Source organism: Bufo gargarizans, chromosome 9 (genome assembly GCF_014858855.1).
Source record: "Bufo gargarizans isolate SCDJY-AF-19 chromosome 9, ASM1485885v1, whole genome shotgun sequence".
Taxonomy (NCBI): domain Eukaryota; kingdom Metazoa; phylum Chordata; class Amphibia; order Anura; family Bufonidae; genus Bufo; species Bufo gargarizans.
Genome location: NC_058088.1, coordinates 20,160,852 through 20,232,940, shown reverse-complemented (window position 1 = coordinate 20,232,940; position 72,089 = coordinate 20,160,852). Strand labels below are relative to the sequence as shown.

The following is a 72,089-nucleotide window of genomic DNA, read 5'->3' as shown; positions in this document are numbered from 1 at the left end:
GTTGAACTTCCAGAGACCTTTTAACACTAATGAGTCACATAACACCAGGGAGGGAAAATGGCTAACTGGGCACAATCTGGCCATTGTCACTTAGGGGTGTACTCACTTTTGTTGCCAGCGGTTTAGACATTAATGGTTGTGTGTGGAGTTTTTTTGAGGGCACCAAACTTACACTGTTATATAAGCCGTACACTGACTGCTATACATTGTATCAAAGTGTCAGATCTTCAGTGTTGTCCCATGAAAAAGTTTAATAAAATATTTATAAAAATGTGAGGGGTGTACTCACTTTTGTGAGATAGTGTATGTCTATTTTTTTATTTTTTAAGTTTTGCATTTTTTGAAAAAATCATTTTTGTGTTGCCATTTTTATACAGCCATTAAAAAAAAAAATCTGGCTATGGTCTTAGTACTGCATTCTTTGCAGGATGAGGTGACGTTTTACAACTTTTTGATTGCTTCATATTATGTATTTTGGGATGTGAGGTGACTAAAAAAGTATTTTTTTTTCTAGCTGTTTTGGCATCATTTTTTTTTTTGGGTGTTCACTTGATGGGATAGATCTCTGTGATATTTTTATAGAGCTGGTTATTACGGACACGGAGATACTAAGTAGGTCTTTTTTTAAGTTCTTTCTATTTTTAATTTTTTTATATGCAAAACTTTTTTTACATTTTTATAAAACACTTTTTACATTTTTACACTATACAGCACTGTACAGCCGAGGCTGATCGTAGTCTCAGGAAGACCCGACAGCTCCTGCACTCCCCCGGCTTATCGCTTACCGATCTGTATACACAGCAGTTGTTTAGCGCGTTCAGTGAAGGATAGTGCACCGCACATGAACGGAATGCTCTTCATTAATCAGTATGAGAGTTCCGTAAATAGCTACGTGTACACTAGCTTGGCTATTTTCGGACGTCCTATTGAAATTAATGGAGAGTGCACAGTGTCTACGCCGCCATTCCCCATTCACTTCTATGGCAGTCCCATAGAAATAGATGGAGAGGGACTGCATATGTATGGTTGCTCTTCACTGACTTCGGAGGTCCTGGAGGTGGGATCTGCACCTATCTGACATTGATCGCATATCCTAGCCATATGCCACCAGTCTCAGATGTGACTACCCCTTTAAAAACTGATGCAAAACAGTCATTATGAAAAACAGGTACATGGCCACAAAATGTAAGCACACACTGAGGCACATTTACTAAAGTGTTCGCAGCTGTTTTTAAAATGCTGTTTTAGATAGTCTTATTATTTTAGTCGCATTTACTATTTACTGTTTTGGGGGCTTTTGTGTCTCATCTGACTATTTTAAATTTTTAGAGGTTCAGAATTCAGAAGTTTTCTAACTTTTGCAACTTTTTTCCTACCTTATTATGTAGTTGTGCCTTTTTTTGCACCTGAATGTTTTTACAACAAAGTCTAATTCTTACTCCACCCCAGGGATGGCGTACTCACCTTCGTCTGTTTTCAGTGGCGAGTTGTGACTTTTCATGCATTGAAAGCCACAGTTTCCTGGAGACGTGCAACTTTTTTCACGCGCAAATATGAAAAATATGAAGAACGGCTGTCTAATTGTATGTCCAAAAGCAGGCGAGCTTGATAAATGTGCCACACTGATGCAAAATGGCCATGAAAAACTGATAGTGTGTATCCATTTTTAAAAGTCTTTTTTCACCGCCATGTGAATACACCCTGACTGCCACTTTCACACGAACGATATGGATTAGGTCCGGATGCGTTCAGGAAAACTCGCACCATTTCACAAGCAATTTCAGTCAGTTTTGTCTGTGATTGAATTCAGTGGTTCAGTTTTTTTTTGCGCGGGTGAAATGCGCATTGATGCGTTTTTCACGCGCGTGATAAAAAAACTGAATGTTTACAAACAACATCTCTTAGCAACCATCAGTGAAAAACACATCGCACCCGCACTTGCTTGCGGATGCGATGCGTTTTTCACGCAGCCCCATTCACTTCTATGTTGCGTGAAAAACGCAGAATATAGAACATTTTTTGGCCTCTTTCACACGAGCAATCAGTGTCCAGATAAGGTCCGGATGCATTGCGGCAAACCCGCGCGAGTAGGTACGCAATTGCAGTCAGTTTTGACTGCGATTGCGTTCCGTTTTTATAAAAAAACTGAATGTGGTACCCAGACCCGAACTTCTTCACAGAAGTTCAGGTTTGGGTTCAAGGTTGTGTAGATTGTATTATTTTCCCTTATAACATGGTTATAAGGGAAAATAATAGTATTCTTAACACAGAATGCATAGTGCAATAGCGCTGGAGGGGTAAAAAATAAATAAATAAAAATAATTTAACTCACCTTAATCCACTTGTTCGCGCAGCCGGCATCTCTTCTGTCTTCATCTGTGAGGAAAAGGACCTTTGATGATGTCACTACGCTCATCACATGGTCCATCAAAACAGCGCTGTGTGCCAGCACCCTTTCGGAGCTATATTTTGCTGTTTCCCATTAATTTCATTGGGAGATTCAGTGATGATTCTCCCCCAAGATACGGCCATGCTGCTTCTTGTTTCCACGTGGAAGTGCCATTTCCTATTGAAATGAATGGGAGGCTGTTTTGAGGCATTTTTTTTGGGGGGGGGAGTAGGGGGAATGATCTCACTTTGCGCCATGCTTTGTATTTTGAAATCTGCACAGCTGGTCAATTTCCTTACCTAAGAAAAAAAAAAGCAAAGTGCACATGAGATTTGTCAAGTATCGCGCTGTACTGTATTACGCTGGGACTTTTCAGCATTAAATCCTTGCGCAAACATTGTGTATAAGCTGCATTGTGTGCAGCCACCCTTAGGGCTCATACACACAAACGTATTCTCTTTCCGTGTCCATTTCGTCTTTCCGGACTGTATGCGGAACCATTCATTTCAGTGGGTCTGCGGAAAAAAAAATGGAAGTTACTCCGTGTGCATTCCGTTTCCGTATTTCCGTTCCGCAAAAGAATTGAAGGTGTCCTATTATTGTCCGCATGACGGACGAGGATAGCACTGTTCTATTAGGGGCCAGCTGTTCCGTTCCACAAAATACGGAATGCACACGGACGTATGTACAAAATACGGTACATACGGTCGTGTGCATGAGGCCTTACCCGAACCGACTGTGGTCCAGCTGCACTGGACTTAGCTCGATGTAGTTTCCTTTGGTGATAAGTTCTTCTCAGTTTGGGTATTGCAAGCGTTTTAATACTGTTCTATTATAACTTTGTGAACGTGGCCTGAACCAGTGATTACGGTAATTCACATGAATTTTTAATCGAGGAGCGAGGTGTTAAAAAACTATATTCTACTTCCCAGTACTGTGCACTATGAACGAGTCATCACCAGTGCATACAAATGGCAGACATTTTAACAGGTCTTTTGTCCGGCCACATGACGTCTGTGGCTGCTGGAGACCAAACAAAGAGACCCCCGTCTTTTGTTTATAGGGGGCGAGAGCAGCTTTGATCGCAGCACACAAAGGGTTAAACCATTAGTAATAGTAAGGGGGGGGGGGGCGGCTGTCAATCATAGCTGGCCTCCTGCAGGTACACAGCTGCTACACACATGCCATCACCACCACGGATGGATTTCTCCCTTTGTGTTATCCCAACTGAAGCGTATTATAACTGCAGCAGATGACCACGCAAGCATGAAAAGGTTGCGGTAATAATCCTAGAAATACTTCCATGTTCTTTTGTAGGGAATTATTTGCAGGAGTGGATTCAAATAAAACCCCCAAAATGTATGCAGAAATCACTAGAGATGACGCTGGATGGCTCACAGTTATGATATGAACTCGTCAAAATCAGGGATGCAACCCCGTAAAATCTAAAATGTGCGACTACCACAAGGCGGATAATGTCACCATTTCGGTCAATCTGAAGCTGACTGTTATTATGACTAAGGGGCGTTCACACGAATTGGGCCTGAATTCCACATGAAAAAGTGGCTCCGGGGGATGCAGCAGATAACTGCAGCGACATGTCCTTTCTTGGCATGGGTACAGCAGAAGTACTAGACGCATGAACAGCAGTGTGGCCAATGGGAAAGGGTTTCTGTGCTGCTGCCTGACTTTTTTCCATTGTGTATTCACATTTCCTGATTCTGGGCATTTGCCCTGGACTGGACTCACAGCATCATAGGGATCCGAGATGCTATGTAACTGGGTCATTAAAACTGCAGGCTGATCCGAAAAACTAAACTACAAGATTTTTCTGGGCAGATTTAAAAATCCACAGCATGTCAATTGTTTAGGCAATTCGGCACCTTCACCAGAGTGTTTTCTCCATAGACGTCAATGGAGTTGCTTATATAAACAAAGAAAACGCATGAAAATCTGCAACAAAAAAAAACACATAAAAAAAAAATGCACTAAAACCACAGTAAATCGTGTGGATTTGGTACAGATTTCATGCAGATTTTCTGCATAAATCTGCACCGCGTGCAGACACCCTAAGGCTACATTTACACGAAAAACGGCCAGTTTTTAACAGTCTTTTTTTTTTTCTGATGCCATGATAGGCATAGGTTCCAGAAATGACTACCTTCTGAATAACATTTATTAAGGAAATGATATATCAGTATATATGTGGAGGTAAAGGCCGCGATGTTAATTCTTTAAATAACTAATAAACCGTATAAATAGAGATAATAATAAACAACACGTCCACTCATTAATGAGCGACTTCACCCAATGAATCTAACATCGTGACAATATAAGGGAGGGGTGGCGGGAACAGTGTGTTGTCCAGTGCCGTGAATGCGCACTGACCGTTATCTCCTTCTTTTACAGGTACCTGGAATGTCCGTTCAAGAGAAAGACCAATCACCATTCTCCAAGGGCACCTGCAACTTTTCCCAGACGTCATTCACCAATGACTTCACCAATCAAATCCTGTTGCCCGGTAAGAAATCAATAACTTTATTATACACCTATACAATGAACGGAACCATGCCATCATGTGCTCCTGTCCTTGCATACACACTTCCGGGCCCATACATCCTGAGAAAAGGACATTAAAAACAGTCCCTTTAAATTGTATGAAGGATTTCAATCCATGAAGACAGACAAAATACCCACTACTCACAAAAAGTTAGGGTGAAATTTTAGGATGAAATTAAAATGAACTCTAACCTTTACAGGTCAACTTAATGTGACCTTCTGTAAACTTTTGAATGCAGATGTCCAACTGTTCAATATTTCAGTACTTTCTGCATAACTTGCTGTTCTCTAACAAGGAGCTTAACGGCCTAATTCACAACAGGTGTTTGATCCATGAATCGCCCCAAAAATTTCCTGGTTCAATTATAATTGGTATTTAAACAGTCCTCCTCATCATGCTGTTCATATTTTGAAATCATGAGACCAAGACGACACCTAAGAATTGATGAACAGTACCTCGCCATTGCGAGGCTTCAAGGTGGATGTTTTTAGATGGAAGTGACCACTGCCAACTGAGATACAGAAAGACTGGAAGAGTCACAGAAAGGCGTAGAAGTGGAAGTCTTTTGGCCCACACTGATGACTGCTTCATTGTGAACAATGCCCTGCGGATGATGATGAATGCCACTCAACTCCAGGCATATTTAAGGGAGGTGAAAGGCACCCAAGTGTCACGTCAGACATTGTCTGGGTTTTAGGCGACCTGCAAGGGTACCTGACCACAGGCGTCATCGACTTGCATGGGCCAGGGGCCAGTGGGCCTCAGTGCTGTTCAATGATGAAAGTCGATTCATGAGGAGCAGAAATGATGGTCTCCAATGATGTTGGAGACGTCAAGGAGAGTGTTCTGCATCAGCCACTGTCAGTACAGAACTGCCTTACACTTTGTGAATAGTACGGTGACAAACACATACTACTTGAGTAACATCATTAATCCAGTGATTGTGCCTCTGCATGAAGAACACAGGACTAATTTCATTTTCATGGAGGACAATGCGCCAGCTCCTCAAGGTCGCATCATTAGGGAACGGCTGCTGGAGACTTGGGTACCTCAAATAGAGTGGCCTGCACTTTCTCCAGACCTGAATCCTATTGAAAACCTATGGGATCAGCTGAGTCGCCATGTAGAGGCTCGTAACTCTGTACCCCAGAACCTCAATGACCTGAGGGACGCCCTTCAAGAAGAACGAGATGCCATACCTTAGCAGACAGTAAGTCGACTTGTGAACAGCATGCAACGTCGTCAAGCTGTAATTGACGTTCAAGGCCTTTAAAAAAAACGCCTATCACACAACCGTGTTTTACCGTCTTGTGAATGTTACCTAAAGATCCCTTTTACGTGGGCTAATGACTGGCCATAACAAGCTACAATATAATAAGTAGTGTCTGATGCAAACTGCATGTTATGCACAAAATTGTTCAGTCCCCATACAGCCCATTTAGTGCTCATGCACACGAACGTGTGTTGGTCGGGCCTGTATTGTGGCCTGCAAACAGCAGGTACACAATATACGGGCACCGGCTGTTGTGGATGTGAACCCATTCACTTGTTCTATTTTTTATGGTGGGAACAGATCAAGTTGAATGGGTCTGCATCTGTCAGTGCCAGCCACACAGACAGTTACCGTGCATGGGGGAACGCAATTTGTGATCCCCCAATGCACAGAACGGGCGGCACACGTTCGTGTGCATGAGTCTTTAGACAGGGAGATGCGCTGGCGACAAATACAGATTGTTATATCTGCACGAAAGATGTAATCACCGTGGCACAAGTGAGCTGAAATTAGGTCTCCATTGCAACCCAAAACCCACAGATGATACTTCTTGTATTTTATACCTTTATCAGCCCTTTCTAAAAATTGTTATGGGGTTGGACAACCCCATATAGCACAAAATACTGACAAAGTGCAGACGCATTTAAATGGGTTGTCTGAGCCACGCGTAAAATAACTAAAAACGGTTATACCGTTGCGATTGCCCTTGGTTATAACACCGCTAGTCTAATCTCCCCCTGCTGGGCTTTGTGTCACTAATGCAGCCAATCACTGGCCTTAGCAGTCTTATGCCATAAACTGCTGAAGCCAGCGATTGGCTGCAGTGGTAACGTGCAGTGTAGGCCCACGGTATTGCTGCAAAAAAAAAAAAAAAAGGCTGCTGCAGTTGGAGGGATTGGAGCAGCTGTGCGGCAGTGGAGAGTTTTCAGAATAGTGAGTATAACTTTTGAAATTATTTTAATGGCTTTCCGGTCTTTTACAGATTTTTGTTTTAGCTCGACAACCCTTTTAACCCTTTAACAATATGAACAGATGCACTGTAATTTCCGCTTTATAAGACGCACCTTATAAAGCGGAAATTATGATATAGATTTAGGGTCTAGTTTGGGGGTCTGATCTTAGGTCTGATCAAAAATTTTTTTTTTCTTTGTTTCCTCCTCTAAAACCTAGGTGAATCTTATCATTAGTTGCGTCTTATAATGCAAAAAAATGTTTAATTAGTTTTACCGGTAATTCCGTTTCCTTGAATCCACCATGACGGCCACAATGAGATTGACCCTTGACCTCTGTAGGGGCAGGAACACACAGAAAGAGTTTAAATTCCTCCCACCCCTCCACCCCCTCAGTGTTTAACAAATTACCAAGATAGGTGAACAGAAAAAATAGGATATTACTTCATACCCCTGAATAAAAGGGTTCTTCCATTACCTTCTTCCTCACTTTTTTTTATATATACACATTTAATTTTATTTTTGGGATTTTTTTTAAAATTATAATAATAATAAGATATATATTATATATATTTTTGGGGGATGGGGTTAGTATGGGCCGTCATGGTGGATTACCGGTAAGACTAATTACGGTTTTTCCACCTCATCCACCATGACGGCCACAATGAGAACTATCAAATAACTAACCTGGGTGGGATATCGCCTGTAGAACCTTCCGGCCAAACTGGATTTCTGTAGAATTAGGCAGACTAAGGTGATAGTGTCTAATGAAGGTACTTACACTTGACCAAGTTGCGGCCCTACAGATCTGATCTAGGGGAATTCCACCTTTTTCTGCTCAAGAGGAGGCGGTGGCTCTAGTAGAATGAGCTATAACTACCCCCGGACAGGACTTATTTTGGATGGAATAACAGCATTCAATAGTGGATCTAATCCACCTGGCTAAGGAGGACTTGGTAAGCTTCTTGCCCTTATTCCAACCTGAGTATTAGACCAGTAAGTTATCGTCCTTCCTGAATTCTCTGCTGACCTCCAGATACTGAATAACCGTCTCTCTAACATCAAACAGACTCATTTTGTCTTCCATCCCTCCATCCTGGTGAATGGGAATGGAAGGCAAAAATATCTCCTGGTCTCGGGGGAAGGAAGAGACCACCTTTGGCAAGAAACCTGGATCTAATCTGAGATGAATATGGTCCTCCATAATCTGAAGATATGGCTCTCTGCAAGAGAGGGCCTGCACCTCCCCAATACGCCTAGCTGAGGTTATAGCTATTAAGAAGGCAGTATTTAGGGATAGATGTTTTAACGATATGTTGGATAAAGGAAAAAAGGGAGGCATTGTTAATCCCTCAAGTACTGTGTTCAGATCCCACTTGGGAACTCTGGACCTTAGGGTAGGCCTTAATCTGACCGCTGCCTTGATGAATCTTCTTACCCATCTATGTTCAGCTAGGCTAGTATCAAAGAAGGTGTTCAGAGCGGATATCTGCACCTTAAGCGTACTGGGTCTTAGCCCTAGCTCTAGACTGTTCTGTAAGAAATTAAAAATTTTGCTAATAGGGGTAGAAGTTGTATCTGGATGGTTATCTCCGTTATTGCCAGGAACAAAACTTTTTCCAAATCTTGAGGTAAATGGAAGAAGTAACCCTCTTCCTACTAGCCTTAAAGGGGTATTCCCATCACAATGATCACTGTTAAATCTCAGTGATCATTTTTCTAAATACATTTTATTACCCAATTCCCACCCTTTTTGAGAAAATAAGTCCCCTCTTACCTAATTGTTGTCTTTCATCTCCCCTGGTTACGGCCACTTCTCCTGTCGAATCCCGCCGGGCCGCGCTTGCACAGAAGACTGAAGATTCTCTCCCAGCCGGGCAGTGTCCTGAACGCGCACGCCGCAGCGCATGCGCCATGATGACTTCTTCCTGGCCAGTATAGTACAGAGCCGTGAACGCGCACGCCGGCTCTGTACTAGACAGGCCAGGAATTTAAGAATCTTTGGGTTGCTGCAATATTTTCTCCCTTTGACCTGGCGATAATCAGGAAGTCGTTGAGGTAGGGGATAATGATTAAACCTTCCTTGCGAAGGTAAGCGACCATCTTTACCACTAGCTTTGTGAAAACCCTGGGAGCGGAAGAGATGCCGAATGGAAGTGCAACGTACTGGAAGTGATGTAAGGTGCGTCTTGGATCTTTTATTGTAAAACGTAGAAATTTCCGTGAGAGATGATGGATGGGAATGTGATAATAGTCATCTTTGAGGTCTATTGAGGACATGAATGCCCCTTTCGGAATGAGCGGGATTGTGGATCTGATGGATTCCATCTGTTTAGCGGTTTTAGATTTATAATGGTACGAAAGGCTTTTTTTACTAGGAAAAGGTTTGAGTAGAAACAGTCCCCTTTTTCTGGATCTGGGACTCTTTGGATTACGCCCGAGTTTAAAAGTTCCTGAACCCCCTTCCGTAACTTGGATAAATCTGACCTGCCTTGAGACGAGGTTAGGAATCTTCTGGGGGGAACTGAAGAGAATTCTATCCTGTATCGCTGTGCAATAATGTTTAGTGCCCAGGGATTTGTTGTGATCTGCTTCTATGAAGATAGAAAACTTAACAGTCTGCCCCCCACCTTGGCGTCATTGTTTACTAGACTGTCTGTTTCGAGGGTTAAGGATGAAACCCCTACCTCTTCGCACTTTGGGATAGCTTCATCTTCCCCCTTTATCTTTTCCCCTATATGATCTCTGATGGGGCTGAAATTGCCGAAAGGACTTCTTCTTTTGATCCCTATCCTCCGGAAAACCTTTTTTCTTATCCGAAGCCTTCTCCAATATTTTGTCTAATGTAGGGCAAAAAACAAACTCTCCTGAGAAGGGGATTGAACACAACTTAGCCTTTGAAGCCTTGTCGCCGGAGCAGGCTTTCATCCATAATGCCCAACGGGCGGCATTTGATAGCCCCCCCTCTTTAGCGGAGAAACGAATAGTTTCCGCAGAGGCGACAGCTAAGAAGGCTGTAGCGGATCTAAGTAAAGGGATAGAATCTCTGATCTCTTCTCTTGGGGTTTTGTTTTTAAGATGTTCATCCAGTTCCCCTAACCAGATGTACATGGCTCTAGCTACGGATGTTGCATCTATGCTAGCCTTTACTCTGAACATAGACGATTCCCAATAACGAGTCAGCTTTACGGTCCATGGGATCACCTAGTTGAGAGGAGTCCTCAAATGGTAGGGCTGTTCTTTTAACTACCTTCGCCACCTGAATATCTACTTTGGGTGTTTCATTAAAGATCTTACACTCGGACTGGTCAAAACAAAGTCTGTTTCTAAATTCCTTAGAGACACCCAGTCTCCTCTCCGGTTCTAGCCACTCGTCCATGATCATCTCTCTTATGTTTTCATTTATCGGGAAAACAATAGATTTTTTTTTAAATCTAAGGCCTTCGAACATCTCGTCCTGGACTGTGCGTGGTTTAGGTGTGTCCTCGATTCCCATAGTGGATCTGACGGATCTTAATAATTCCTCCATTTGTTCAGATGAGAAAAAATACTTCTTCCTCTATGATCTCTCCCTCAGATAAAAGATCTTCCTCCATAATCTGTTTAGAGGAGACAGAAATCTCCTCCGCGTCGGAGGAGGACTGGACAGAAAGCTTCTGCTTTTTTGGCGGATGAAGGGGAGCATTGGGAGCGGATATAGAGGCTAAGGAGGACTTTATCTCATCCTGAATAAAGGATTTCATCTCAGAGAAAATATTTGGTTGTTCCTCCTTCCAGATCTCAGAAAGACAAGACTTGCAAAGTCTTTTCTTATAATTTTCAGGGAGCTTCTTAGAGCAGGCATTACATTTTAGTATCTTTAAAGGGCTTCTGTCACCCCACTAAAGTCATTTTTTTTTTTTTTGGCTAGTTACATTCCTTATAGTGCGATATATGAGAATATAATGGTGTTACTTACTTTCATTCGGCCGTTTCTTATAAAAACAAAGTTTTATAATATGCAAATCAGGTCTCTACCAGCAAGTAGGGCGTCTACTTGCTGGTAGCCGCCGCAAAAAAACGCCCCCTCTTCGTGTTGATTGACAGGGCCAGCCGCGATCTCCTCCTCCGGCCGGCCCTGTCAGCATTTTAAAAATCGTGCGCCTCTGTTCATTCGGCGCAGGCGCTCTGAGATGAGGAGGCTCGTCTCCTCAGAACTCCCTCAGTGCGCCTGTGCCGATGACATCCCCGAAAGAGAAGACGTCATCGGCACAGGCGCACTGAGGGAGTTCTGAGGAGACGAGCCTCCTCATCTCAGAGCGCCTGCGCCGAATGAACAGAGGCGCGCGATTTTTAAAATGCTGACAGGGCCGGCCGGAGGAGGAGATCGCGGCTGGCCCTGTCAATCAACACGACGAGCGGCGGTTTTTTGCGGCGGCTACCAGCAAGTAGACGCCCTACTTGCTGGTAGAGACCTGATTTGCATATTATAAAACTTCGTTTTTATAAGAAACGGCCGAATGAAAGTAACACCATTATATTCTCATATATCGCACTATAAGGAATGTAACTAGCCCAAAAAAAAAAATATGACTTTAGTGGGGTGACAGAAGTCCTTTAACTTTGATCTGGAATCCTTTGTGCCCTGGAAACAAAGGAACAGCCAAGTATAAAACCAGTTAGCTACTAGAGCTAGAACGCTTGTCAAATAGAAAAGTGGAGACTAGCATTCAAAACCCCCGCAGGGGACTCACAGTACTGGCGCTTGCAGAGGGGACGGGACCTCCTGACAGGGAGTAGGTGTCTCAGACATCGCGGGTGAACTGCAGGCAAGTGCTGAGAGAAGTCCCGCGAGCTTTTCAAATTCCGGCGTCTTACGTCATCAGACTGCGCCTCGTTCATGCGCCGCACTGTCCTCCATCCTCAGCGCTTCATGCGCCACACCTACTCCCCCCGCCGGTCACCTGTTAGAACAAGAGGACGTTGCATTCGCGCGCGTACCTCTCGGTGATTCCGGCACAGCTGACTGCTTCCCCCCAGAGGAAGGAGGTCTGCTGAATGAGAAGGACCGTAGGCCCCAGCATAAGCCGGAATGAGGGTCCTCGATGCTCCTGCTGCCTAGCCTAAGCCCCTGCCGAGGGAGGACAGCCGGAGATCCGGTAATAGAATGGGATCTTCTTTCCTTTCTTCCCTCCACAAGGAGGACTCTCTCCACGTGTTAACCCCTGTTAACACTGAGGGGATGGAGGGGTGGGGGGAATTTAAACTCTGTGTGTTCCTGCCCCTACAGAGGTCAAGGGTCAATCTAATTGTGGCCGTCGTAGTGGATGAGGTGGAAAATATGGTAATTTCCAAATCCATAGCACGTCTTTTATGTTACAAAATGTAGCAAATGTCAAATTAGGGGGAGATTTATCAAGACTGGTGTAAAGTAGAACTGGCAACCAAACAGATTCCACTTTTTTTTTTCCAAAAGAACTCTGAAAAATGAAAAGTGGAATCTGATTGGTTGCTATGGGCAACTAAGCCAGTTCTACTTTACACCAGTTTGATTAATGACCCCATTAGTTAAAAAACAAAACAAAACAAAAAACACAAGAGCAAAAGAAAATATAGTTTAGTATTCTTTGAAAAGTATAAAAAACATTATATATACACATTCACATATTTATAAAAAGTACAATCATAGCATCTGTGAACAAGTCATCCTCTTCTGATGCTTTAAAAGGTAGGACCTCTGTGAAAACTCTTTGCCGCAACCGTTGCATAAAAACGATCGGTTTACGTTGTGAACTACCTGATGCCGGACAACGTGCGACTGACTTGTGAAGCCTTTACCGCACTGGGGACAAATGTAAGGCCTCTCTCCTGTATGAGTCCTTTTGTGACAATTCAGGGTGGATGTTTGAGCAAAACATTTTCCACATTCAGTGCAAGCGTACGGCTTCTCTCCTGTGTGAGTCCTAAGATGTTTCACCAAGCATCCATGATAGGGGAAACTTTTCCCGCACTCTGGGCAAACATGCTGCTTCTCCTCAGCTTTAGAGTTTACAGGGTTGCTGAAATATGAGACATGTAACCCAGGCCTCGTTGTAAATGATGGACTGTCATGAGGATCAATGCTATGTGACATGCCTATCAGATCCTCATTATAATAGGCATTGCTTGAAGGATTCGATAGAAAGGATAAATCTCGTATAGACTGATCGCTAGATGAAATATCTATAAACGGATCCTCAAAAAATGAGAGGTCTTCAACGGGCCAGTTGTTCGGTGAAACATCTGTCTTAAATGGCACATCCTCGACAGCTTTACCATTGAATGAAGCATCGATAATGGGTCTCCCGTTAAATGGGAAACCGCTAGTTGGCCTTTTCTTAAATGGAACACCTCCAAGGAGCCCATCATCTCTAACATGCCCCTCAATCAACGGAATATCTACAAATTTCTGATCATTAAGAGGGTGATCTATAGCAAGACCATTGTAAAATGGACCATCTCCATAGGAGACATCTAATACAGGCCTGTCGTTAAGTGGGGCATCTCCATATTGTCCATTTCTCAGAGATGCATCTAGAAGAGGCCTTTCGGTAACCGATTTGTCATCAGATGGCTTATCAATATCAGGTTGTCCACCACTTGATACATCCATGATGGGGTCCTTACTTTTGGAATTTTTACACTTCAGTTGGGCTAGTTCAGCCAGCAGTTTATCCTTTGCATGAATTTTCAAATGTGTGTCAAAATGGAATTTTTTGACAAAGCATTTTTCGCATTCTGGACAGACGTAAGGTTTCTCGTCTTCATGGAGTCGTCTGTGACAATTAAGGCTGGAACTTTGAGCAAAACCTTTACCACAATCAGGACAGACATAAGGTTTTTCTCCTGTGTGCACCCTCATGTGCTTAATCAGGCAGCCGTTGTACAGAAAACGTTTCCCGCACTGGGGGCAGCCATGGGGTCTCTCCGATGTATGAGCTCTTATATGTCTCTCGCAGGCGGACTTTGAACTGAACAATTTTTCACACTCGGTACAGGAGTAGAACTCTTCTCCCGCGTGGAGCCGCAGGTGCATCTCGAAGTTTTCCTGCTTGATAAAACACTTGCCACATTGAGGACACTGGACGGGCTTGTCTCTTACATGTAGTAGCAGATGTCTATCAAGTCCTGACTTTGAATAAAGGAATTTACCACAATCGGGGCACGGCCACTGCGTATCCCCATTGTGAGTTTTCATATGGGTTTCCAGCGCTGACCGGGTGGTAAAACACTGGCGGCACTCCTGGCACACCTGGATCTTGTCTTCTATGTGAAGTAAAAGATGTCGCTCTAATGCAATTTTATCACTGAAGCGTGCACCACATTCAGGGCAGACCGGAGTTTTCGGCTCATGGACTTTCTGATGTTCAAAGAACTTGGAGACACTAGTAAATATTTGAGGACACAAGGGGCACAAGAGCTCCAAGTCTGTAATTTGCTCATCTTCAGGTTCTTCTTCGGCGCTGTCCTCTTCTTTACGTTCTTCAGTACAAGGAGATCCTGGAACTATAACGTCTTTGTATGATGCCAAGTTGCTTTCGACTCTTTTCACATACCACACATTTAACAAGTTATTTTTAGGTGAATTCTGACTTTTGATGGTAGGATGGTTTACAGGGCTAACAGCATCTTCTTTAATACGATCTAGAAAGGAAAGGAACAAGGCAAGACATGTCAATGTAAAACTGCACTCCAGCATCCTTTGTACTTTTCTCATTATTTTTTTTTAAATATATTTTCTTAATCCTCTGTCTAATTATGGTCAGCTCTATATCGATCAAATTCCTGGAAAGGTTGTGATTTTATACAAGAGTTAATCTGAATCACGAAGAGTAAGAACATGATGGAGGGACACAGTAGCAGTCTGAATGATGCTACAAGTACTGGATTTCAGACTATGGCCTCGTGACTGGAGATCACGAATACTCGAATATATGACGGATCTTCGCCCAAATATTTTTGAAATATCACAAATTCGAATATCGCCCCCGCCACTCATCACTGATGGACACGAGTATATTATGGGTCCATACAACCTCTGAATTATACAGAGGCATAATACCGCATCACAGGCTTCTGCAAGCCCCTACTATATAATATGATCTGTAAGGCTTTACATCACACATGTTCCACTGTAATGCTGGTATGGTTAGGAGCAAAATATGGCAGATGTGTCCATCCTTTAAAGGGTCACTGAGTTATCATACTACTTTTGAAATGTCATAAAGACATATCAAAAGGTTTTGTTTGGTGAGGATCTGAATGCTGAAACCCTCAGCGATCCCTAGAACAAGGATCGCTCTCCTTGCTGCAGGAGAGGATGCGAGATAGACTCAATAGAAAGCTTATAGGCCCGTCTTGATTATGTCCCCCGCTGTGAGGGGAGAAAGTGCGATATTGTGAGCACTTCTGTCTCCTCATCAGGGGCGTTGCTAGGTTAAAACATTCGGGGCCTGGGCCCCTGATGTTTTGCCCCAGGCCTCAAATGTCCTGACTGCCAGATAGATAGAACTGAATTGCCATCCTCAGGACAGCAATACAATTGAATCTACTGCACTGGAAGAGCTGAAGGACCTGTGATGACACGTGTCATGTGACCAGTAAAACAGGCAGTGGTTGAGAAGGCCCTGTGATGATGGCACCATCATGTGTCCAGAGCAGGAGAGGACGGCAGAGAAGAGGAGAAGAAGTCCTGGGGGAAGAAGCTGTGGTGATGTCTGTACATGAGGAAAGGTAAGTAAAGGGAGAGGCAGAGCAATGCTGGGAGTTGTGGTTGTTTAACTGGGACTGTATGTTAGGGCTGAAAAGAGTGATGTTATTTACATAGAACTGTATGTTGGAGGGGGCTGGGGGAGGGAGTAATGTTATTTACATGGGACTGTATGTTGGAGGGGGCTGGGGGAGGGAGTAACGTTATTTACATGGGACTGTATGTTGATGGCAGCTGTGGGAGAGAGTGATCTTATTTACATGGGACTGAATGTTGGAGGGGGCTTGAGCAGGGTGATGTTATTTACATGGACTGTATGTTGGAGGGGGCTTGGGCAGGGTGATGTTATTTACATGGACTGTATGTTGAAGGAGGCTGTGAGAAGGGATTATGTTATTTAGGGCGGGTTCACATCACCATTATGGATTCCATTTTTGTTTTCCGTCATAACAGAAAATAACGGAATCCATAAGATGGAAGTCAAAATGGAAGCCTTTAAGAGGCATTATGTTTTTGATCCGTTAGATTTTTGATTAATCTATGGGAATCATAACGGATCCATCTGGTTTCCGTTATGCAGAACGGAAAAAAAAAAGTCCTGTCAACCGTAGCCTGCTGCGCTTGTGTGAATTCGGGTGTTGTATTTTTTATTACAGAATAGCGGCTATGCTGTCCAAATAAAAAATAAAAAATCTCCTTTTCAGAAATGGTTCACAATTATAGCAGAGAGCAGTTTTGTGATGGCTGTCTGTATGATGGTTCACTTTCCTCCCTTACCATGATCAATACCATTTTGTGCCTTGGACTCCTTGGGCTGACAGTGAGAAGACTTAGGCGAATCACTGTGTGGTGTAGTCCGTTCATCAGCTGCAAAATGGAAGAAAAGCATAAGAAACATCCATTCTCTATCTAACACGTGCACACTAAAGGAGACTAGAACAGACAATAATTTGCACACAGGGATGCTTCAAATCAAACATTCTCAATGAAAACAGGTTTCACAGCAACTAGACGTGTCCAAACTTTCTGGCCTATTATTTATTCGTAGCCCCTTAAAAAAGCAAACCCATTAAACCAAGCACACTGCCTGGTAGGGTTGATCCTGGTGACCGAAATGATACCCGTCTTGTTACGGAGTTCTTCAATGCAGGGCCCTGGACCCTTGGAGCACCTCAGCATCTCCACGTTCCACCCTTAGCCACGCTCCGCTCCTCGACCGACATGGCCAGGCATCCTCTCTTTCCTCTTGCCTACTCCTGTAATCCCGCACAAGCGCCATTGCATCTTCAGTCGGCACATGTGCAGTACATCTCTGTTGGCTTTTCCTGATGTTGAGATGCTCACTGTGCATGTGCTGACTGAAGATACAACGTCACATACGTGGGATTACAGAGCCAGACAATACAAGAGGGAGGATGTCTGGTCCTACTAGTCAAGGGGAGGGATAGGCTAATGGTGGAAAGTAAAGGAGCTGAGGTGCTTCAAGGAACTAGGGCCCGCCCCTGGATGCAATAAAGTCCTAATTAGCATAAATAATAAACGGCTAATTTCTAACAGGAGAGGTATCATTCGATCGGCAGAATCAACCCTACCATTGGGCAGTATGTCTGGCTTAATATCGTTGATCCTTCTGAGAGGCACTATTTAAGTAGTGGATACAGTGCCTAAATCCACATGAAATCCACATCATGCATGCGAATGGGGTTTCAGCAACTCGATTTGCATGCATAAGGCTAGTTTCACACTAGCGGCAGGGGAGTCCGGCAGGCTGTTCCAGCGGATGAACAGCCTGTCGGATCCGAGCTGCCGCTAGTTCACGTGTGCCCCCTGGACTACCGCTCTGTCCCCATTGACTATAATGGGGGCAGGGCAGCCGGACTAAAACTATGACATGCAGTACTTTTAGTCCAGCTGCCTCTCGCCGTGCGCTGCCATGCTGCCGCCGGAACTCCGCTCCCGCCCCCATTATAGTCAATGGGAACAGAGCGGCAGTCCGGGGGACACGTGAACTAGCGGCAGGACGGATCAGACAGGCTGTTCACCATCCAGAACAGCCTGCCGGACTCCGCTGCCGCTAATGTGAAAGTACCCTAACTGTTCCAAGGTGGAAAAACAAAAAATCTGCCACAGAAATAAGTGGAATGTTACTTATTTTGGGTGGAGCACATTTTAACATAGTGAGCAGGCATTTTACAGACAGGTTTACAATTCTCTAATAGGTCGCCTGTCACAAGTTTTATACTGGCTGATGGATATGAAGGGCGAGGTCTATATGAACTTCCGTTATAACCGCTCTGATGTACAGTTGTAAAGGATTCGCTGCCATCTTGAGGCATATAGGAGTTACTGAACACTTGTCAACCCAAGCAAAGGGACAGAAATGTAAGTGCTACGTAAAAACATAATTTAGCGTGGACACTGACCCACATCTATTTCTTGGTCTTCATCATACTGATCTTCATATTTCAAACATGTTGGTTTTTGCCAGTGAGTCGTAGGAGTTGTTCTCGTCTCCACATAGGCACAGTCTATGAAAAAAGAAAAAAAAAAAAGAGTGTATAACAAGAGCTGAGGCTGTAAAAGTCAATAAAAATAGTCACACAACTCTCTATGTCCTATGTCGAAAGCAAGCTAGAGCTTTTGCCACCAAAGTATCTTATGATGCCCTGGCCTGAAGTCCCGTTGCACATGCTGACTCCACTAAAATGAATGAGTGTTACGGAAGGTGCCGATCGACTGCAGGCCATAACACGAAGACGTCATTAAGCCCTCAGAAAACTCTTTTACATAAATGTTGGTTTAAATATCTTGCAATACGATTACCCGATTAAAAAAAAATGAGTTAAAGTGGTTAAAAAAAACACCTATCTCATATGATATGATTGGATAGGGGGTAAGTGTCTGACTGGCAGGGGTTCAACTGCTGGGTGCATGCCAATCATGAGAACAGAGGCCCCCTGTCAGAGACAGCTGAGCACGTCACTCAGCTACCACCTGAAGTCCTACAGACTTGAATGGAGCAGCAGCAACAAGCAACATCCACCACTGCAGCTCCATGGTAATGGGAGAACACAGGGCCCTCATTCATCCCTTATCCCATATACTGTCCTATCCTGTGGATAGTACAGTGGCGAAACCAACCTCGCCACTGGGTTTTGGAGAGGGCTGTTTAAAAGCCTCTTGCCTCAGGATTATGGCCCATAGTAACTTTAAAGGAGAAGACAGACCGGCCGCACAGCTTAAATCTGTCTGTAGAATTGTATTTTATGTTATTATGCGTTCGGTTAAATTGTATGTTATGTGAGGGCACCCAGATAGCTAATATTGTTGTATTCGTGTATTCTGAGTGCCATTCACCTAATGATATGCACTCAGACTTGAGCTATCTGGGGATATGTTAAATGTCTGTGTTTGCTGTGGGGGTGTGCCATTGTGTGTTTAAATGGTGATGTCGGTCCTGTTGTCTCCACATGTGTATTGTTGATCTCCCTTTGTCCTGAGAGATAATTGGATTGCCTTCGGTTGTCTCTGGGACAGAGAGGAGGAAACCATGATGCATTGTGGGGATATGTTGTATCTGTTCTGTATTTGCAAAACTGTAATAAAAACCAGGCTGGGTGTGCCAGCACATCAGACCACTGCTTGACCCTCAAGACGGAGCCTTGTCTCGTTATTGGGGGGATTCCCTGTATGCTGTTGGAGACTGATTGCCAGGAGTGTAAGCTGACTGTACACTTTTCCTGTTCGTCTGCTGGCAGCTATTCGTGAGGTTCCAGTTTGGAGTGCTATTTTGTATCCAGTTCGGGAGGTTGGTGTTCTGCAGTAGCTGTGCCTGTCTCTCAGAAAGGGGCATATCGCCTAAACGGATTTTAACCCCTTGTCTGCTGAAACGGTCCGTTACATTGGTGGCAAGCAGCGGGATCGTTCCTACAGCCAGAAGGACAGCTACAGGAGACACCATTTCTGTGGATTCTACAATTTAAGGGCAACACATGTCTCAGTACAGCGACCCTAAAAGCACCAGGATGGAACCAGCAGTGGAGTACAGATACTCTGTGGAGGAATTTGACCGTATGATGTGGTTGCGGCTGAACTTCTTCAGACCCAATCCAGCTGAGAAATACGTGAAGTTCGTGAGGAGTCTAGTGTTCAAGACCCTACTATACCGGGCAGAAGGTGACGGTCAGCTGCCACGTTGGGTGGACCTCCATCGGAAGTTACAGTTGCGGGACAGTGGGAGCCCAGTCTCCATTCCCCAGCGGCAGTGTGAAGTGCAGGGAGGGGAGAGCAGCGGCCTCCCTCCCCAGCGGCAGGCTGAGTTACAGGGGGCAGAGGTAGTTGTTCCTGCCCCCCAGCAGCAGCATGATTTTTTGGGAATTGGGAGCCTAGTCTCCATTCCCCAGCGGCCGTGTGATGTACAGGGAATTGGGAGCCGAGTCTCCATTCCCCAGCGGCAGGCGGAGTTACAGGGGGCAGAGACAGTCGGTCCTGTCCCCCAGCAGCAGCAGGATTTGTTGGGAACTGGGAGCCTAGTCTCCATTCCCCAGCGGCAGCTTAACGCACCAGGGGGAGACAGTAAGCCCCACAACTGTGCAGATGGGACCGTGGTCTCTGCACTCACAGCACAGGGGGTAGGGACAGTCGGTCCTGTCCCCCAGCAACAGGGCTGTTTAGCCAAAGAGGAGACAGTCAGTCTCCCCCTCAAACAACCAGATCTCCAGCCATCTCCGCAGGGATACCAGGAGGAGGAGGTAAGCGAGCCCTCCCCTTCCCAGCTACTTCCCAACCGAGTTCTGGGGGCAGGGGATGAGCCTGCAATACCCACTGATCCCTTCCCAGCGGAAGAGCTGGCATCAGGGCAGAGAGCCGCTAGCCTCTGCTCCACCAACCCCCTTGTTACAGGACTGGCTTGTACCCCCCTCACCCCAGCGGAAGAGCTGGCATCTGGGCAGAGCACAGTCGGCCTCTGCCCACCAAGTACCTACAGCTCCAAGCTGGAGAACCACAAAGCAAGGAGTAGCAGATGCCCACTCAACAGCTGGGGACCTACAGAACAGAGCCAGGCCCCAAAATTCAACAGGTCCAGTATTGGGTTGTGGGTGGGCTGCCAGACTAACTCAGGTACCGACCGGCGTGAGGTCAGGTCAGGTATCTGGTTAGTCTTCCCTGGGGGGGGGGGGGGGGAGATGTGTATTGTATTTTATGTTATTATGTTATTATGCGTTTGGTTAAATTGTATGTTATGTGAGGGTACCCAGATAGCTAATATTGTTGTATTCGTGTATTCTGAGTGCCATTCACCTAATGATATGCACTCAGACTTGAGCTATCTGGGGATATGTTAAATGTCTGTGTTTGCTGTGGGGGTGTGCCATTGTGTGTTTAAATGGTGATGTCGGTCCTGTTGTCTCCACATGTGTATTGTTGATCTCCCTTTGTCCTGAGAGATAATTGGATTGCCTTCGGTTGTCTCTGGGACAGAGAGGAGGAAACCATGATGCATTGTGGGGATGTGTTGTATCTGTTCTGTATTTGCAAAACTGTAATAAAAACCAGGCTGGGTGTGCCAGCACATCAGACCACTGCTTGACCCTCAAGACGGAGCCTTGTCTCGTTATTGGGGGGATTCCCTGTATGCTGTTGGAGACTGATTGCCAGGAGTGTAAGCTGACTGTACGCTTTTCCTGTTCATCTGCTGGCAGCTATTCGTGAGGTTCCAGTTTGGAGTGCTATTTTGTATCCAGTTCGGGAGGTTGGTGTTCTGCAGTAGCTGTGCCTGTCTCTCAGAAAGGGGCATATCGCCTAAACGGATTTTAACCCCTTGTCTGCTGAAACGGTCCGTTACAAGTACATTTCGTGGATAACCTTTAATTGTATGGAGCAGAAGCAGATGAGACCTGGGGTCATCTAAATCCAGAAAAACAATGCAGAGAGGAAAGATCAACTTGTCAGGTTTCCCTGCACATTCCGTGTCCTACAAGGGAGTGTGGGCTCTGCCAACAAATATGGACTCTTGTCCTAGCAAATGTTCATACCAACACACTGTACGTCAGTGATTATAGTCATCGAGACACTTCTATACTAACCAGACAAGCTGTCTTCATCACCATCCTCCTCCTCATTATCATCCTCCTCCTCCAGATCTGCCTCTCTTCTTGCTTGTACTTGTTCTGCTGATGTCTCATCCTCAGAGTCCACATATACACAGTCTGTAGAAACCACACGACATCTCTCAGATCATTACACTGCAGTACATTGTACGATAGGCGATTATGTGATGATCTGTTCATATAAAGCAGGCAGACGTCATCAGATCAACTCACAGCTAATGGGAAGAAACTCCGTCTACCCGAGTCTACTGGTTCATCAGAAATGAGCAACGTGTTTAAATGTAATTACCAGAGACAACCCTTTTCGAAAATGTGGCTGCTGGAGCCATCAGATGATTACCTCAGGTTCTCCTCCTTTAACACAGCTTATGCCAGGCATATACACAGGATTGTATGGCGGCCATTCAGATGAAAAAATCATCCATTAAGGGCAGCTTGGGGGCGATTTATGACAACTGGTGTAAAGGAAAACGGACGTAGGCTAGTTTCAGGTGTCCGGCCTGCTGAAGCTCTCTGGATCCGGCATAGCCAGATCTTACTGCAATGCCAGCTGGACCCATTAACTATAATGGGACTCTGCATCTACCCGGAAAATATACCTGGATTTGGCTGGACAAAAACCATTGTATGCAGCTGTTTATGTCCGACCAAATCCTCGCCTATTTGCCAAGTAGGAGCTGGATCTCATTATAAAATTTTTAGAGTTGAAGTTGGCCATTTAGACTCCGACATTTTATGAAAAGTTACCCTCCCTTTACGCTGCCGTACTATTCATAACAGCCACTACCCGGTATATAGAGCAGGTAGTGGTTCCTCCACTCGGACCTGGTTTTATTCTTACCTGAAGCATTCTCATCCTCGGACAGGGCAGTGTCCTTCACACTTGGCTTTGCACATGGTCCAGGCAATGACAACACTTCAGGGCTCATATAGACACAGTCTGTATACAAACACATAAAAAATTAGTAGTAGTAAGCTGCAAAATGCACAAATAATAGACTGTCGTATCGCTAACCCGAGAGGCTGTCATCTTCTATCTCTCCGGGATCGCTAGTGTAAGATTCCTTTTCCTCTTCTATCTCAGAGTCAGAATCGATTTCCAGGTAGATGCAGTCTGTAATACACAAGAGAAATACACCGCTAGTAGTTTTTACGCCAGGTGCACAGACTGCTGTAGATGCGCCTAATTTATGACGAGGCGCACACCTTGTCGTACATAAGCCAAATCTTACGACAGAGTAGGGGGGAAACTAAGATGGACAAAAAAGCTGGTCTTAGTAAATGACCCCCCTGTGTCAATAGGCGCCGGATCTGTTTTTTTCAGTAAACCAAAATAAAAAAAACGGATCAGGCACAACTGACTTATATTGCGTTTGTTGCATTTTGCAAACTGGACACAAAACGCAATTGAACTGAACTGATTCATACTGATTAGTGTTGAGCATATTTCTGTTTTCAAGTTCGGAGTACAAGGGTCGGGATATCTATTTCTGGATTCCGCTACCACGGACCAAAACTTATAGTCTGCGGTAGCGGAATCCATTACAGAATTCTTAGATAACCCGAACCTTGTACGCCGAACTTGAAAACAGAAATTTGCTTATCCCCAATACTGATCAGTTTTGTCCCCACTCACAATAAATGGGGACAAAACTGATCCGTTTCATTCAGGTTTTGAGATCCTCTGATGGAAAAAAAACCTGATGTGAAAATAGCCGAAAGTAAATGATATAGAGCATTTTACAGATACTAACCTGATTCGTCATCATCATTCAATACTTCTGGAAGCTGAGCTAGAATGTCAGGCTTTATAATGAAGTAAGCTGGAGATATAAAGAATGATATCAATAATTCACAGCAAAAATATTTCATACCAAACACGACGGTGGACTTTTATGGTGCCTAAGAGAGATAGACCATAAAAAGTTAATGGGGAAGACACACTAAGACTGGCGCAGTCTTATTCTAAAGTCTGTTGGCGCAACATGCACCAAGTTTCTTAAGAGGCATCTTCTGGCAGAAATTCAAATCTATGCATGGTAGTGAATCTGACCCCCCACCGTTCTGAAAAGGTCCCCGAGTCCTCTCCTTGAAGAGATCGGTAGTGCACATGTTGGTCCACAGCTCCACTCACTTCCATGGGACGGACAGACCACACTACAGTTTATTCTCGGGATCGCTGGGAGTCCCATGCATTGCACCCTCTGCAATCTGACATTTATTACCTATCCTGTGGATAGGTGATAAATAGTTTTTGTGGATCAAACCCTTGAAAATCAAAACTTTTCACAAATGGCCCTCAAAAACGTTCTGTAGACTTACCTATGGGAATCTCTCCATCATACAGTCCCCGATCCTTCACACAAGGCTCCTTTCCTCGTTCAATCTTGGATATTAATTCTGGCTTCAAGTAAAAACTATCTAAAATCATGAAGATTTAGATGAGTAAGGGCACACGTTCACATATTCTATCAAACAAGGTCTCCAAACCAATAGCTTATTTTTTGTGTTATAGGCAAACATTAAAGGGCGCCTGTCAGCAGTTTTGTACCTATAACACCGGCTGACCTGTTACATGTGCACTTGGCAGCTGAAGACATCTGTGTTGGTCCCATGTTCATATGTGCCCGCATTGCTGAGAAAAATGATTTTTGTAATATATGCAAATGAACCTCTAGGAGCAACGGAGGCGTTACCGTTACTCCCAGAGGCTCAGCTCTCTCTGCAACTGCTGCGCCCTCTGCACTTTGATTGACAGTGCCAAGCAGTGAAAATGTCATGATACCTGCCCAACCCTGTCAATTGAAGTGCAGAGGGCACAGCAGTTGCAGAGAGAGCAGAGCCTCTAGGTGTAACGGCAACGCCCCTGGTGCTCTGAGAGGCTCATTTGCATATATTAAAATCTTATTTTTCTCAGCAATGTGGGCACATATGAACATGGTACCAACACAGATGCCAACAACATCTGAGACAATGGAGGCATATCGCTAGGATATGCCCCCATTGTCTGATAGGTGTGGGTCCCCTCTCTGACCCGCACCTATCTTGTAAACGCAGCAGGCATGCACGGCTGCCGTCCATTCATTTCTATGGGGCCACCAAAAATAGCCGAGCGCTGGCGGGCAAATAGGAACGCTTGGTGGTGGCTGGACCCGCCACCACTTTGCTGGCTTCATTTTCAGCTGCGTTTACGAGATAGGTGTGGGCCTCAGAGGTGGGACCCGCACCTATCAGACAATGGGGGCATATCCTAGCGATATGCCCCCATTGTCATAGATGGGAATAGCCCTTTAAAGTTGTGCAAGAGCCATTGTAATAGTGAAGTTTTGTCTTATTGTGGAGTCATAGTCTTAAACGTATATCCTGATTTTAGTAAAAGGTGAAAGATTTACACGTTCTGATGAGAAAACATTTACAAGGATAGGTGCATTACTGTGGTGGGTGCAATCAACAAATTCTGACTAAACCCTCATTCTGATGTTAAAATTAGACTTTAGCCAATATATCCTTGTATTAAGGACATACCGGAGCCCGCGCACCCCGTCAAGGTCTCTCAAGTGGCACGGGACCTAACGCATATGGGGTTGAGCATTTCCTGCCTCTTAAGACCACGTTATCTTGTTATGTAGTTTTTAAATGTATGCTTGGAGGTGTATAAACTCCAAATTTGAATGTGCCTTGATTTTCATCCATAGGCAACATTTAGGTGCTCCTATGAGGCCTGCGTCAGATTAGTCAGCCAAGGGTGGAACTCACAGCCTCCTCCACCCTCCCATTGCGTGTGTGGTTTCACACTGGAGGCAGCTGTTTGCTGTGAGTCGGACCTTACACTTCTGAAATTCGTCCACTGGCCCCTGGTACTACCCATACGGCACAGGTAGGTTAGCGTTAGGTCCTGTGCCACTTGAGATACCTTGACGGGGTGCGCGGGCTCCGGTATGTATTGGCTAAAGTCTCATTTTAACATCAGAGTGAGGGTTTAGTTAGATTTTGTTGATTGCATCCACCACAGTAGTGCACCTATCCTTGTAGCATCCTCCATTGTAAGCATTTTTTGCTGGGGATCGCCATTAGCAACGGACCACACGTGCAGGATTTTCTCCCCCGGGTATAGATGCACAACTGCATATGGGGTTGAGCATTTCCTGCCTCTAAAGACCACGTTATCATGTTATGTAGTTCTGATGAGAAACCAGAGTACAGGGAGTGCAGAATTATTAGGCAAATGAGTATTTTGACCATATCATCCTCTTTATGCATGTTGTCTTACTCCAAGCTGTATAGGCTCGAAAGCCTACTACCAATTAAGCATATTAGGTGATGTGCATCTCTGTAATGAGAAGGGGTGTGGTCTAATGACATCAACACCCTATATCAGGTGTGCATAATTATTAGGCAACTTCCTTTCCTTTGGCAAAATGGGTCAAAAGAAGGACTTGACAGGCTCAGAAAAGTCAAAAATAGTGAGATATCTTGCAGAGAGATGCAGCACTCTTAAAATTGCAAAGCTTCTGAAGCGTGATCATCGAACAATCAAGCGTTTCATTCAAAATAGTCAACAGGGTCGCAAGAAGCGTGTGGAAAAACCAAGGCGCAAAATAACTGCCCATGAACTGAGAAAAGTCAAGCGTGCAGCTGCCAAGATGCCACTTGCCACCAGTTTGGCCATATTTCAGAGCTGCAACATCACTGGAGTGCCCAAAAGCACAAGGTGTGCAATACTCAGAGACATGGCCAAGGTAAGAAAGGCTGAAAGACGACCACCACTGAACAAGACACACAAGCTCAAACGTCAAGACTGGGCCAAGAAATATCTCAAGACTGATTTTTCTAAGGTTTTATGGACTGATGAAATGAGAGTGAGTCTTGATGGGCCAGATGGATGGGCCCGTGGCTGGATTGGTAAAGGGCAGAGAGCTCCAGTCCGACTCAGACGCCAGCAAGGTGGAGGTGGAGTACTGGTTTGGGCTGGTATCATCAAAGATGATCTTGTGGGGCCTTTCCGGGTTGAGGATGGAGTCAAGCTCAACTCCCAGTCCTACTGCCAGTTTCTGGAAGACACCTTCTTCAATCAGTGGTACAGGAAGAAGTCTGCATCCTTCAAGAAAAACATGATTTTCATGCAGGACAATGCTCCATCACACGCGTCCAAGTACTCCACAGCGTGGCTGGCAAGAAAGGGTATAAAAGAAGAAAATCTAATGACATGGCCTCCTTGTTCACCTGATCTGAACCCCATTGAGAACCTGTGGTCCATCATCAAATGTGAGATTTACAAGGAGGGAAAACAGTCCACCTCTCTGAACAGTGTCTGGGAGGCTGTGGTTGCTGCTGCACGCAATGTTGATGGTGAACAGATCAAAACACTGACAGAATCCATGGATGGCAGGCTTTTGAGTGTCCTTGCAAAGAAAGGTGGCTATATTGGTCACTGATTTGTTTTTGTTTTGTTTTTGAATGTCAGAAATGTATATTTGTGAATGTTGAGATGTTATATTGGTTTCACTGGTAAAAATAAATAATTGAAATGGGTATATATTTGTTTTTTGTTAAGTTGCCTAATAATTATGCACAGTAATAGTCACCTGCACACACAGATATCCCCCTAAAATAGCTAAAACTAAAAACAAACTAAAAACTACTTCCAAAAATATTCAGCTTTGATATTAATGAGTTTTTTGGGTTCATTGAGAACATGGTTGTTGTTCAATAATAAAATTAATCCTCAAAAATACAACTTGCCTAATAATTCTGCACTCACTGTATATCCTGACTTTTTCTGTGACACTTCTATAGGTGAATGGAGACAGCAGCACCCATACGTGACTACCTCTCCATCCATTCTCTATGTGAATGTGGTGAAATCGGGGTCGTGGGATCCCTGGAACTTGTGGTCTTAGGTTTGTCCACGTGGTGTCACCGATGCAGCGTAGTAAACAGTGACCAGAGGAGGGGGCACCAAAGCAACAGGTAAGTGATGCTTCTATTATTATTTCATGTCCCCCTCTGGTCTGGTTCTTCTTGATACTGGACATACGGTTTCCTTACCTAGGGAACACAGATCCTTGTAATTCTCCATCATCACTTCTCTGTAAAGTCTCTTCTGCTCCTCTCCCAGGTAACACCATTCCTCTTCAGAAAAATAGACCGCAATATCCTGAAAATCATTAATGCCTACATCCTGCGGACAGAGAAGACGGCTCTGAATAATGTATCCTCATTCCTCACCTGTAATAACATGTTTTTCCTACATAGAGATGAGGAAGACTTTGCCAGTGTGAGAATTTCCTATTACTGAGCCGTCTGTAAGACAATGAAGGCTCAGAATACAGACATCCACATACCCTAACTTATTTGTTACAATTTCCAGATTGAGTCGAATTAATGTTTGTTTTTCAACCAGTTTTTTTTGGGGGGAAAAAGACCCGAATGTGATTCAGCTGTTACATGACTCTATGGCTAGAGACACAGGTAAGACTGGTCCAGGCCTGCTAATACCAGTGCTCCATCGAGCCAAATACCGGGGAATAGGAGGCACGGACAGAACAGACTGAACTACTCACCATCACTCAGCACAGGCCCTGCTGTGCCGTAAACGCCAATGCTACGGTTCTCTGCAAAACAGAAGATGACTATTGTGAGACTACTACTAGGAGGATGGGTCTATAAGTGTATCTATATACTGTAAGTAAGGGGTAGGTCTATAAGTGTATCTATACACTGTAAGTAAGGGGTAGGTCTATAAGTGTATCTATATACTGTAGGTAAGGGGTAGGTCTATAAGTATATCTATATACTGTAAGTAAGGGGTAGGTCTACAAGTGTATCTATATACTGTAAGTAAGGGGTAGGTCTATAAGTGTATCTATATACTGTAAGTAAGGGGTAGGTCTATAAGTATATCTATATACTGTAAGTAAGGGGTAGGTCTATAAGTGTATCTATATACTGTAAGTAAGAGGTAGGTCTATAAGTATATCTATATACTGTAAGTAAGGGGTAGGTCTATAAGGAATAAGGTATCTGTTCCCTTCCTCTCGCCGTGAGCTTCATGAAAAAATTCTGAGTCTGACCTTGAAATATAAAGTGTGGGCATGTTTTTTTTGCCTTATAAAATCCTCTGGATAGGTCATCAATATCAGATCGGTGGGGGTCTGACATCCCATACCCAACACAATCAGCTGTTTTCATCATCCGCCGGCACGGAGCCAAAACCAAAATGCTCCGTCCACCCGGAGGGAGTCTTCTGCTTCTGACTCTGTCCACTGTTTTGTTTCATGTCACAGCCGACTGTTGGGGGCGGCAGGTGTCAGACCCCGCACCATTCTGATACTGAAGACCTGTCCTGACTTTAGTTCATCACTTGTCCAAAGAATAGAGAACCCCTGCCATATTTATATATTCCCAGAGGACCCCTTTAAATGTGATCTTTTGCAACCATTTTTGCCCTGGATTTAAAGGGGCACTTCCTTCAGAAAGGGATCAGTGATGGCCAGTTTGCATCGTTTGCCCACGAACACATGCGGGCTGCCATCTTTTCTCATAAGTCCAGCGAGGCACAGGTAAGCCCTTACCTGTGCACGAGCCGGTCTGAAACAAATGCGGTCAGCGGGAGAAGGCAGTTCCCAGAACAGTCACCAGGGGCCTTCATCGGGCTGTTCTCGGAACTGCCTGCTCCCGGTGACCGCACTTGTTTTCAGACCGGTTCGAGCACAGAAACAGGTAAGGGCTTACCTGTGCCTCGCCGGACTTGTGAGAAAAGATGGCAGCCCGCATGTGTTCGCGGGCGAACAAGCCATACCTTTAAAGTTCAATGGGGCACATCTACTAAAGTGTCTGCACCCGTTTATGACAGTCTTATTTTTTACCAACTGATTTTGTGCCCGTTTTGGAGGCATTTGCGCCTATTTTGAGTTTTAAGGCTAATTCTGACGTTTTCAAACGTTTCCAATCTATTTATGTAGGTGCACCTTATTTTGCCCTTGATTTAGTCGTAAAAACTGTAGTACTTTTTTACCTCTGTTTTCAGTGGTGAGTTGCGCCACGTTTTGCCTATTTTCATTGAGACTTGTGCCTAATTTCAGCTCACTTGCGCCAACATTTTCATGTACATACTAATTAGACCTGTGACTATAAAGCTGTCTTATAAGAAAATGACCACTAGAGAAACAAAAAAAGAAAAACCCGATTTAGGGCTCATGCACACAACCGTATGTATTTTGCAGTCCGCTAAAAATATGTACATCTGTGTGCATTCCATATTTTGCAGAACGGAACAGCTGGCGCTTCATAGAACAGTACTATCCTTGTCCGTAATGCGGACAGTAATAGGACATGTTTTTTGCGGAACGGAAATACGGACATACGGAAATGGAATGCACATGGGGTAACTTCCTTTTTTTTGTGGACCCATTTTTCGCAAAAAAAAAACGGAACGGACACGGAAAGAAAATACGTTTGTGTGCATGAGCTCTTATTAAGGGATAATAAATGAGATGTAAATTAAAGACAGGTGTTGCCAATACGTCTTTTTTTTTACTACTAAAATGTAGCAGTTTTTCTATTTTATTTCGACACTGCTTTACAACTGAAAATTAATTACAAAATGTTCTCTACAAATTGTCCTTCTGTAGCAGTCAGCAGAGCGATAAAACCCCTATATAGATGGGTAACCTATTGTCAGTTTACTACTGCTGTGTGGAAAAGAAGTTATCTGCGGAGATGAGCAGGAAGGAAGCGCTTCTTCCCGACAGCTGCCTGCTCATCAGTAGAGATAAAGTGTTGCATTTTCCTGCAGCGATCACCTCCACAGTATGGGGATGGCTACTGCCTCATACAGATTGGTTTTGGGCAGCAGATCGCTGTTTAGACATCAGTCTGCTGCCCAGAAGCGATGATTGAGGCGTCCGCTCAAAAGATCATTCCACCTGATGAACGGACATTTTCATTGGGTGACCGGTGGAACCTTTACATGGGCAGATCATCGGGAATGAATGTTCGTAGGAATGTTCCCGATAATCTGCCTGTCAATTAAGCAGTCTAAATGCGGCTTTAGTGTAATAGTAGATTGGTAGAATTGGGATGACAGTCTTAAGGCTCTTGAAGACGAACTTTGTCGCTTCCCGTCGGGTGTGCCGTGTATAGGTTTCCCACCCCTTTCTTACATTAGTAAATATAAATCACAGTAAAATTCTGTTTCTTTGAGTTTGTCTTTTATTACTCAGTTTTCTTGGTACATATAGTTGAACGGCAGTGTGTGAATGTTTTCGGCTCACAGGCCTTCATCAGACACTGTGCCGCCGTTGGGATGTAGGGGTCAAAAGTTCCTATGTAAGGATGCAACACCTATCAAGGCACTATTCAGTGAATAGTGCCCTGATATTTAGGTGTTGCATCCTTACATCAGAACTTTTGACCCCTACATCCCAACTGCGGCACAGTGTCTGATGAAGGCCTGTGAGCCGAAAACATTCACACACTGCCGTTCAACTATATGTATGAGTAATAAAAAACAAACTCAAAGTCTTAAGGCTCTGTCGTTCTCTTAAGTAGACCTAGAAAAAGTTGGCGACAGAAGAGCACTGCATTGATGAGTGTGATGTGCGAAGATGCAATTGAGTCACTACAGGGGGACCCTCTCTGGTCGGAGTGATGATCTGGCTGAGAAGGTTAAGGGCTCTTTCACACGAGCGGATCCCGTGCATGGAATCCAATGCGTGAAAGAGAGCCAAGCCCCGATGATCAGCTGTCACCCGCGATGCTAGGGAGGTTCATCCCCGTCACCGGATGTTTTCATCTGTTTACAGGGAGAAGCAGCGCCGATGCGGGGACCAGGAGCGGCGCCAGGGAGTGGGGTTAGTATATTACCTGTGAGGGGCAGTTTGAGAAATTAGGTCATCATTAACATTTCCCAGGAAACCCCTTTAAGCGAGTGAGTTCCAAAAATGATGCGGGACGTTTACTAATGCTTTTATGTCACTACTGTGGTGTAAAAAAAAAAAAAAAAACGCAAATGATGGTGCGCACCATATTTGCTCCATAATCTGTGACTTTTTAAGATTCTCGTAACTTTTCTGAAGTGGCAAGAAAAGGGGCAGAGTCTAGTAGGACGGACGGGGCTTAGAACAGCCCACCGGATTTGGCTACTTTCACACTGGCGTTTTGGCTTTTCGTTTGTGAGATCCGTTCAGGGCTCTCACATGCGGTCCAAAACGGATCAGTTTAGCACTAATTGACTTTCAATGGTGTTCAAGACGGATCCGTTTTGGCTATGTTAAAGATAATACAAACGGATCCGTTCTGAACGGATGCAGACGGTTGTATTATCTGAACGGATCCGCCTACAACGCGAGTGTGAAAGTAGCCTTTAGGGTCCATTCACACGTCCGTTGTTTCTTTCCTGATCTGTTCCGTTTTTTGCGGAACAGATCTGAACCAGATCTGTACCCATTCATTTTCAATGGGTCCTGAAAAAAAAATCTGACATTGAGCTGTCCGATTTTTTTCAGGACCCATTGAAAATGAATGGGTACATAACTGGTCCAGATCTGTTCCGCAAAAAACTGAACAGATCAGGAAAGAAACAACGGATGCGTGAATGGACCCTTACTGTAACTTACGCCAGACAATGGTGTAAATTATGGGTCAGGTCTACGCCAGCTCCTGGATGGCACGTTTCTGGTGACAGGAGCCGGACCCCCACCAAGCACACGATGATGACAGGCCATCAATATTAAGATCTTGGACAATCCCATTAAAAGCCAGAATTGTGGAGGGCAGGGTGGGATAACTCCCCCCATAGCTCTGCGCTGGAGCTGCATACACTTAAAAGTAGAATCATTTGATTCGAGACTATTTACTAAATAATTTCAGTCTTCCTTTTAATGCACTGGAACCATAAAACAGATGAGCTGAAAAGGAGGGCCGAGGGGGGGGGGGGTGTCTGCAGCTTTTGGAGTACTACAACTCCCATCATACAGCGGTCTCCCTTGAAGAGAAGCAGCATGAAATGGAGATGAGGCAAGATTTAGTCACTGCATGCATTCAAAATCAAGCAATATTTGTGTGATGTAAGCAGAAGAACTACAAGCCCCAGCATGACAGCTGCACACTCTCGGCTCTGCTGTGTCTCACGCAGTCGGCGACACTGGGGAGGTTAGCAGGCGTGCAGCACGCAGGAGCCGCCATTCGCGCAGGTGTCACATGACGTGGCCGGCTACACTGTAAGCGGCGCGCACATAAATACACAATAATACCAGAAATCAGGCCGTACCTTTCTGCTGCCACCAGTCAGAACGTCACGTGACTCCGGGGCCTCCCGGTTGGCTCACTGACGTGTGACGACAGCGTTGCCGCTAAGATGTTTGGGAAACGTAGTTGAGTTCCCTACAGGCTCCATCGCTTATGAGCGCCGTCTGGACTACAGTTCCCAGAAGGCCCAGTAAAGGTAGAGGGAGCGGTCAGATGACTTGCGAGAGCCAACCCCTGTGGTCGCTCAGTTTTGGCGGGCTGTGCGGAGCGCGCGGATGCTGTAGTCTCGTTCCATTAGAGATGTTTATCTCAGGGGGGTGTAAGTGACCCGAGGTGCTTGAGGCGTTTATTCTCTGTAGCCTGTGGTGTGGAAGTAAGTGTGAGGGGCGAACAGCTAAATCCCTGCTCCCTTTTGGTACCTGAGGTGAACTGGGCTGAGGAAAAGAATTTCTGGTTTGAAAAGATGGAAACCTCGGTAGCAGAAGCCGTTTGTTTTTCTTTTGATGTAGCAGAAAATTGTGTTAAAAGCTTAAAGGGACACTGACAGGGCCAATAAGCATATTGAGGTATATATATGGCAGTACAGGTCTTATAATGGGTATTACAATCATATACGTATCCCCCCTTTCCACATTATACATACAGTAAACTTTAAGTTTTATAACCTGCTCCAACGGTCTTCAATCTGCCCAAGGGGCGGCGTTTCACCTCTCTTGCGCCCAGCCAGCCTCCCCAACTGCCGCTTTGAAGCGCCGCCCAGCTCATCAATATTCAGTTTGCTGGGCGGCTTCTGCGGTCCCCGCTCTGAAGCGCTTTGCTTAACAGTGCCCTGCGCATGCGCCGGATCTTGTGAAGTCCGGTACAGTAAGCGCCGCCCAGCGAAGTGAATATTGATGAGCTGGGCGGCGCTTACTGTCCCCGACTTCACAAGATCCGGCGCATGCGCAGGGCACTGTTCAGAGCGGGGACCGCAGAAGCCGCCCAGCAAACTGAATATTCATGAGCTGGGCGGCGCTTCAAAGCGGCAGTTGGGGGAGGCTGGCTGGGCGCGAGAGAGGTGAAACGCCGCCCCTTGGGCAGATTGCAGACCGTTGGAGCAGGTTATAAAACTTAAAGTTTACTGTATGTATAATGTGGACAGGGGGGATACTTATGATTGTAATACCCATTATAAGACCTGTACTGCCATATATAGACCTCAATATGCTTATTGGCCCTGTCAGTGTCCCTTTAAAGGCTATGTACACCTCTAGAGGCTTTTTTATTTTATTTTTTTTTAAGATTGCATGTTTCTCATTTTTGGCAGCAAAAAAAACAAAACATTTTTTCAATTGGCCTTTATTAAAAATATTGAGCTGTTCTGTCACAAAGGACTAACTTTTTCTAGCTATGTGACTGGTACTTTCACTTTGTGACGGTCATCTAAGGGTGGGTTCACACTAGCCTTAGGGATTCTGTTATGGCTTTCCGTTACAACGTTGTTATAACGGAATCCATAGGAGGGAAGGACGGATCCGTTCTTCTGCCCATAGACTTGTAATATGACGGAATGCAAAACGGAAGCCTTTAACCACTTTAACCACTTCAGCCCCGCTAGGTGAAACCCCCTTCATGACCAGGCCACTTTTTACACTTCTGCACTACACTCCTTTCACCGTTTATCGCTCGGTCATGCAACTTACCACCCAAATGAATTTTACCTCCTTTTCTTCTCACTAATGGAGCTTTCATTTGGTGGTATTTTATTGCTGCTGACATTTTTACTTTTTTTGTTATTAATCAAAATGTAACGATTTTTTTGCAAAAAAATGACATTTTTCACTTTCAGCTGTGAAATTTTGCAAAAAAAACGACATCCATATATAAATTTTTAGCTAAATTTATAGTTCTACATGTCTTTGATAAAAAAAAAATCTTTGGGCAAAAAAAAAATGGTTTGGGTAAAAGTTATAGCATTTACAAACTATGGTACAAAAATGTGAATTTCCGCTTTTTGAAACGGCTCTGATTTTCTGAGCACCTGTCATGTTTCCTGAGGTTCTACAATGCCCAAACAGTAGAAAAACCCCACAAATGACCCCATTTCGGAAAGTAGACACCCTAAGGTATTCGCTGATGGGCATAGTGAGTTCATAGAACTTTTTATTTTTTGTCACAAGTTAGCGGAAAATGATGATGATTTTTTTTTTTTTTTTTTTTTCTTACAAAGTCTCATATTCCACTAACTTGCGACAAAAAATAAAAAATTCTAGGAACTCACCATGCCCCTCACAGAATACCTTGGGGTGTCTTCTTTCCAAAATGGGGTCACTTGTGGCGTAGTTATACTGCCCTGGCAATTTAGGGGCCCAAATGTGTGAGAAGAACTTTGCAATCAAAATGTGTAAGAAATGACCGGTGAAATCCGAAAGGTGCACTTTGGAATATGCGCCCCTTTGCCCACCTTGGCAGCAAAAAAGTGTCACACATGTGGTATCGCCGTACTCAGGAGAAGTTGGGGAATGTGTTTTGGGGTGTCATTTTACATATACCCATGCTGGGTGAGAGAAATATCTTGGCAAAAGACAACTTTTCCCATTTTTTTATACAAAGTTGGCATTTGACCAAGATATTTTTCTCACCCAGCATGGGTATATGTAAAATGACACCCCAAAACACATTGCCCAACTTCTCCTGAGTACGGCGATACCAGATGTGTCACACTTTTTTGCTGCCAAGGTGGGCAAAGGGGCACATATTCCAAAGTGCACCTTTCGGATTTTGCAGGGCATTTTTTACACATTTTGATTGCAAAGTTCTTCTCACACATTTGGGCCCCTAAATTGCCAGGGCAGTATAACTACGCCACAAGTGACCCCATTTTGGAAAGAAGACACCCCAAGGTATTCCGTGAAGGGCACGGCGAGTTCCTAGAATTTTTTATTTTTTGTCACAAGTTAGCGGAAAATGATGATTTTTTTATTTTTTCTCTTTTTTCCTTACAAAGTCTCATATTCCACTAACTTGCGACAAAAAATAAAAAATTCTAGGAACTCGCCATGCCCCTCACGGAATACCTTGGGGTGTCTTCTTTCCAAAATGGGGTCACTTGTGGCGTAGTTATACTGCCCTGGCAATTTAGGGGCCCAAATGTGTGAGAAGAACTTTGCAATCAAAATCTGTAAAAAAATGACCGGTGAAATCCGAAAGGTGCACTTTGGAATATGTGCCCCTTTGCCCACCTTGGCATCAAAAAAGTGTCACACATCTGGTATCGCCGTACTCAGGAGAAGTTGGGGAATGTGTTTTGGGCTGTCATTTTACATATACCCATGCTGGGTGAGAGAAATATCTTGGCAAAAGACAACTTTTCCCATTTTTTTATACAAAGTTGGCATTTGACCAAGATATTTTTCTCACCCAGCATGGGTATATGTAAAATGACACCCCAAAACACATTGCCCAACTTCTCCTGAGTACGGCGATACCAGATGTGTCACACTTTTTTGCTGCCAAGGTGGGCAAAGGGGCACATATTCCAAAGTGCACCTTTCGGATTTTGCAGGGCATTTTTTACACATTTTGATTGCAAAGTTCTTCTCACACATTTGGGCCCCTAAATTGCCAGGGCAGTATAACTACCCCACAAGTGACCCCATTTTGGAAAGAAGACACCCCAAGGTATTCCGTGAGGGGCATGGCGAGTTCCTAGAATTTTTTATTTTTTGTCGCAAGTTAGTGGAATATGAGACTTTGTAAGGAAAAAAGAAAAAAAAAGAAAAATCAGCATTTTCCGCTAAATTGTGACAAAAAATAAAAAATTCTAGGAACTCGCCGTGCCCCCCACGGAATACCTTGGGGTGTCTTCTTTCCAAAATGGGGTCACTTGTGGCATAGTTATACTGCCCTGGCAATTTAGGGGCCCAAATGTGTAAGAAGTACCTTGAAATCAAAATGTGTAAAAAATGGCCTGCGAAATCTGAAAGGTGCCCCTTTGCCCACCTTGGCTGCAAAAAAGTGTGACACATCTGGTATCGCCGTACTCAGGAGAAGTTGGGGAATGTGTTTTGGGGTGTCATTTTACATATACCCATGCTGGGTGAGAGAAATATCTTGGCAAAAGACAACTTTTCCCATTTTTTTATACAAAGTTGGCATTTGACCAAGATATTTCTCTCACCCAGCATGGGTATATGTAAAATGACACCCCAAAACACATTGCCCAACTTCTCCTGAGTACGGCGATACCAGATGTGTCACACTTTTTTGCAGCCTAGATGCGCAAAGGGGCCCAAATTCCTTTTAGGAGGGCATTTTTAGACATTTGGATCCCAGACTTCTTCTCATGCTTTAGGGCCCCTAAAAATCCAGGGCAGTATAAATACCCCACATGTGACCCCACTTTGGAAAGAAGACACCCCGAGGTATTCAATGAGGGGCATGGCGAGTTCCTAGAATTTTTTATTTTTTTGCATAAGTTAGCGGATATTGATTTTTTTTGTTTTTTTTCTCACAAAGTCTCACTTTCCGCTAACTTAGGACAAAAATTTCAATCTTTCATGGACTCAATATGCCCCTCACGGAATACCTTGGGGTGTCTTCTTTCCGAAATGGGGTCACATGTGGGGTATTTATACTGCCCTGGCTTTTTAGGGGCCCTAAAGCGTGAGAAGAAGTCTGGAATATAAATGTCTAAAAATGTTTACGCATTTGGATTCCGTGAGGGGTATGGTGCGTCCATGTGAGATTTTATTTTTTGACACAAGTTAGGGGAATATGAGACTTTGTAAGAAAAAACGAAAACAAAAACAGACAAAAAATTTCCACTAACTTGTGCCAAAAAAAATGGCTGAATGGAGCCTTACCAGGGGGGGAGTGATCAATGACAGGGGGGTGATCACCCATATAGACTCCCTGATCACCCCCCTGTCATTGATCACCCCCCCTGTAAGGCTCCATTCAGACATCCGCATGATTTTTTACGGATCCATGGATACATGTATCGGATCCACAGAACGCATGCGGACGTCTGAATGGAGCCTTACAGGGGGGTTATCAATGACAGGGGGTGATCAGGGTAATCAGGGTGATCACCCCCCTGTCACTGATCACCCCCCCTGTAAGGCTCCATTCAGACATCCGCATGATTTTTTACGGATCCATGGATACATGGATCGGATCCACAGAACGCATGCGGACGTCTGAATGGAGCCTTACAGGGGGGTTATCAATGACAGGGGGTGATCAGGGTAATCAGGGTAATCACCCCCCTGTCACTGATCACCCCCCCTGTAAGGCTCCATTCAGACATCCGCATGATTTTTTACGGATCCATGGATACATGGATCGGATCCACAGAACGCATGCGGACGTCTGAATGGAGCCTTACAGGGGGGTTATCAATGACAGGGGGTGATCAGGGTAATCACCCCCCTGTCACTGATCACCCCCCCTGTAAGGCTCCATTCAGACATCCGCATGATTTTTTACGGATCCATGGACACATGGATCGGATCCACAGAACGCATGCGGACGTCTGAATGGAGCCTTACAGGGGGGTTATCAATGACAGGGGGTGATCAGGGTAATCAGGGTGATCACCCCCCTGTCACTGATCACCCCCCCTGTAAGGCTCCATTCAGACATCCGCATGATTTTTTACGGATCCATGGATACATGTATCGGATCCACAGAACGCATGCGGACGTCTGAATGGAGCCTTACAGGGGGGTTATCAATGACAGGGGGTGATCAGGGTAATCAGGGTGATCACCCCCCTGTCACTGATTACCCCCCCTGTAAGGCTCCATTCAGACATCCGCATGATTTTTTACGGATCCATGGATACATGGATCGGATCCACAGAACGCATGCGGACGTCTGAATGGAGCCTTACAGGCGGGTTATCAATGACAGGGGGTGATCAGGGTAATCAGGGTGATCACCCCCCTGTCACTGATCACCCCCCCCTGTAAGGCTCCATTCAGACATCCGCATGATTTTTTACGGATCCATGGATACATGGATCGGATCCACAGAACGCATGCGGACGTCTGAATGGAGCCTTACAGGGGGGTTATCAATGACAGGGGGTGATCAGGGTAATCAGGGTGATCACCCCCCTGTCACTGATCACCCCCCCTGTAAGGCTCCATTCAGACGTCCGCATGATTTTTACGGATCCATGGATACATGGATCGGATCCGTAAAAATCATGCGGACGTCTGAATGGAGCCTGACAGGGGGGTGATCAATGACAGGGGGTGATCAGGGAGTGTATATGGGTGATCACCCGCCCGTCATTGATCACCCCCTGTAAGGCTCCATTCAGACGTCCGCATGTGTTTTGCGGATCCGATCCATGTATCCATGGATCCGTAAAAATCATGCGGACGTCTGAATGGAGCCTTACAGGGGGGGTGATCAGTGACAGGGGGGTGATCAATGACAGGGGGTGATCAGGGAGTGTATATGGGTGATCACCCGCCTGTCATTGATCACCCCCCTGTAAGGCTCCATTCAGACTTCCGCATGATTTTTACGGATCCATGGATACATGGATTGGATCCGTAAAAATCATGCGGACGTCTGAACGGAGCCTGACAGGGGGGTGATCAATGACAGGGGGGTGATCAATGACAGGGGGGTGATCAATGACAGGGGGGTGATCAATGACAGGGGGGTGATCAATGACAGGGGGGTGATCAATGACAGGGGGGTGATCAATGACAGGGGGGTGATCAATGACAGGGGGGTGATCAATGACAGGGGGGTGATCAATGACAGGGGGGTGATCAATGACAGGGGGGTGATCAGGGAGTTTATATGGGGTGATCATGGGTGATCAGGGGTTTATAAGGGGTTAATAAGTGACGGGGGGGGGGGGGGGGGTGTAGTGTAGTGTGGTGTTTGGTGCGACTGTACTTACCTACCTGAGTCCTCTGGTGGTCGATCCTAACAAAGGGGACCACCAGAGGACCAGGTAGGAGGTATATTAGACGCTGTTATGAAAACAGCGTCTAATATACCTGTTAGGGGTTAAAAAATTCGGATCTCCAGCCTGCCAGCGAGCGATCGCCGCTGGCAGGCTGGAGATCCACTCGCTTACCTTCAGTTCCTGTGAGCGCGCGCGCCTGTGTGCGCGCGTTCACAGGAAATCTCGCGTATCGCGAGATGACGCGTATATGCGTGACTGTGCGCATGCGTGACTGTGCGCAGCCCTGCCACCTCCGGAACGCACATGTGCGTTAGGCGGTCCGGAGGTGGTTAACCCCGCTAGCTAAAACCACCTTCATGACCAGAGCACTTTTTACACTTCGGCACTACACTACTTTCACCGTTTATCGCTCGGTCATGCAACTTGCCACCCAAATGAATTTTACCTCCTTTCCTTCTCACTAATAGAGCTTTCATTTGGTGGTATTTTTTTGCTGCTGACATTTTTACTTTTTTTTTGTTATTAATCGAAATTTAACGATTTTTTTTGCAAAAAAAATGACATTTTTCACTTTCAGCTGTAAAATTTTGCAAAAAAAAACATCCATATATAAATTTTTCGCTAAATTTATAGTTCTACATGTCTTTGATAAAAAATAAATGTTTGGGCAAAAAAAAATGGTTTGGGTAAAAGTTATAGCATTTACAAACTAAGGTACAAAAATGTGAATTTCCGCTTTTTGAAGCAGCTCTGACTTTCTGAGCACCTGTCATGATTCCTGAGGTTCTACAATGCCCAGACAGTAGAAAAACCCCACAAATTACCCCATTTCGGAAAGTAGACACCCTAAGGTATTCGCTGATGGGCATAGTGAGTTCATAGAACTTTTTATTTTTTGTCACAAGTTAGCGGAAAATGATGATTTTTTTTATTTTATTTTTTTCTTACAAAGTCTCATATTCCACTAACTTGCGACAAAAAATAAAAAATTCTAGGAACTCGCCATGCCCCTCACGGATTACCTTGGGGTGTCTTCTTTCCAAAATGGGGTCACTTGTGGCGTAGTTATACTGCCCTGGCAATTTAGGGGCCCAAATGTGTGAGAAGTACTTTGCAATCAAAATGTGTAAAAAATGCCCTGCGAAATCCAAAAGGTGCACTTTGGAATATGTGCCCCTTTGCCCACCTTGGCTGCAATAAAGTGTCACACATCTGGCATCGCCGTACTCAGGAGAAGTTGGGGAATGTGTTTTGGGGTGTCATTTTACATATACCCATGCTGGGTGAGAGAAATATCTTGGCAAAAGACAACTTTTCCAATTTTTTTATACAAAGTTGGCATTTGACCAAGATATTTTTCTCACCCAGCATGGGTATATGTAAAATGACACCCCAAAACACATTCCCCAACTTCTCCTGAGTACGGCGATACCAGATGTGTCACACTTTTTTGCAGCCAAGGTGGGCAAAGGGGCACATATTCCAAAGTGCACCTTTCGGATTTTGCAGGGCATTTTTTACACATTTTGATTGCAAAGTTCTTCTCACACATTTGGGCCCCTAAATTGCCAGGGCAGTATAACTACCCCACAAGTGACCCCATTTTGGAAAGAAGACACCCCAAGGTATTCCGTGAGGGGCATGGCGAGTTCCTAGAATTTTTTATTTTTTGTCGCAAGTTAGTGGAATATGAGACTTTGTAAGGAAAAAAGAAAAAAAAAGAAAAATCAGCATTTTCCGCTAAATTGTGACAAAAAATAAAAAATTCTAGGAACTCGCCGTGCCCCCCACGGAATACCTTGGGGTGTCTTCTTTCCAAAATGGGGTCACTTGTGGCATAGTTATACTGCCCTGGCAATTTAGGGGCCCAAATGTGTAAGAAGTACCTTGAAATCAAAATGTGTAAAAAATGGCCTGCGAAATCTGAAAGGTGCCCCTTTGCCCACCTTGGCTGCAAAAAAGTGTGACACATCTGGTATCGCCGTACTCAGGAGAAGTTGGGGAATGTGTTTTGGGGTGTCATTTTACATATACCCATGCTGGGTGAGAGAAATATCTTGGCAAAAGACAACTTTTCCCATTTTTTTATACAAAGTTGGCATTTGACCAAGATATTTCTCTCACCCAGCATGGGTATATGTAAAATGACACCCCAAAACACATTCCCCAACTTCTCCTGAGTACGGCGATACCAGATGTGTCACACTTTTTTGCAGCCTAGATGCGCAAAGGGGCCCAAATTCCTTTTAGGAGGGCATTTTTAGACATTTGGATCCCAGACTTCTTCTCATGCTTTAGGGCCCCTAAAAATCCAGGGCAGTATAAATACCCCACATGTGACCCCACTTTGGAAAGAAGACACCCCGAGGTATTCAATGAGGGGCATGGCGAGTTCCTAGAATTTTTTATTTTTTTGCATAAGTTAGCGGATATTGATTTTTTTTGTTTTTTTTCTCACAAAGTCTCACTTTCCGCTAACTTAGGACAAAAATTTCAATCTTTCATGGACTCAATATGCCCCTCACGGAATACCTTGGGGTGTCTTCTTTCCGAAATGGGGTCACATGTGGGGTATTTATACTGCCCTGGCTTTTTAGGGGCCCTAAAGCGTGAGAAGAAGTCTGGAATATAAATGTCTAAAAATGTTTACGCATTTGGATTCCGTGAGGGGTATGGTGCGTCCATGTGAGATTTTATTTTTTGACACAAGTTAGGGGAATATGAGACTTTGTAAGAAAAAACGAAAACAAAAACAGACAAAAAATTTCCACTAACTTGTGCCAAAAAAAATGGCTGAATGGAGCCTTACCAGGGGGGGAGTGATCAATGACAGGGGGGTGATCACCCATATAGACTCCCTGATCACCCCCCTGTCATTGATCACCCCCCCTGTAAGGCTCCATTCAGACATCCTTATGATTTTTTACGGATCCATGGATACATGTATCGGATCCACAGAACGCATGCGGACGTCTGAATGGAGCCTTACAGGGGGGTTATCAATGACAGGGGGTGATCAGGGTAATCAGGGTGATCACCCCCCTGTCACTGATCACCCCCCCTGTAAGGCTCCATTCAGACATCCGCATGATTTTTTACGGATCCATGGATACATGGATCGGATCCACAGAACGCATGCGGACGTCTGAATGGAGCCTTACAGGGGGGTTATCAATGACAGGGGGTGATCAGGGTAATCAGGGTAATCACCCCCCTGTCACTGATCACCCCCCCTGTAAGGCTCCATTCAGACATCCGCATGATTTTTTACGGATCCATGGATACATGGATCGGATCCACAGAACGCATGCGGACGTCTGAATGGAGCCTTACAGGGGGGTTATCAATGACAGGGGGTGATCAGGGTAATCAGGGTGATCACCCCCCTGTCACTGATCACCCCCCCTGTAAGGCTCCATTCAGACATCCGCATGATTTTTTACGGATCCATGGATACATGTATCGGATCCACAGAACGCATGCGGACGTCTGAATGGAGCCTTACAGGGGGGTTATCAATGACAGGGGGTGATCAGGGTAATCAGGGTGATCACCCCCCTGTCACTGATCACCCCCCCTGTAAGGCTCCATTCAGACATCCGCATGATTTTTTACGGATCCATGGATACATGGATCGGATCCACAGAACGCATGCGGACGTCTGAATGGAGCCTTACAGGCGGGTTATCAATGACAGGGGGTGATCAGGGTAATCAGGGTGATCACCCCCCTGTCACTGATCACCCCCCCCTGTAAGGCTCCATTCAGACATCCGCATGATTTTTTACGGATCCATGGATACATGGATCGGATCCACAGAACGCATGCGGACGTCTGAATGGAGCCTTACAGGGGGGTTATCAATGACAGGGGGTGATCAGGGTAATCAGGGTGATCACCCCCCTGTCACTGATCACCCCCCCTGTAAGGCTCCATTCAGACGTCCGCATGATTTTTACGGATCCATGGATACATGGATCGGATCCGTAAAAATCATGCGGACGTCTGAATGGAGCCTGACAGGGGGGTGATCAATGACAGGGAGTGTATATGGGTGATCACCCGCCCGTCATTGATCACCCCCTGTAAGGCTCCATTCAGACGTCCGCATGTGTTTTGCGGATCCGATCCATGTATCCATGGATCCGTAAAAATCATGCGGACGTCTGAATGGAGCCTTACAGGGGGGGTGATCAGTGACAGGGGGGTGATCAATGACAGGGGGTGATCAGGGAGTGTATATGGGTGATCACCCGCCTGTCATTGATCACCCCCCTGTAAGGCTCCATTCAGACTTCCGCATGATTTTTACGGATCCATGGATACATGGATTGGATCCGTAAAAATCATGCGGACGTCTGAACGGAGCCTGACAGGGGGGTGATCAATGACAGGGCGGTGATCAATGACAGGGGGGTGATCAGGGAGTTTATATGGGGTGATCATGGGTGATCAGGGGTTTATAAGGGGTTAATAAGTGACGGGGGGGGGGGGGGTGTAGTGTAGTGTGGTGTTTGGTGCGACTGTACTTACCTACCTGAGTCCTCTGGTGGTCGATCCTAACAAAGGGGACCACCAGAGGACCAGGTAGGAGGTATATTAGACGCTGTTATGAAAACAGCGTCTAATATACCTGTTAGGGGTTAAAAAATTCGGATCTCCAGCCTGCCAGCGAGCGATCGCCGCTGGCAGGCTGGAGATCCACTCGCTTACCTTCAGTTCCTGTGAGCGCGCGCGCCTGTGTGCGCGCGTTCACAGGAAATCTCGCGTATCGCGAGATGACGCGTATATGCGTGACTGTGCGCATGCGTGACTGTGCGCAGCCCTGCCACCTCCGGAACGCACATGTGCGTTAGGCGGTCCGGAGGTGGTTAACCCCGCTAGCTAAAACCACCTTCATGACCAGAGCACTTTTTACACTTCGGCACTACACTACTTTCACCGTTTATCGCTCGGTCATGCAACTTGCCACCCAAATGAATTTTACCTCCTTTCCTTCTCACTAATAGAGCTTTCATTTGGTGGTATTTTTTTGCTGCTGACATTTTTACTTTTTTTTTGTTATTAATCGAAATTTAACGATTTTTTTGCAAAAAAAATGACATTTTTCACTTTCAGCTGTAAAATTTTGCAAAAAAAACATCCATATATAAATTTTTCGCTAAATTTATAGTTCTACATGTCTTTGATAAAAAATAAATGTTTGGGCAAAAAAAAATGGTTTGGGTAAAAGTTATAGCATTTACAAACTAAGGTACAAAAATGTGAATTTCCGCTTTTTGAAGCAGCTCTGACTTTCTGAGCACCTGTCATGATTCCTGAGGTTCTACAATGCCCAGACAGTAGAAAAACCCCACAAATTACCCCATTTCGGAAAGTAGACACCCTAAGGTATTCGCTGATGGGCATAGTGAGTTCATAGAACTTTTTATTTTTTGTCACAAGTTAGCGGAAAATGATGATTTTTTTTATTTTATTTTTTTCTTACAAAGTCTCATATTCCACTAACTTGCGACAAAAAATAAAAAATTCTAGGAACTCGCCATGCCCCTCACGGATTACCTTGGGGTGTCTTCTTTCCAAAATGGGGTCACTTGTGGCGTAGTTATACTGCCCTGGCAATTTAGGGGCCCAAATGTGTGAGAAGTACTTTGCAATCAAAATGTGTAAAAAATGCCCTGCGAAATCCAAAAGGTGCACTTTGGAATATGTGCCCCTTTGCCCACCTTGGCTGCAATAAAGTGTCACACATCTGGCATCGCCGTACTCAGGAGAAGTTGGGGAATGTGTTTTGGGGTGTCATTTTACATATACCCATGCTGGGTGAGAGAAATATCTTGGCAAAAGACAACTTTTCCAATTTTTTTATACAAAGTTGGCATTTGACCAAGATATTTTTCTCACCCAGCATGGGTATATGTAAAATGACACCCCAAAACACATTCCCCAACTTCTCCTGAGTACGGCGATACCAGATGTGTCACACTTTTTTGCAGCAAAGGGGCACATATTCCAAAGAGCACCTTTCGGATTTCGCAGGCCATTTTTTACACATTTTGATTGCAAAGTACTTCTCACACATTTGGGCCCCTAAATTGCCAGGGCAGTATAACTACGCCACAAGTGACCCCATTTTGGAAAGAAGACACCCCAAGGTATTCCGTGAGGGGCACGGCGAGTTCCTAGAATTTTTTGTTTGGTCACAAGTTAGCGGAAAATGATTTATTTTATTTTTTTTCCTTACAAAGTCTCATATTCCACTAACTTGCGACAAAAAATAAAAAATTCTAGGAACTCGCCGTGCCCCTCACGGAATACCTTCCGCATGTGTTTTGCGGATCCGATCCATGTATCACTGGATCCGTAAAAATCATACGGACCTCTGAATGGAGCCTTACAGGGGGGTGATCAGGGAGTTTATATGGGGTGATCAGTGGTTCATAAGGGGTTAATAAGTGACAGGGGGGGGGGGGGGTGTAGTGTTTTGTGGTACTTTACACAGCTACCTGTGTCCTCTGGTCGATCCAAACAAAAGGGACCACCAGAGGACCAGGTATATTAGACGCTGTTATCAAAACAGCGTCTAATATACCTGTTAGGGGTTAAAAAAATCACATCTCCAGCCTGCCAGCGAGCGATCGCCGCTGGCAGGCTGGAGATCCACTCGCTTACCTTCCGTTCCTGTGAGCGCGCGCGCCTGTTCACAGGAAATCCCGCCTCTCGCGAGATGACGCATATATGCGTGACTCTGCGCAGAGCTGCCACCTCCGGACCGCACATCTGCGTTAGGCGGTCCGGAGGTGGTTAAAAAGGCATTTAGTTTGTTTTCCGTCCTAATAGAAGTCTAGGGGAATCAAAACTGATCCTGTCGACAGGACTTTGTTTTCCGTCTTGCATAACGGGACCCAGATGGATCGGTTATGCTTTCCCATAGACTTTTATTAGGACGGAAAGCAAACTGAATGCCTTTTTAAAGGCTTCCGTTTTGCATTCCGTCATATTACAAGTCTATGGGCAGAAGAACGGATCAGTCTTATGGATTCCATTATTTTCTGTTATAACTGAAAGCCATAACGGAATTCCTAACGCTAGTGTGAACCCACCCTAAATAACCCTTATCTCTAAACTGAGCTATAATGAGTGTTTAGGAGGTCAGAGATAAGGAGTCCATCTACTTCTGGGCTGGTGGAAAAGACATAAAATCTGAAGGGTGCTTCTAGAGCATGTCACTGCTATGTACAGTCAAAGGACGCCATCTTTTTAATAACTACTCATTTCTATGGTTATGACCACCCTGCATTCCCACAGCACTGGTCGTGCTTGCACACTGAAGGAAAAAGTGCTAGGCTATGCTCACTCTAAGTAGGGGTGGGTGGTATAGGCGATATGAATTTGGGCCACGATATGGATTTTCGCCATATCGCCGGACCGCGATATGATCATTTTCTCCTGAGCTGGCACAGCGGAGGGAGGAGGAGGGAGTCCCTCCCTCCCCACTGTGCGCGGCTGCCGCTGAAGACCAATGAGGACAGATTAGGAGGAGGAGGGGAGGGACTGTGGCCACTGCGCCACCAATGAATGTGCCGGCCATATCCCACAGGGTCCCCCTCCTCCTCCCCATCATTGGTGGCAGTTTGCAGTTCCGATCGGAGCCCCAGCAGTGTAATGCTGGGGCTCCGATCGGTTACCATGGCAGCCAGGAGTCACGCTACTGAAGTCCTGGCTGCCATGGTATGTTAGTGAGCAGAGAGCAGCATCATACTCGCGTGCGCTGTGGTCGCTCCTTCTTGTGTCTGTGCGGCGGATTGCTAATGCTTACAGCATTAGCAATGCGCCGCACAGACCTATGAGAAGGAGCGGCCACAGCGCACGTGAGTATGATGCTGCTCTCTGCTCACTAACATACCATGGCAGCCAGGACTTCAGTAGCGTGACTCCTGGCTGCCATGGTAACCGATCGGAGCCCCAGCATTACACTGCTGGGGCTCCAATCGGAACTGCAAACTGCCACCAATGATGGAGGGGGGACCCTGTGCCCACTGCCACCAATGATCAATACTGGGGGGGGGGGTTACCAGAGGGGGCAGATCAGAGGCTGGGGGGGGGGGCAGATCAGAGGCTGGGGGGGGCAGATCAGAGGCTGGGGGGGGGGGGGCAGATCAGAGGCTGGGGGGGGGGGGGCAGATCAGAGGCTGGGGGGGGGGCAGATCAGAGGCTGGGGGGGGGGCAGATCAGAGGCTGGGGGGGGGCACAGGAGAGGCTGGCGCCGTGCGCGTCTGTATTCGGCGCAGTGACTGTCTGACCGCTCCCTGCGCCATCTGTTCCTAGGAGCACTCTGACTCTAATCGGTGCAGGCGCAGTGGAGATGCCGGCGCAGGGAGCGTTCAGACAGTCACTGCGCCTCCGCCGAATACAGACGCGCACTGCGCAGGCGCGAGAATTTGTCCGCTGGCTCAGAGGGAGGATCGGATTCCAGAGGAGATGGGCGGGCTGGAGGGACGCACTGGGCGGCATTTTGTGAAGGTAGACGGAGCCTCTAGGTGCTGAAGACGCCCGCATAGCACCTAGAGGCTCATTAGCATATCCATATAAGTTTGTTTTTTTAGCGAAACGGCTGCACAAAAAGCTAAAGTTTTTTTCCATTCTCTTCCATGGTAAATACACTGACGAGCAAAAGGGTAACAATGTTTAGAACTTTTGACTTTCAGGCTCCATTTCTCACCTACAGCTTTAAAGGGGTATTCCCACTTCATTAAATAGGCTTTTACTAATTCATTTCCCCCCACTGAACATTTCTTATATATGTAATTTACAAAAACTTACCGTTCATCCTAAATAAGGTCCTATTAGAACCCTGTGTTTACTCTGGTGTCCCATGGATACCGTCTCATCTCGCCGGCCGCATCCATGTGCCGCGCCTGCGCACCACAGCCTAAGATATTCATCGGCCGGCCTCTCCAGTAATACGTGAACGCACACGTCCGCGCATGCGCAGTATATCCAGCGCATCTGAGATAGAGCTGCGCGGGCATCCGAACAGTTCGGGCGAGTGAGCGGACGGACGTCGGAGGAACGGGATACTATTTCCTAAAAGGTAAGTATAATATCTACTGGCCCACTAATCCACCAACGATTATTGAATATGGGGCAATAAAGGGGGTTCATCGTGAATTCAAAGGGGGCATTTTTATGTACACTGGGGGCAACTCTATAAATTGTATGGACACTGGGGGCAACTCTATGAATTGTATGGACACTGGGGGCAACTCTATGAATTTTATGGACACTGGTGGCCAACTAGATGAATTGTATGGACACTGGTGGCCAGCTATATGAATTTTATGGACCCTGGTGGCCAGCTATATGAATTTTATGGACCCTGGTGGCCAGCTATATGAATTTTATGGACCCTGGTGGCCAGCTATATGAATTGTATGGACACTGGTGGCCAGCTATATGAATTGTATGGACACTGGTGGCCAGCTATATGAATTGTATGGACACTGGTGGCCAGCTATATGAATTGTATGGACACTGGTGGCCAGCTATATGAATTGTATGGACACTGGTGGCCAGCTATATGAATTGTATGGACACTGGTGGCCAGCTATATGAATTGTATGGACACTGGTGGCCAGCTATATGAATTGTATGGACACTGGTGGCCAGCTATATGAATTGTATGGACACTGGTGGCCAGCTATATGAATTGTATGGACACTGGTGGCCAGCTATATGAATTGTATGGACACTGGTGGCCAGCTATATGAATTGTATGGACACTGGTGGCCAGCTATATGAATTGTATGGACACTGGTGGCCAGCTATATGAATTGTATGGACACTGGTGGCCAGCTATATGAATTGTATGGACACTGGTGGCCAGCTATATGAATTGTATGGACACTGGTGGCCAGCTATATGAATTGTATGGACACTGGTGGCCAGCTATATGAATTGTATGGACACTGGTGGCCAGCTATATGAATTGTATGGACACTGGTGGCCAGCTATATGAATTGTATGGACACTGGTGGCCAGCTATATGAATTGTATGGACACTGGTGGCCAGCTATATGAATTGTATGGACACTGGTGGCCAGCTATATGAATTGTATGGACACTGGTGGCCAGCTATATGAATTGTATGGACACTGGTGGCCAGCTATATGAATTGTATGGACACTGGTGGCCAGCTATATGAATTGTATGGACACTGGTGGCCAGCTATATGAATTGTATGGACACTGGTGGCCAGCTATATGAATTGTATGGACACTGGTGGCCAGCTATATGAATTGTATGGACACTGGGGGCAACTATGTAGCTAATTTCTGCACACAGATTGGCTGACAATATGAGTATGAGGGTCATTGAAAAACGCACTTTATTTTTTGGACACAAAGGGGACACATTTACCTAATTTACTGACCGTGTCTGACAAATTGTATTGTAGGGGCAATGAAAGACAACACTATTGTGTTGAACAAAGGGGACACATTTACCTAATTCCGGGACACACAGGGATGATTACAATAGGTGTGGCACAGGGGACAGTAATTTTGACATCAATATAGGGACACACAGGGGACCACTGTATGATATGGATAGACACAGGGGACCACTGTATGGGATGTATGGACAAAGGGGACCAGTGTATGGGATGTAGGGACTCAGGGGACCACTGTATAATATGGATGGCCAACGGGGACAATTATGCAGTAAAATAGACACTGTGGACTATTCAATTGTATGCAGAGATTTTTGGGACAATTTTATGTATTGTATGCTGTGTGTTAGTACAATGAAAATTGTTTGGTAAATAAAATTTGACATTTATTGTATTTATCTAATACAGTACCACAGTGATTTCTAATTCGTTTCACGAGTGTCGTCAAGGTCTTTCGTGAAACCAATCAACTAACTGACATCGGTTGACCAAAGAATTCTTACGGTTGCCTGCTTTTGAAAGGTAAAGGATTATTAGTTTTGTAACACCTATTTCTCATGTATTCCTCGTTTGTATTGCGATCCTCAATGGTGCATTTAAAAAAGCATGTGCTTAGTTGAGTGCCCATTATACCTCACGGATGTAGAACAATTTATTTCAATGCTTCCTGAAATCCAGAGATGCAGAACAGAAGCATGTAACAGAACCGTATAGAAGCACTAAGGAGTGATTCCGTGGGGTTTTGTCCCGTACTTCCGTTCAGCCACAAAGAGAAAATATTAAAATCTGATATTTTTTATGAATTGACCAATGTTCGTTATGGGTGTACGATCTGCTGCAGCTGCCAAAATTGTTTGTGTATGATAGCACGCAATTTTCAGGTTGTAGCAAGGCCACGGGACGCATATGGTTGTGTGTAGGAGCCATAATTAATACTACTGAACTTTCATATATTTGATAAAAATATGGATAATCAGTATTAGGGCGGCTTCACACGGGCGTAAGGCTCCCGTGCGCGTATTGCGGATCTGCACTATACGTGTAGTGGTCTGTAGCCCTTACGCATCACAGATGCCGACCCATTCAATTGGGCGGCAAATCCTGATATGCGGAACGGGAGGACAAAAGGAACACTACTCAATCACTACGGAGTGCTTTCTTTGGTTCAGTTACGTCCTTCCGTACCGCAAAAAGATAGAGCATCCAAAATTTCTTTGCTGAATGGACGGATTGCGGACCCATTCAAATAAATGGGGCAGTGATAACCTTGCGGCTTCCGGATGGTATGTGCCCTGCGGCCCGCAATTCACAAGGCACGGGCAACATAGGCCCGTTTGAAGCCGCCCTTAGGCTTCATGTAAACTATAATTGTGTTTGGTATACATCCGAGCTGTATTTTTGGCATCTTGGCGGCGGAACCATTCACTTCGATAGGGCCATAAATGAATGCGCACAACACTGTTTGTGCTGTCCGCATCCTTTGATCCATTTTACAATTTTCATTTGAAAAATTTTAAATTTATATTATTGGCATTTAAAAATATCAGTATATTGGAATATATATATTATATATATATATATATATATATATATATATATATATATATATATATTATAAATATATATATATATATATATATATATATATATATATATATATATATATATATATATATATATATATTTTTTTTTTTTATTAGCTGTCTGTGCCATTCTGCACATTGAGGAACACATGGACGACTTCTGTGTTTTGCAGATCTAGAATTTACAGACTGCAAATTGCACAGCAGTAGTGTGTATGTAGCCTTTGTGAAATACAAATTACCATGGTTTGTATTCGATTTGTCAATCGGTAAATCAAATTCAGTTTTTTTTCAATTATGATACAGCTATCTACATGATGGCATACAATAAAACTCCATTCAGACATCTGAAATTCTGTTATGCATTTTTAGCAACTAAATAGCGTACACATTCGTTTCTACGGGGCCACATCATGTGCACCCCCGAAACGTAGTTGCAGACCCGCACTTCCGGTTACGCAGTTCATTTTCTGAAAAAAAAGTCTTACTCTTTACAGCAACTTTGGACAGGAATAGGCATATTCTATGCATTGTTGGCAATGTGCGGTCTGCAACCTGCGGATAGCACATTACCAATGTCAGTGTTTTGTGGATCCACGGACCCATGGATCGGCTAAATACTTACCGACGTGTGAATGTGGTCTAAGGCACCATTCACAAGTCTAATATTTGTTTTAGAGATCCACGGATAGGAAAAACACTGACATTGGCAATGTGCATTACGCAACTTGACGATACTGTGTAGAACATGCCTCCTTCTCTCCGCAATTTTGGACAAACGTAGGTAATGCTCTAATTATTTCTGGTAAAGCAATTACAGACAAGGAATTGCAGGTCCACAACTCCGTCTCCGGGCTGTACATCATGTGGCCTCATACAAAAGAATAGGTCTGCAATTGTTTGCTGCAAAATGCGGAGTACACTTGAGGTCATGTCAACGGGGCAATAATAGGTCATTTTTTACAACATGAAACAGAGCACTGTCTAAGTAAATTTAGGCATGATAGGATATGTACTTCTGCAAAAGGTATAGGGGCGCACTTTGCCCATCCATTGTCAAGTGGGTAATAATGATATCAATATGCCTTCATTACTTTAAACTGATATACATAATCATATTTTGATTAATTGTATAAGAAATTTTACTAAATTTTTTTATTTTTTTTTCTACATTATAGATAAATTCAAAAATCAAAAACCATGCCTTCTTGTATAATAAAGGGTTGTAGAAACACCCGGAGGGACAAAGGGAAAAATATAATAATGCATGTTTTTCCTAAAGATCGTGGGATTATCCGTAAATGGATTGAACAGGCACCGGATCATTTTCCCAATATTGAAGAATGGGTAGAAAAAATATTTGACTCAAAAAAAATCCATGACAATTACCGATTGTGCTCTAAACACTTTGATTTTTATGCTTACGAAGAAGGTGTTTTACAGAAAAAATTACGTCGAAACGCGATTCCAACCATTTTTCCACCAATACCTGACAGTACCAGTTCTTCAGAGACATATGCAGGGACAGTAGAAGAAAGGCAGTCTAGCTCTGAATCATTCACGAGTTCAGTCTCACGATCATCTACGCCTTCTGCAAATATTTCTGGTACTCAAGATGAAGCTTTAACAGTGCCCATCTTACAGACTATGCCATCTGTGAAAAGGAGGCCTAAGAAAAGAAAGGTGTCTAATATGCCTCCAATTCAAGTTAGTTCAGATGCAGGAACATCTACAGGTAACATGATATTTACCAGCGAAATGAATTTGCTGGGAAGCACTATACCATTGAATCTTCCGTTGACAGCTACTGTAACTGATATGGATGTACAAATTGCTCCTCCCCGTCAACCCCAAAAAATGGACAAATCGACCAATACAGATTTGTATTGGTCCAAATATTATACATTTGTTTTGGATACAAGTTTGGTGAAAAAAGCCAATATCGGTATACAAACTAAAAAAATAATTCGACGGCAACGAGGAACACAGTGCCGTTTATTGTTGGACACGATCAAATTTCGAAAGGCACCCGTCTCTTTATTGAGTAAGAGAATAAAAATACCAGAAAACAAAAAGACAGCAGAAATTGATAAACCTGACTTGGAGGAAACTGAATGTTCTGAAAATGAGGACAGCGAACTCAGTATATTAGAAAAGGTCAAAGTCAAACCAATCAGACACTAGCAATAATGAATCCCTCCCTGAATCCATAGACCAATCGCCTGGTATTTTATCTTCGACACCATTGTGTGCTGCAAAAAATTCAAAGAGATTAGAAATCACTAATTTGTCACCTTTCAAAAAACCGAATACCAGACTTTGTAATAAAATTCAGCTGGTAAAAGAACAGGATATTGCGCTAGAAGCAGAAGAGGACCCACAGTTTTCTTTGGGTGAACATTCGGAGTCAGAAGGAGAGGAGGATGAAGATTTATCAGCCTATATTGATGACTTGGATGATGAGTTAATTAATAAATATAATAAGTTGAACAAGTATTAAAAAATAATTAAAATCCCTTTATTTGTATCTTTCATGAATGTACCGTAATTTTGGAGAAATAAAAACCAAAGAGTAACATATGTGATAACTGAACATACTTCGGTTTTCTATAATCAATAGTTCTTCCGTATTTGATTGTTTGGGTAATCATTGCTGTCACCAGAGTTTCTTGATAGAGACATCGAGAAATAAATTCTGTGTTTTGGGTAACGCGTGACTTTTTCGAGCAGGAAATGCTCCAAGACTTCCAACTCCAAGCAACATATTGATTCTGTCACCGATGTCATGGCGGTACAATTATGACATTTACACCACGTCACATTATTCAGACGTTTTTCTGGGTCCGGTTCAGGTCCTGGACGTTCTTCACCTGGAGCCCATATAGGGTCAGTTTGAAAGCAATAATCTGGTCCTGGATGTAAAGCCTTTGCTTTTTTTTTTTCATTCTGCTAAGTAATTCTTGCAGTTCCTTTTTATATGAAAGAAAATTATATAAAAGTATAAGGAATATTGGTAAGTCGTAAAGGACAGTAGACTAACAACACTGACAAGTTTAGTAGTTTCCCAAAAGATGCTTTGTAATGCATACCTCATCATCCTCTTTCTGACGATTAAGGCTACTTTCACGCTTGCGTTCAGAGTGGATCCGTCTGAGACTGTGTGAAAGTAGCCTGAACGGATACGTCCAGACTTTACATTGAAAGTCAATGGGGGACGGATCCGTTTGAAGATTGAGCCATATTGTGTCATCTTCAAACGGATCCGTCCCCATTGACTTACATTGTAAGTCTGGACAGATCCGCTTGCCTCCGCACGGCCAGGCAGACACCCCAACGCTGCAAGCAGCGTTCAGGTGTCCGCCTGCTGAGCGCTGCCAGACTGATGCATTCTGAGCGGATCCGCGTCCACTCAGAATGCATTAGGGCTGGACGGATGTGTTCGGGGCCGCTTGTGAGCCCCTTCAAACGGAACTCACAAGCGGAGCCCCGAACGCTAGTGTGAAAGTAGCCTAACAAAACTAGTCTCCGAATCATCCAAACTTTCTTCTAACTCAGCTGAAAAAAAACATATTTTATTACTTTGGTCAAAAATCCTTCTGGGGGAAAAAAAAAAAAACAGCATTTACTAACAATTCATTTCACGGCCTAATAAAATGAAGAAATAGTAGCACTTTTTTCATGGCAGGAACGCCATTACCATTCAGGGCAAAAGGACCAGGAAGCGGTGAAGGCTTTGTACTCATCGCTTCCTGTTTCTTAACTGTCTGCTGTGATGGCTGCGCACAAGAGTGAGTTGATCTGTGACGTCACGCTGTGCGCAGCCATCACAGCCGACAGCAGGAGAAGATCGTCTGCGTCCAGGAGCAGGAGAGGTAAGTGTTTTATTTTTTTTCATATATTATGTGCTGATGAGAGACGCAGGGGGGCTGCTATGAGGCATGGGGCTATTATCTGAGGTCTGATTGGGGGTCATTCATATTGGGGTCTGATCTGAGGTCTTATTGGGGTCTTATTAACATTTGGAATCTTATAGGGGCTGTTAGCTGAGTTCTGATTAACATTGTGGTGTTAACTGGGGTCTGATTTGTGGTCTGACCTGAGCTATAATGAAAAATATTTTTTTCTTATTGTCACCCCTCTAAAACATAGGTGCGTCTTATGGGCGGGTGCATCTTATAGGGCAAAAAATACAGTACTTGCTTGCTCCTGCCGACCTCCCCAGCCCTTTGCGAGCGCTGTGAGTGCCCACACTTTTTTTTTACCACGACTTGACCCCTGCACATATGGGTGTGTGTATCAGAACGAAATCATATTTTAGAAATAAAAATGTATATCTCCTTTACGATATTCGCTTTGGTTCATTCTGTAATAAACATGTATTTACCTGTAGAGAAGACATGGATACATCTAGCATAGACGAATCCAATTGCGAATCCTCAAAAATAATCTCTTTACTAGCAGCCAGAAAAAAATGTGAGAATTAGGCACATCTCAAAATTATTTTTTTGTGTACAGTTGAGCAATATACAGATGTAGCAGAGCTAATCATGTGTCGCAAGCATCCACAGTGATAGCGGGGGAGTGGATTAGCAAGGTATGACCGATTGAGAAAAGTGCAAATCTAGATGACCTGGGGGGAGGTGAATACACTGATATATTGCAAAGTTGTATGAATGTTATGTAGCGGAGCCAGGTATGTGCCGGAAGATCCTCAGTGATTGCTGTGGATGGGATTATCAATATATGTAATATATAGAATGGTGGAGAGATGGTACAAGTGGAGGAGTGAAAAACACTGATATGTAGCAGAGTTAGATATGCGCTGGAACATTCTCAGTGATTGGTGTGGAGGGGATTATCTATATATGTCATATATAGAATGGTGGTGAGAGAACAAGTGGAGGGTAATACACTGATATGTAGCATAGTTGAATATGCACGTTATTACTCAAATGTACTACAGCTCTAATGGTAACTACATTGGTCAATCGGCGGTCCAATCCCTGCGCTTTCAGCCTATCGACTGTACGGACTCAAGTTAGACTGTTGGTGTGCTGAAAGTGGCTGGGAGGCCTGTTTGCGGATTGACCACTAGGGGCGCTGTGACGGTTTTATGGCGTATTGCGGTCGCAGTTCGTCACATATTAATATGTGCCGAACTGCGACCGCCGCGGCCACAAAACCGTCACAGCGCCCCTAGTGGTCAATCCGCAAACAGGCCCCCCAGCCACTTTCAGCACACCAACAGTCTAACTTGAGTCCGTACAGTCGATAGGCTGAAAGCGCAGGGATTGGACCGCGTGTGAGCGACTGGACCTGTACCACACACAGGGTAGTTTAACTGCCACCACCTTGCAATTTATGGGAGCAATGAACCCACTATCTAGATAACAGAACCGAGTAGCTTTCTCTTCGGAGAGGCTAGGGTAAGTTTTTGCAGTGTTTGAAAACAGGCATATGGCTAGAGAAATGACTTGAAGGTCATTTATTCTATATAAAATATATATATACAGGGAGTGCAGAATTATTAGGCAAGTTGTATTTTTGAGGATTAATTTTATTATTGAACAACAACCATGTTCTCAATGAACCCAAAAAACTCATTAATATCAAAGCTGAATATTTTTGGAAGTAGTTTTTAGTTTGTTTTTAGTTTTAGCTATTTTAGGGGGATATCTGTGTGTGCAGGTGACTATTACTGTACATAATTATTAGGCAACTTAACAAAAAACAAATATATACCCATTTCAATTATTTATTTTTACCAGTGAAACCAATATAACATCTCCACATTCACAAATATACATTTCTGACATTCAAAAACAAATCAGTGACCAATATAGCCACCTTTCTTTGCAAGGACACTCAAAAGCCTGCCATCCATGGATTCTGTCAGTGTTTTGATCTGTTCACCATCAACATTGCGTGCAGCAGCAACCACAGCCTCCCAGACACTGTTCAGAGAGGTGTACTGTTTTCCCTCCTTGTAAATCTCACATTTGATGATGGACCACAGGTTCTCAATGGGGTTCAGATCAGGTGAACAAGGAGGCCATGTCATTAGATTTTCTTCTTTTATACCCTTTCTTGCCAGCCACGTTGTGGAGTACTTGGACGCGTGTGATGGAGCATTGTCCTGCATGAAAATCATGTTTTTCTTACCTTGCAAACTTCTTCCTGTACCACTGCTTGAAGAAGGTGTCTTCCAGAAACTGGCAGTAGGACTGGGAGTTGAGCTTGACTCCATCCTCAACCCAAAAAGGCCCCACAAGCTCATCTTTGATGATACCAGCCCAAACCAGTACTCCACCTCCACCTTGCTGGCGTCTGAGTCGGACTGGAGCTCTGCCCTTTACCAATCCAGCCATCTGGCCCATCAAGACTCACTCTCATTTCATCAGTCCATAAAACCTTAGAAAAATCAGTCTTGAGATATTTCTTGGCCCAGTGTTGACGTTTCAGCTTGTGTGTCTTGTTCAGTGGTGGTCGTCTTTCAGCCTTTCTTACCTTGGCCATGTCTCTGAGTATTGCACACCTTGTGCTTTTGGGCACTCCAGTGATGTTGCAGCTCTGAAATATGGCCAAACTGGTGGCATCTTGGCAGCTGCACATTTGACTTTTCTCAGTTCATGGGCAGTTATTTTGCACCTTGGTTTTTCCACACGCTTCTTGCGACCCTGTTGACTATTTTGAATGAAACGCTTGATTGTTCGATGATCACGCTTCAGAAGCTTTGCAATTTTAAGAGTGCTGCATCCCTCTGCAAGATATCTCACTATTTTTGAATTTTCTGAGCCTGTCAAGTCCTTCTTTTGACCCATTTTGCCAAAAGAAAGGAAGTTGCCTAATAATTATGCACACCTGATATAGGGTGTTGATGTCATTAGACCACACCCCTTCTCATTACAGAGATGCACATCACCTAATATGCTTAATTGGTAGTAGGCTTTCGAGCCTATACAGCTTGGAGTAAGACAACATGCATAAAGAGGATGATGTGGTCAAAATACTCATTTGCCTAATAATTCTGCACGTAGTGTGTGTGTGTGTGTGTGTGTATATATATATATATATATATACAAATTATCAAGATGCACAGTAATTATTAACACAATAATCAAGGAAAGTATAGTCCGATAAACAAAAAGGGAGAAAAAAAAGAAAATACTTATTTTCCGCAGAAGAGATGTCTGTTGGTGAAATAGTCCATTGCAGGGATAAAGTCCAAGAAACCTTTGTCCAGTGTAATAATCCGAATATGCCTACAGCCCACAGGTTCTCTGTCTGAGGCCCTCTTCAGGTGTTAAAAGTGGAGAACTCCTTTAGCAGATTCTAGGCCTTTGTTATAAAGGGTCCCAGAATCAAGGCGGGGAATTGAGAGTCCGCCTGCTGGGGCAGGCTGTATTTCTGAGGTGAATGCCAGTTCTGAAATATGGTATGTGCCATATCTCGGGATGTCTCCGCTGTACATAAGTAACGAGCACAGATTCACCTTCCCCACAAAATATGGAGTCCAGGGATAACAAATATGACTATTATACCTGGTTCTATGATGGGGTAACACCATAACTTTACCTGTCCACCTCCTAAGAGTTATTACAGTGAAATCACTCAAATCCTAGAAGGAGAGTGGAAGAGTGCCCAGGGGTTTGAGGATATATAAAGTTCCTGCACAATATGTGCATGATGATGTTTTTTTTTTGAAGGAATGGCAATCATTACACATAGGCTTTTCTCTGCAAATATTAGAGATGGTATTAAAAAGAGATATCAAGGAATATGATACCGTCAAAAATGAACTTGACAAAGCACGGACAGAGTTGGAATCCAGATTATCTGAAAATCTCCTGGACGCTTTTGATAAAAAGCTAACTGTCACACAAGCTGAGGTCAAGGAAAGAAAAAGAGATAAGTTCGTAAGAGACAAACAGGATTATGAATCCGGCACCATCTTTAATTGGAACTCTGGTAAAAGATTCAACAAGACGCAACAAAATAAAAAAAAACTACCGATGCCAGAATAATGACCACTGGACGACGGATTCCGATTCCAGCGTTTCGGATGATCCTGGTCATGCATCAGCTGATCTTGTAAGGGAGTCATGTGACCCTTTGGGAAAAGGTTCAGAAGAGGAGGGAGGAAGACCAACAAGAGCAATAGGGGTCAGGAAGGGAGAAAAAACAAGTATCTTGGAGAAAGTAGATACCCCCCCATTTCCTGACGAGAGTTTGGTGATCAACCTAACTGGCCGCCCATTACCACCTGGATGTATGAAGGTTCTCAACAAAGGACTTGGTTATAGTTTAACTGAAAAGTTCGATCCTGTAACCTTTGAAGTCGACCTATTCAAAGCCACCCGTAAACTGTATCTACACAAGCTATTTAGAGACACCCCACAGAAATTGTCCACCACTCAGGGAGAGTTACCACTACGGTCGGATCCTGTGGCTTTCCAAATATCCAACAAATTTAATGATGAAGAACGAGCCTGTCTTGAATTTCTCACTGGAAGGGATGTCACTGAGAGGTCTTCATCTGATATCTCCGTGGATCCATTTATTGGTGGAGTTAGATCCACCTTATGCCCCCCTATGCCCGCCGGTAGTAGCATCGATATCTTTCAATATCAAGTTATGAGGGATATCAGAGCAGTGATCTATTCCACTGCTCAACCCAACATTAGTATAGAGGAACACAAAGCGTTACAGTGGCTCCGTTCCCAGGAAGATATAATTGTGAAACCGGCGAACAAGTGGGGCAATGTGGTTCTCATGTCTAGAGAATTTTATGTTAATGAAGCCTTTAGACAATTGGGTGACACCCGCGTCTATGAGAGGATACGGGGGGATCCCCTGCCTAGTACCCAACCAGTTGTTGCAATCCCTCGTTAATAGATATGTGGAGGTTGGCTTTCTACCCAGAAACATGTTGGACAAACTTATCCCGTTGTCTCCGGCCAAGCCATCTTGGTATTTTCTTCCAAAGGTCCATAAGTCACTGAGCCACCCCCCGGGGCGTCCGATCGTCGCGGGGATTGGCTCAGTGACTGAGCCTTTATCCAAGTATGTGGATTGGCTTCTGAGACCAGTACTCAGTATCTGCCCCTGCCTATCTCAGAGACACCAATGATTTTCTATTGGCCCTGAAAGAAATCTGCTGGCAGAAGGATTACCAGTTGGTATCCCTCGATGAGGAAAGCCTCTACACCCGCATCCCTCATGATGCCGGTGTTGAGGCGGTCCTTGACATCGTGGTGAACCTGGGTAAAAGCTCTGTATATTGTGAATTTATTGGGGAGGCTCTGAAGTTCATTCTAACGAATAACGTATTTCAGTTCGGTAACGAGTGGTTCAGACAAAAGTTGGGTACGGCTATGGGGACCCCCGTCTCCTGCACTTTTGCTAATATGTACCTTGCCAGACTAGAGGACAGGTATGTGTACTCTGTCAACAATCCTTTTCTTTCTAAGTTAAAAACGTACCTACGTTTCGTAGATGACGTGTTTATAGTCTGGGAAGGTACAGAAGAAGAGTGTAATGAATTTGTTTACTACTTGAATAAAAACGACATGGGTATGACCTTTACTCTTAACTTTGGAGGAAATAGGTTAGAATTCTTGGATGTGGAAGGCGACGAGTTGGTCACGGAGGGCTTTCGTAAGCCCACGGCGACCAACTCCTTGCTCCACCACGACAGCTTCCACCCACGGAGTGTCAAAAAAGCCGTACCATACGGACAGTTCATTAGATTGAGACGCATTAATAGCAAAGACAGTGGCTATCATAGACAGGCAGATGATCTGAAACAGCGCTTAGTAAAAAGGGGTTACCCTGAAGAAGCACTAAGTAGAGATATAGAAACAGTAGAGGAAATTTTCTCACAGGATAGTCTTTTGAAGAGTGGTAACCAGAAAAAGGATAAGAGTGGTGACCAGACCAAGGGTGCTAGATTTGCGTTCTCCTTCAAATACAGTCCCATGGCTGATCGTATTCGATCAGTCATATTCAAGAATTGGGATGTTTTGAGGAGGAATGCAACTCTGAAAGAGCTGACAGGACAGAGACCTCTGATCTCCTTTAGAAGGAGTCACACTGTGACAAACTCGTTAGGAGTAGACTCCAAACAGATAAGAGCAAGAATTGGCTCAAAAGTAACCTTCCAAAAGGCAACTATAGGTGTGGAAACTGTTGACTGTGCACTAGCAATTCCCAGAAAAAGAGTATTGAATTTGCTGGTATTCAACACACGGTCAATACCTTTTATTAACTGTCGTAGTACATATGTAGTATACCTATTATTGTGCACATGTGGACGTTTCTACATCGGTAAAACTATTAGATGTCTTTTTGAACGAGTGAGGGAACATTTTAACTCTATCAAGACCGGGAAAGGATGTCCCAGGCTCATAGAACATATTAGAAGTGCTCACGATGGTGACACTAGTTGTATTTCCTTCTCTGGCTTGGAAACTGTGTCCACCCCTCTGCAGGGAGGAGACAGACACCGCCTCCTCCTGCAGAGAGAGGCTAAGTGGATATTGCATACACAAGCCCTAGGGGAACTCTAACTCAATGACCGGAATGATCTAAGCCCCTTCTTGTAATGCTCTAGTGCATAAACACAGATCTATATTGCCCATTGTGTCCATGTTCCTTGGTTATTACACTTGTATTGTTTTTATACACATATCCCGTTCCAGTCATTTCCTTTATGCAGACGCAGCCCGACTTGTTAATTTCCATGACAACGGCCTGCGTCAGCATTTAAAAGGAGCGATGCGCAAGCACGCATTGACGCACAGACAGAAGAAGCGCATGTAGCGCAAAACGGCCGCTGCTGTTCAATGCGTGCTTCAGAATTGTCCGCCCCCTGCCTGATGTAATTTTGGATAAATAAAGCTGCCGATTTTGTGACAACACACGGGTGAGTGCTGCTGTTTTTGTTCCGTTCTATACTGCCTCTCCTAAGAGTTATGTTTGTCATATGTACATGTCCAGTGAATTCTGAGTGACACGATCATGTAATTTTTACGTCCGTAAGATGCATGGTCTCTCTTAAAAAGGCAAAAATCATATCTCAGATTCATGTGTCAATCTGGGAACCTTGGTGCCGGCCTGTCTGCATCAAGCTAGCTTACAAGCCCGTTATGGCAGCGACACCAAATGGCTCCCCCCAGGTGTAGTCTTCACACCTAGCTGTGATATCTCTGCAGAAAGGGAAGCTCTTTTGTCAACCTAAGGAAGCCAGCTGTAATTGCGTTATCTGCTGGGCATCTATTGACTGACTTGAACAAAAGGACTATTTGAGTAATCAAATTGTAGGTTCTGGGGCCTAGGGAAATAAATACTGTTTAATAGATCTACTGATCAATGAGGGAGAGCAATATTGATAATATTGGGAGGACAGTTCAATATTCTCGCGGATCATCCGTGACACTACCCAAAACTGTTACAATTGGGTTAAGGTTTGGGGACTGTGGGGGCCAATCTATCACATCTACTTCATAATCACTGAACCATATTATTTTTGCCTATCTCAACGTCTGCTATGGGTTGTCCTGCTGGAACACTGTCGTCCTTTTCATACCCATATAACTCGAGTGTATGAAGTAACTCGTCTTGTAGGATATTCACATATAGCTCAGCATTGAGCCCACCATCGATCCTGGTCAAGTATCCAATGCCTTTGGTGGTGAAACGTTTCCAATCTTCTACTGTCCACTGTTTGTACTTTTTTTGCAAACTCGAGCCAACTCTTCTCATGATAATATTGAAGTCAAGGCTTCTTCATCTTTTTTTCAGGTCACTATTACAGACTTGTGTAATGTGCGTCGCACGGTGCTTGCTCGCACGTCTATGATCTCGCTATTACGAATTATATGAGCCACTGCCGTGTTTCCTGCATCAGAACGGATAGACCTTCTGATGAGCCGACTTGTTGACTCCGATGTTTTGCTTGGATGTCCACCATTTGGCTTTGGAATGGATGGACAGATTTCATTTCGTATTCTTCCAACTGTCATGATGCACTCACATGATTTTAGTTTGGCAATTTTCTTGGCCACGATACCGCTTTTGATGAGCTGGATGATGCTGTTTCTCCTTTCTTGGGAACACATCTTCCTGGTTGCTCCTGGATTTGAACCAGTGATCTTTTGCTTTGAAATGAACCTAACAAACTGAGCTATTGGGGAATGTGAGAACAGGTTGAAATTTGTAGTATACAAGAAGAAAAAGATCGTTTTACCACCAGGAGCAAAACAGTAACAATGAAGAACTGCAGAACTAATCATATGCTAAATAGTTGCACATCCAATTTATGTATGAGATAGCCAAGATTGTCTATAAAATTATGGTTGTCTCACGTTAGAAGCTGTAGTGAATGGTGATATATGGAGCCTGAAAGTCAAAAGTTCAAAACATTGTTACCCTTTTTCTAATAAGTGTATCTTTTTGTTCCAGACTTGGATTCTTTCCTAAAAAAAAGCGATGGATAAGAATAAAGGATTTCCTGGGGATAAAAGAACAAAAAGCCATCATAAAGATAGACCTAGATACCAATGCCAATCCAGATTTGAAAAAATCAAGTTGGGTAGATGGAGCTATAGGAAAGGGGGAAAGAGTAATCCCTTTCTGCATAATCCAAACCAGCCCTCTTCATCTAAATCAGGCATGCTCAACCTGCAGCCCTCCAGCTGTTGTAAAACTAAAACTCCCACAATGCCCTGCTGTAGGCTGATAGCTGTAGGCTGTTCGGGCATGCTGGGTGGTGTAGTTTTGCAGCAGCTGGAGGGCCCAGGTTGAGCATGCCTAATCTAAATGATGCCAAAAAAGTGGGTTGAAGATGACAGAATTTTGTCCGGTGGGGAAAAAAAACAGACAAGAGTTCGATTCTAAACATTCCCAGGGAAGGGTTCCAGAATAATCTGATTTATTTTTTTGGGTGGTTCTGATTGGAATTTTAACTTCGCTTTCCATATCTCCAGTCGAAATTTATGGAAAATATTCAGGATCTTCCGGATCGTTCAGGAAATTCCAGTAAAAGAACATTACAGGGGACACAATTTTTCCCTGTTCCCAGTAAAAAATTAAATAAACATAGTAAGCATTGATTGATAATAAATCTGAAAGGTTTAAACACATTTATCATCCACAGACAGTTCAAGATGGAATCCTTAAAGACTGACATTCCACTGATAAAGGCAGGTGTGTACATGACAACATTGGACCTAAAGGATGCGTTTTTTCACGTCCCCATTCATGATGATATTTGAAAATATCTGAGGCTTGCAATCCAGGTAGGCAGGGAAGTAAGATCTTTCCAGTTTATCTGCCATCCATTTGGGATATTATCAACAACTGGTATTAAAGGGTTGGGGCAGAAAGCTGATGCACCAAGATCAAATGGTCCCCATCCCACAAGAAGTAAAACTATTATGCTGGTGGCTGAAGAAAAAGAACTTGGAGGTAGGGGTTCTGTGGATACTGGACATGTGCCACAGATGCCAGCATAAAACAATGGGGAGCTCACGTGAACTCTGTCTACTTTCAAGGAACTTGGAGTGGAGCAATACAATCTTCAGAGAACTTGGGGTTATTTGGCAATTTGGAAAAGCAGCAATTTATCTGATGATGACAGAACAGCTGTTTAAATTAGCAGACAAAATATTTTGGTCAGAAAATCACGTGTTATCTTTAACAGAGCTTGAGCAGAAGACAGATAAATCGGGGAGAATAGACCCTATCTGAGAAAGTATTTTACAGAGATCGGTTATCCCTAAATTGACCTGTTTGTCATCAGAATTAATCAAAGTCCTGTGGTCCTGCTCCTTGAACCCAAAATTATAACTAATGGCAGTGGATGCATTTGCCATAAAGTAGAGGTTTTGGATTTTGTATGCCTTTCTACTGTACTAATACCAAGGGTTCTGTGGATCTACACAGAGAAGGCCAGAGTAATTTTAATAATTCCCTATCAGCTGAGGTGGGACTGGTTCAGCCTTCTGTTATAAGTGCCCAGTTCAGAACCATTAATGATTCATATGGAAAAATTATAGATTTGAATAAGGTCCAGTATTGCATCCAAACCCCAAAATGTTAAGACTATCGGCATGGATTCTAAATGATTAAGGTTATAGAAGGGAGGACTATCCAGTAGAGTATTAGATATCTTACCTTACTGTTGGAAAAATACTACCAATGCAAAATATTCAAAAGTCTGGGAGAAATTTTGTAGCTGGGCTAAGATTAAAATTTTTTAGTTTATTTCTGTCAGGAATAAGAACCACCTTATTCCTAGTTATTATAATGTTTGCTGTGATAATATGTTTTATGGTTATGTGTTGTGGTGTAAAGTGTTCACATATATATAATATATATATTTTTGTTGCCAGGCCAGCAGCCATTGATGAATTGGTTTAAGGCTGCATATAGGCCGAAATGTTTGCCTCATACCTGGAAAATTGCCAACTGCCCCCTGGGTGATAGTTAGCACAGAGATGCTAATGAGGATGGGCCGTTTGCTGGTCACACCTCAGGACAGGAGGCTGCAGACTCCCCGGCACCTCTTGTCAGCAGTTTTTGTCTAACCAGAGAATGAACAATAATTTGTAATCCTTCATAACTTGTTCAGGAGGGCGCGGATCTCCCCAAAATCCAGCTCATCACCTCCTGGTATGATGGGGGCATTGCATGGACACCAGACATGGCATATCAACTCGCCTTCATGTTCTTAAAAGAAGGATCTCACCTTCCAAGCGTCCTGGACGTGTAGCATTTGATATGCTAGGACTCGGAACTGTGAGATATGAATTATGAATAAGGGCTGTATCTTCACCAGGGCAACTGGAAAAATATCTTTTGGACATTTTAATACGTACCAGTTCCCTAGTTGGCCAGGGGGCCGGCTGCTTGTATAATGTAGCTTGGCCCAGAGGGGCTGATCCAGAGGTGTGAGTGAGAATCCCCCTCAGGCCTGCCCTTGGAGGAAAGACCTAAAAATGTAATTCCTGGGATATTTGTTCTCACAAAGTGGGAGATCTAATTGAATTGGTTTGTCCACCATTACTCTGCCCAAATCTCCTGGGAGGAAAGGACTTTTACCACACACACGTTAAGTATTAGAACTTGCTTTTTCTCCTTTTTATTTTACAACTGTTTGCCATTTATGTATGTCTCTTGTTAATCATTTTTTGTAACCAAGTGCTGTCTATTTTTTATACATTAAACCTAAAAGTTTGATGGTTTATCTTGTAACCTTAAGAACCTGTTAGCTCCATGAAGAGTGTGTGTGTAGTCTGAGGCTGTATGTTTTTCCGTGAGGCTTACTACAGTGTGTGTGTGTGTGTGTGTGTGTGTGTGTGTGTGTGTGTGTGTGTCTGTGTCTGCTTGCGAGTGGAACACTCAGGGGTGTCCTGTCGACATTATAACGGGTAGGTGGTGGCGGCAAAAGTTTTGTGTTAATGCGTAGGTATGCTTGCAGGCATCGGGTGGCGATTTATGCTCGAGTTACGGCCCGGCGCAGGGTGGAACAGCGTGTGGTAGCGTGAGGTGAATCGGCCTGAAGGGCTTGGGCAACCCTTCCGATCGATTACCATGGCAGCGAGGACGCTACTGAAGCCCTGGCTGCCATGGTAACCTCCCTGCAGCTGTGTGTACTATGCACAGAACAGCAGCGAGAGTGTGAATAATAGTAGCTCTATTAGGGTGAAATAGGACAAGGCATTAAAAGATCCCAGGTTCTAGCCCCTAAATATTAAATAAAAAGTTAAATATATGTAAAATATATAAATAAACATATTACATATCGGCATGTCCGAAAAGTCCAAACTATGAAAATATAAAAAAATTTCCTATGTGGTGAACGCTTTAACAGAAAAAAATAAAATAAAAACTGCGCGATTTACTTTCTTTCTATCAGGGCAGTTCATCTCAAGGGTTCAGAAAATCTGATGGTAGATTTTCTAAACTGTCATTCATTAGATCAGCGAGAGTGGTGTCTAAATATCCCACCTCTGGGGTTCTCGGGGTCTGGACATCTTTGCAAACAAAACAGGAAGAGATTATTTTCCTTAAACTTAAAGGATCATCCTCCGGGGATAGATGCCCTCTCATTTTCCTGGCCCATCTGCTTATTAAACTCCTCCTGAGTTTGCTTTCCAGGGTGATAAAGAAATTTGAGCATAAAACAATTAAGAATCATCCTGATAGTCCCATTTTGGCTGAATAAGACAAGATAAAGGAATAAGACAAAGTTTCTTCTAGGACCCTTGCTAGATGGATTGTTGGGGCCATCTGTTTAGCTTATACCACAGCAGGTAGATCTTCCCCTTTAGGATTTTGAGCCCATTGTCTCATCAGTCTCTACTATCTGGGCTCAAAGGGCTGGTGCTATGATATAATGGATCTGCAGAACTGCTACCTGAAGCGCCCCCAAATAATTTTTTCTTCAAACATTCATAAAATGTATGTATGTATGTTTCATTACACACTTTACTGACATCTATATTAATACACCTTGGTGATGGAAGTTCTGTATGGGTATGTTAGGGACTGTATTTGGAGGTTTCCATATTTGTAGAGGCAGAAGAACGTACATCTCAATAAATTAGAACATCGTCAAAGTTAAATTATTTCAGTAATTCAGTTCAAAAAGTGAAACTCGTATATTATGGGTTTATTAGACACAGTGATCTATTTCACGCTTTTATTTATTTTAATGTTGATGATATGACTTTTCGGCTAATGAAAATTCAAGAGTTGAATGCTTCATGCTTCCCTCTACTGACAAGCTTTATAGAGATGCTGATTTCATTTTCCAGCAGGACTTGCTCACACTGGGCACATGCCCACATTGCCAAAAGTACCAGTACCTGATTTAATAACCACAATATCACTGTGCTTGATTGGCCTGACGTAAACTCCGTAGAGCATAAGACAGATCCAACAATGCAGACGAGCTGAAGGCCGCCATCAAAGCAACCTGGGCTTCCTTAACATCTCAGCAGTGCCACAGGTGGATCGCCTCCATGCCACGCCACGTTGATGCAATAATTCATGCAAAAGGAGCCCTGGCCACGCTGACCAGCATCAATATAGCAGGAGGGCAGAGCAAATATATAGGGTGGGCCATTTATATGGATACACCTTAATAAAATGGGAATGGTTGGTGATATTAACTTCCTGCTTGTGGCACATTTAGTATATGTGAGGGGGAAAACTTTTCAAGATGGGTGGTGACCATGGTGGCCATTTTGAAGTCGGCCATTTTGAATCCAACTTGTTTTTTTAATAGGAAGAGGGTCATGTCAAACGTATTGGGAATTTCACAAGAAAAACAATGGCGTGCTTGGTTTTAACGTAACTTTATTCTTTCATGAGTTATTTACAAGTTTCTGACCACTTATAAAATGTGTTAATGTGCTGCCCATTGTGTTGGATTGTCAATGCAACCCTCTTCTCCCACTCTTCACACACTGCTAGCACAGGCTTCCAGTATCCATAGTTTCAGGTGCTGCACATCTCGTATCTTCACAGCATATGCTGAGTGGGAGAAGAGGGTTGCATTGACAATCCAACACAATGGGCAGCACATTGAACACATTTTATAAGTGGTCAGAAACGTGTAAATAACTCATGAAAGAATAAAGTTACGTTAAAAGCAAGCACACCATTGTTTTTCTTGTGAAATTCCCAATATGTTTGATGTGTTACATGACCCTCTTCCTCTTGAAAAAACAAAAGTTGGATTCAAAATGGCCACCATGGTCACCACCCATCTTGAAAAGTTTCCCCCCCTCACATATACTAATGTACCACAAACAGGAAGTTAATATCAACAACCATTTTATTAATGTGTATCCATATAAAAGGCCCACCCTGTATATGCATAGTACAGAATACAGATGGTAATTTCTAGAAAAATATAGGAGCCAGCAGAAAGGGAAAAAGAATTAAGCCCAGTCACCTTCACAGAGAGCGCTGCTCTGTTCTGTGTAGACGGACATGCCTTAGCAACGCTCATTTAGAGAGGGACATTCCAGGGCAAGGTTACTCATACAAATGTACTAGGTTCTCTAAAATTGTATTAGAAAAATGTTCCCTATCACTGTCCCTACACATTAGAAGAAAAGAAAATGACAGTTACACTTTTAAGAGATTCTACAGATGTGGCATGTGCAACAATTGTAACATTTCTAGGTTTCCTAAAAAAAAAATATGATAATACAATCTGCACAAAACAATAGTGAATGGAAAATAGAGGAAGCACTTACCTGTGACGTGAATAACATTCTTTACATGATAGTGTCACTGCAAAAGCAATGCATTGGTAGGACAAATCTAACCCTGAAAAAGAGGATAACCAGAGCATATTTACAACACCTAAATTGGATACTAGGTACACATTATTTAATAATTTTAAGCGTTATAAAAAAAAAAAAAAAAAACCTTGCAGGACAGCCTTTGTAGCTCTTCAAAGGTTTGAAGGGAGTTGGAGAGGAGGAAAGCGTGTTTCACATACATGTCACAGGCAGAATATAGTGGACCTCAAGGATCGGCCCTACTAAAGACGGAGGTTCACTAGAGCATTTTCTTCAATATTACACTTTTATTAAATATAACTACAACGCGCTTCGGAGACTACAGCATCCTTTTCTTCAGGTAGTTTTTCTGACAAAGCGTGTTATGGTTTTATATTTAATAAAAGTGTACTATTAAAGCTACTGGGGTGATGCTATATGGTGTATTGTACTGTATTATACAGATATCAGACCCTCTGGATATTCAAGAACCAAGTGGGTCTGGGTCAAAAAAATGTAGATAATAAAGATAATAAAAACACTTAATGAATAAATAAATAATACACTACACATATTAGGTATCGCCCTGTCCGTAACGACCTGATCTATAAAACGGTCATGTTACTTTCCCCGCACTGTGAACGCCATAAAATAAAATAAAAACTATCAGGAAATTGAAATTTTGCCCACCTTACTTCCCAAAAAAGGTAATAAAAGTGATGAAAAAAGTCGCATGTACGCTGAAATAGTACCAGTCAAACCGTCACCTCATCCCGCAAAAAATGAGCCCCTACCTGAGACAATGGCCCAAAAAATAAACTATGGGGACACTATAACATGATTTATTTATTTTTTGTTTCAAAAATGATATTGTGTAAAACGTACATAAATAAAAAAAAGTATACATATTGGGTATCGCCGCGTCCGTATCGACCAGCTCTATAATAATATCACATGAGCTAACCCCTCAGAGGAACACCGTAAAAAATAAAAACTGTGCTAAATAACCAATTTTTCACCTTACATCACAAAAAGTGTAATAGCAAGCGATCAAAAAGTCACATGCACCCCAAAATAGCGCCATTCTACCGTCATCTCATCCCGCAAAAATCATACCCTACCCAAGATAATCGCCCAAAAACTGAAAAAACTATGGCTCTTAGACTATGGAAACACTAAAACATGATTTTTTTTGTTTCAAAAATGAAATCATTGTGTAAAACTTACATAAATAAATAAAAAAAAGTATACATATTAGGTATCGCCGCGTCCGTATCGACCGGCTCTATAAAAATATCACATGACCTAACCCCTCAGGTGAACATCGTAAAAAGCGATCAAAAAGTCATATGCACCCCAAAATAGTGCCAATAAAACCGTCATCTCATACCACAAAAAATTAGACCCTACCTTAGATAATCGCCCAAAAACTGAAAAAACGATGGCTCTCAGACTATGGAGATGCCCGTGATGAGAACATAGTCCTACAACTTTACAAATCATTAGTCAGACCACACATGGAGTACTGTGTACAGTTCTGGGCTCCAGTGAACAAAGCAGACATAGCGGAGCTGGAGAGGG

The 72,089-nt window shown here is 44.0% G+C and overlaps 2 protein-coding genes across 6 annotated transcripts; one reads left to right on the top strand and one right to left on the bottom strand.

Moving 5' to 3' along the window:
* Positions 1–12,782: 12,782 nt before the first annotated feature.
* On the bottom strand, positions 12,783–33,373 carry LOC122946765 (zinc finger protein 28-like). Of its 2 annotated transcripts, XM_044306565.1 has the most exons (12): positions 33,283–33,302; positions 30,028–30,170; positions 28,574–28,624; positions 28,059–28,191; positions 24,333–24,431; positions 23,765–23,833; positions 23,026–23,124; positions 22,852–22,950; positions 21,987–22,109; positions 18,324–18,428; positions 16,678–16,767; positions 12,783–14,834 (listed from the first exon to the last, which is right to left on the bottom strand). In XM_044306565.1, the coding sequence occupies exons 3-12, from the start codon at positions 28,574–28,576 to the stop codon at positions 12,835–12,837; spliced, it is 2,820 nt and encodes a 939-aa protein (XP_044162500.1). In that variant the 5' UTR covers positions 28,577–28,624; positions 30,028–30,170; positions 33,283–33,302; the 3' UTR covers positions 12,783–12,834. The 2 variants fall into 2 exon arrangements, with proteins under 2 accessions (XP_044162500.1, XP_044162499.1); XM_044306564.1 differs by lacking the exon at positions 30,028–30,170 and having other exon boundaries at positions 33,283–33,373.
* A 134-nt stretch (positions 33,374–33,507) lies between these two features.
* Positions 33,508–54,780, top strand: LOC122946821. Of its 4 annotated transcripts, none has more exons than XM_044306667.1 (3): positions 33,508–33,633; positions 51,035–51,148; positions 53,388–54,780. In XM_044306667.1, the coding sequence occupies exon 3, from the start codon at positions 53,410–53,412 to the stop codon at positions 54,391–54,393; it is 984 nt and encodes a 327-aa protein (XP_044162602.1). In that variant the 5' UTR covers positions 33,508–33,633; positions 51,035–51,148; positions 53,388–53,409; the 3' UTR covers positions 54,394–54,780. The 4 variants fall into 4 exon arrangements, with proteins under 4 accessions (XP_044162602.1, XP_044162605.1, XP_044162604.1 ...); XM_044306669.1 differs by having other exon boundaries at positions 33,545–33,579; XM_044306668.1 differs by having other exon boundaries at positions 33,620–33,735.
* Positions 54,781–72,089: the final 17,309 nt, after the last annotated feature.

What these genes read in the sequence shown, in the direction of transcription:
- LOC122946821 (XM_044306667.1), top strand. Translation starts at nt 53,410, where the DNA reads ATGCCTTCTTGTATAATAAAGGGTTGTAGAAACACCCGGAGGGACAAA.
- LOC122946765 (XM_044306564.1), bottom strand. An exon ending in AGACCAAGAAATAGATGTGG is followed by an intron (nt 16,768 to 18,323) that starts GTCAGTGTCCAC and finishes TCCATTTTGCAG; the next exon opens with CTGATGAACGGACTACACCA. An exon ending in ACAAAATGGTATTGATCATG is followed by an intron (nt 14,835 to 16,677) that starts GTAAGGGAGGAA and finishes TTTCCTTTCTAG; the next exon opens with ATCGTATTAAAGAAGATGCT.